The sequence below is a fragment of the Bos javanicus genome, chromosome 19, assembly GCF_032452875.1.
Source record: "Bos javanicus breed banteng chromosome 19, ARS-OSU_banteng_1.0, whole genome shotgun sequence".
NCBI classification, from domain to species: domain Eukaryota; kingdom Metazoa; phylum Chordata; class Mammalia; order Artiodactyla; family Bovidae; genus Bos; species Bos javanicus.
This window is the reverse complement of record NC_083886.1, coordinates 42,952,331-43,022,984: the sequence shown is the minus strand read 5'-3', so window position 1 is coordinate 43,022,984 and position 70,654 is coordinate 42,952,331. Positions and strand designations below refer to the sequence as shown.

The 70,654-nt window shown below is 43.4% G+C and overlaps 4 protein-coding genes across 4 annotated transcripts; all 4 read left to right on the top strand.

Annotated features, from left to right (window-relative positions):
- The first annotated feature begins 353 nt into the window (after nt 1-353).
- On the top strand, nt 354-4,167 carry LOC133232410 (keratin, type I microfibrillar 48 kDa, component 8C-1). The gene is made up of 7 exons (XM_061391769.1): nt 354-769; nt 967-1,049; nt 1,383-1,539; nt 2,314-2,475; nt 2,570-2,695; nt 2,867-3,087; nt 3,732-4,167. The coding sequence occupies exons 1-7, from the start codon at nt 422-424 to the stop codon at nt 3,883-3,885; spliced, it is 1,251 nt and encodes a 416-aa protein (XP_061247753.1). The 5' UTR covers nt 354-421; the 3' UTR covers nt 3,886-4,167.
- A 17,684-nt stretch (nt 4,168-21,851) lies between these two features.
- Nucleotides 21,852-26,309, top strand: LOC133232412 (keratin, type I microfibrillar 48 kDa, component 8C-1-like). The gene is made up of 7 exons (XM_061391771.1): nt 21,852-22,270; nt 22,374-22,456; nt 22,972-23,128; nt 24,624-24,785; nt 24,880-25,005; nt 25,177-25,397; nt 25,843-26,309. Exons 1-7 carry the CDS (start codon nt 21,923-21,925, stop codon nt 25,919-25,921), a joined length of 1,176 nt encoding a protein of 391 aa, XP_061247755.1. The 5' UTR covers nt 21,852-21,922; the 3' UTR covers nt 25,922-26,309.
- An 11,719-nt stretch (nt 26,310-38,028) lies between these two features.
- Nucleotides 38,029-44,249, top strand: LOC133232411 (keratin, type I microfibrillar 48 kDa, component 8C-1-like). The gene is made up of 7 exons (XM_061391770.1): nt 38,029-38,448; nt 40,188-40,270; nt 41,547-41,703; nt 42,564-42,725; nt 42,820-42,945; nt 43,117-43,337; nt 44,107-44,249. Exons 1-7 carry the CDS (start codon nt 38,101-38,103, stop codon nt 44,225-44,227), a joined length of 1,218 nt encoding a protein of 405 aa, XP_061247754.1. The 5' UTR covers nt 38,029-38,100; the 3' UTR covers nt 44,228-44,249.
- Nucleotides 44,250-61,292: 17,043 nt separating this feature from the next.
- Nucleotides 61,293-66,576, top strand: LOC133232409 (keratin, type I microfibrillar, 47.6 kDa). Its single transcript, XM_061391768.1, has 7 exons — nt 61,293-61,706; nt 62,697-62,779; nt 63,835-63,991; nt 65,137-65,298; nt 65,393-65,518; nt 65,690-65,910; nt 66,127-66,576. Exons 1-7 carry the CDS (start codon nt 61,359-61,361, stop codon nt 66,233-66,235), a joined length of 1,206 nt encoding a protein of 401 aa, XP_061247752.1. The 5' UTR covers nt 61,293-61,358; the 3' UTR covers nt 66,236-66,576.
- Nucleotides 66,577-70,654: the final 4,078 nt, after the last annotated feature.

Below are 70,654 nucleotides of genomic sequence, written 5' to 3'. Positions count from 1 at the left end.
GGGCCAGGAGGTGAATTTGATCATGGTTTTACCAGATCACGTAACACAAAAGAATGTCATTGGACGGACTAACTCCCAATTAACAAGGGCAGATCCTCGGGCTAGACCATGTGGCTTCTTTGAAGGTCTACCGCAGGACAATGATTTCATGGGTGCACAGCGTGAAGAGTAGTCCTGACTTAACAAGAAGCCAAGTAAAAAAATTTATGGCACAGGGGACTCTTCTGAGGAAGGCCTATAACAGATTGAAGGGAAGGGCATTTGAAGAGCAGTGAAAAAATAAAAAGAAAAAAGACATTACATACTGTGTCCACACCCTCTGGGGATGGGGTATAAATGCTCGACAGAGGCAGAAGGCCCACAAGCTCCTTGGAGAACTTGGACTCTGTGTTCAGTCGGGCACCTCACTCCCTCCAGCACCATGTCTTACAACTTCTGCCTGCCCAACCTGAGCTTCCGCTCCAGCTGCTCCTCCAGGCCCTGCGTGCCCCCCAGCTGCTGTGGCACCACCCTGCCCGGGGCCTGCAACATCCCCGCCAACGTGGGCAGCTGCAACTGGTTCTGCGAGGGCTCCTTCAATGGCAACGAGAAGGAGACCATGCAGTTCCTGAATGACCGGCTGGCCAGCTACCTGGAGAAGGTGCGGCAGCTGGAGCGGGAGAACGCGGAGCTGGAGAGCCGCATCCTGGAGCGGAGCCAGCAGCAGGAGCCCCTCTTGTGCCCCAACTACCAGTCCTACTTCCGGACCATCGAGGAGCTCCAGCAGAAGGTGAGGGGCCTTGCTGTCCTCTCTAAGCAGGGGGAGTGTCTCAGGATTCTCAGTCTGGGGGAGAGAACTGTGTTTCTTGCATCTAGGCCATCTTGATTCCTCCTTTTACCTTCAAAATGGCTTTTTAAGCATTTTTAAAGAAGTTAATGATTTCATAGTTATTTTCAGTCCTGACCCAGAAACCTCTCATTCCCCAGATCCTGTGTGCCAAGTCAGAGAATGCCAGGCTGGTGGTGCAGATCGATAATGCCAAGCTGGCCGCAGATGACTTCAGGACCAAGTAAGTGGTTCAGATTTCACATGGGTGCCCGCTCCTTTTGTTCAGTGAAAGAAGAGGGTTTTCCATGGCTGACTGAACAGCAGTCAACCATCAATCATGAAGGATTCTGCAGAGGATTGGGGGGACCAAACAAAGGAGTCACAAAAGTAGATGAGGACTCAAGTCAATTTTGGGATTAATATTGGGTCTTGACTGAGCCTCTAGCACCCTGCCTTTGTCTCCTGGGTCTACTCACTGCCAAAGGGGGAAGGCAAGGTGATTGGGGTTATCCAAGATCATTCCTGTGAGTCTTCAGGGTCTGCCAGTTACTGCTCTGACCCTCTCCTTGTGCAGGTATGAGACGGAGCTGGGCTTGCGGCAGCTGGTGGAGTCAGACATCAACGGCCTGCGTAGGATCCTGGATGAGCTGACCCTGTGCAAGTCCGACCTGGAGGCCCAGGTGGAGTCCCTGAAGGAGGAGCTGATCTGCCTCAAGAGCAACCATGAGGAGGTGAGACCAGAGATGAGAAATGAAGAAATCTGACTCAGCCTCAGGCCTAGGGTGGCTTTAGTGACTTGGGGTGGTAGAATCAGGGATAAGAATCTTTCAGATTTCTTCGAAAACACCAAAACTTCATGATGAAAGAAAACATTGTGAGATGAAACCTATCCATGTTCCCAGATAAGGTGTATCTTTCACTCAAAATTGGGGCATCACTTTTGTTTCCCAGGGCACCTCCCTGGGCTTGTGATTGGCTGCTGATTTGTAGAAGTCCCAGCACTGCTCTGATCATGCCGTTTGAAGCCATCTCTCTTCCCCAAAGCCAAAATATCAGTCTTGGTGAATCAACATCTCTATTCTTTCAAAGTCTTGATGAAAAATGATCCAGGGTTCCTTCTCTCTCCTGGGAGGGGTCATGACAATATCTTACTTGATGACAAGAATGGTTTGATATACAATCTGAAATTATACAGCCAATTCTTTTTATTTATGGGGTTGTCTGCAGCCAGTCTACAACCTGGGAAATTTGGGCATTTATACATCCTTGAATAGCCCCCAGGCAAACCCCTGGAAAATTTTTTTTTAATCCAAGGATCATGACACAGTCATGGTGGGAAGGAGTTGAACACATGGAACACAGACCACTTTACCTTCTGTCATAGCTGTTTCACTAGACGTTCCTTTTCCAAGGAAATAGATGAATAGGATGTCAACAAGCAGTGCCATTTCTTAGGTTCCACTCTTCATTGAGGATAGTCGCTCTTGCATTTTCTGCGTCCACAGGAAGTCAACACCCTGCGGAGCCAGCTGGGAGATCGCCTCAACGTGGAGGTGGACGCTGCCCCCACTGTGGACCTCAACCGTGTGCTCAATGAGACCAGGGCTCAGTACGAGGCCTTGGTGGAGACCAACCGCAGGGACGTGGAGGAATGGTACATCAGGCAGGTGAGTACATGAGCACGTGGTGTCTCAGGACCCTCAGCCCCTTGGGGCCCTTCAGGTGGGGTCTGATCCTGCCTTCCGCATTTTGGTGTTTCAGACTGAGGAGCTGAACAAGCAGGTGGTGTCCAGCTCAGAGCAGCTACAGTCCTGCCAGACAGAGATCATTGAGCTGAGACGCACAGTCAACGCCCTGGAGGTGGAGCTTCAGGCCCAGCACAACCTGGTGGGTATTGATGAGACTCCTGGTGAGGAGGTGAGGTTGGGGAGTCAGGGGCACTGGTTTGCCCTCCAGACCACCCTCTCCTGAATTCTTGGAGCTTGTGACTTGTTTGGAAGCGATGGAGAAGTCCCTGAAGGAGCAGCTCTGTGACCTTCCTCCCCTTCCCTCTGACAGAGAGACTCCCTGGAGAACACCCTGACGGAGACGGAGGCCCGCTACAGCTGCCAGCTGGCCCAGGTGCAGGGCCTGATCGGCAACGTGGAGTCACAGCTGGCGGAGATCAGGAGTGACCTGGAGCGGCAGAACCAGGAGTACCAGGTGCTGCTGGATGTGCGGGCCCGGCTGGAGTGTGAGATCAACACGTACCGGGGGCTGCTGGACAGCGAGGACTGCAAGTGAGTACCGAGCAGGTGTTTGGTGAAGCCTTGTGCACATAGGCATACTTCTTAGTTGGACTCCAGGCAAAGACTGCATACCTTGGAGAGGAAATTATACCTTCACACCAGACATGCTCAAACAGAGCACAGAAAGCAATGTGGTTAACATTAAAAAATAAAGTGGCACGAATTGCTTGAGGGACAAACTAAAATTGTACAGCCAACTCTGCAGTCTACTGTGATGATATTGATATGCGATCAATGACATTTCTTACATGTTGTAATACCATACTGTGTAGAGGGTACATTTCCACATACTACCTCATCTGCCACTAGAGTTACCATGAGGTCGACAGGATCAGTATTCTCATCATTCTGTGGGTGAAGGGATTGGGGCTTGAAGAAGTTTAGTGACTTATCCAAGGTCACCAGCTAGGAATGGACAGTGTTGGGAGCTGAGACCAGAGTTTCTGAGTCTCTGTCCAGCACTTTTGATAGCATATGACAGGGAGACCACTAGCATTGATAGTGAGCTTTGTATCAGGTGAGCCTGTGACCTTCTCTATTATAGGTCAGGTCAAGTCCCAGTGGGCAGTCCACTCTCAGGGTCTCTCTGGTTACATCACAAGCCTCCCTTAATTTATATCTTTCCCTTTCTCCAGGCTGCCCTGCAATCCCTGTGCCACAACGAATGCCTGCGGCAAGACCATCACACCCTGCATCTCCAGTCCCTGTACCCCCTGTGCTCCTGCTGCCCCCTGCACGCCCTGTGTCCCCCGCTCCCGCTGTGGGCCTTGCAACTCCTATGTGCGCTAGAGTCCAGTGGTTGCCCAAGGAGCAAGGAGACAGGGCCCAGGGTTCTGGAGCTGTGACTTGGCCCTGGTTCTTTCCAACAAACGGGTTAGAAAACACAATGTGCATGCCTGGAGCTGCCCCAGGGGGGGAATCCAGAAGCTCACCCAACCTCCTCAAGATGATCCCTGCCCACAGTTTCCTTCCCTGGGGACTGTTTCTTCTTGGCTTGTCCAGAGAGCCTGTCCACGTGTCAGCAACCCTCCCTTGTAACCTTCTAATAAACTCAATTTCCTTGGCAAAGTACATGCCTTTCTCATTGGTATTCATTTGTCTCACCACGCCTGTTGCTTGAGCATTCTATAAAAGGCCATTTGAAAGCAGAACCTTACATATAATGGCTTGAGTCTTGGATAGGAAAGCTGCTCCAGGCCTGGTAGGCAGATGGCTGGTCCCGTGGGTGAGTGGGGGTGGGCAGGAAAGAGGGCAGGACAACTGAAGTGTGGCTCCATCTCCCCTCAGCCATTCTTGGGTTTACTCCTTCACCCCTGTTGACCAGGATATCTCCTAGAGTTAATTGTATCTGAAACTAAAATGAAGAGGCATGAGCTGGGGGCTGGAAAGAGGCTATGCAAAGCTCATCTTTTCTAAGCTGGAAGTTTTATTTATTTATTCAGTTCAGTTCAGTTGTTCAGTCGTGTCCAACTCTTTGTGACCCCATGAATCGCAGCATGCCAGGCCTCTCTGTCCATCATCAACTCCTGGAGTTCACTCAAACTCACATCCATCGAGTTGGTGATACCATCAAGCCATCTCATCCTCTGTCGTCCCCTTTTCCTCCTGCCCCCAATCCCTCCCAGCATCAGAGTCTTTTCCAATGAGTCAACTCTTCACATGAGGTGGCCAAAGTACTGGAGTTTCAGCTTTAGCATCATTCCTTCCAAAGAAAGCCCAGGGCTGATCTCCTTTAGAATGGACTGGTTGGATTTCCTTGCAGTCCAAGGGACTCTCAAGAGTCTTCTCCAACACCACAGTTCAAAAGCATCAATTCTTTGGCGCTCAGCCTTCTTCACAGTCCAACTCTCACATCCATACATAACCACAGGAAAAACCATAGCCTTGACTAGACGGACTTTTGTTGGCAAAGTAATGTCTCTGCTTTTGAATATGCTATCTAGGTTGGTCATAACTTTCCTTCCAAGGAGTAAGCGTCTTTTAATTTCATGGCTGCAGTCACCATCTGCAGTGATTGGAGCCCCCCAAAATAAAGTCTGACACTGTTACCACTGTTTCCCCATCTATTTCCCATGAAGTGATGGGACCGGATGCCATGATCTTCGTTTTCTGAATGTTGAGCTTTAAGCCAACTTTTTCACTCTCCTCTTTCACTTTCATCAAGAGGCTTTTTAGTTCCTCTTCACTTTCTGCCATAAGGGTGGTGTCTTCTGCATACATGAGGTTATTGATATTTCTCCTGGCAATCTTGATTCCAGCTTGTGCTTCTACCAGCCCAGTGTTTCTCATGATGTACTCTGCATATAAGTTAAATAAGCAGGGTGACAATATACAGCATTGACGTACTCCTTTTCCTATTTGGAACCAGTCTGTTGTTCCATGTCCAGTTCTAACTGTTGCTTCTTGACCTGCATATAGGTTTCTCAAGAGGCAGGTCAGGTGGTCTCGTATTCCCATCTCTTTCAGAATTTTCCACAGTTTATTGTGATCCACACAGTCAAAGGCTTTGGCATAGTCAATAAAGCAGAAATAGATGTTTTTCTGGAACTCTCTTGCTTTTTCGATGATCCAGTGGATGTTGGCAATTTGATCTCTGGTTCCTCTGCCTTTTCTAAAACCAGCTTGAACATCTGGAAGTTCACAGTTCACATATTGCTGAAGCCTGGCTTGGAGAATTTTGAGCATTACTTTACTAGCGTGTGAGATGAGTGCAGTAGTTAATTTTTGCTGAATAACAAGGTGAATCAGCTGCATGTACACATACAGCCCTTCCCTCTTGAGCCTCCCTCCCACCACACCCCTTATCCCACCCCTCAAGGTCATCACAGAGCACCGAGCTGAGCTTCCTGTGCTATGCAGCAGCTTCCCACTAGCTGTATTTTTTTTTTTTTTAACACATGGTAGCGTATATATGATAATGTTACTCAGTTAATCCCACCTTCTCCCTCTGGCCATGTCCACAAGTGTGTTTTCTACATCTGCGTCTCTATTCCTGCCTGGCAAATAGGTTCATTGGCATCATTTTCTATATTCCATATATATGCATTAATGTACAATATTTGTTTTTTTCTTTCTGACTTCTTTACTCTGTACTCAGCAGGAAGTTTTAGATCTAGCACTGTATTATCTGTGTTACTGGTGGTCCAGGCAGCCTCAGGATCACACAATAAAGGGACGCCCTGGCTTGCCTACTGTGCCCTGGACTTCCTCCTTCCTCCTGATCTCCTTCCCGGGGATCATAATCAGCCTGGGCTCCAGCAGCTTGCTTCCCCTCCTCTTGGGCTCTGGGGCTCAGAGGCCCCACCAGGTTTTCTGTTTATACTCCTATCTTTCTCTATCCAATCCAACCAGTACCTGTTGGATACCTACTCTATGTAGACCCTGGATGGTGGGGAAGGGGAGACACATTATGAAAGATACAGTCCTGACTGCAGGTTGTTTTCAGTTCAGTTCAGTTCAGTCGCTCAGTTGTGATCAACTCTTTGCAGCCCCATGGACTGCAGCACACCAGGCCTCCCTCTCCATCACCAACTCTGGAGTCTACTCAAACTCATGTCCATTGAGTCAGTGATGCCATCCAACCACCTCATCCTCTGTCGTCCCCTTTTCCACCCACCCTCAATCTTTCCCAGCATCACGGTCTTTTCAAATGAGTCAGTTCTTTGCATCAGGTGGCCAAAGTATTGGAGTTTCAGCTTCAACATCAGTCCTTCCAATGAATATTCAGGACTGATTTCCTTTAGGATGGACTGGTTGGATCTCCTTGCAGTCCAAGGGATTCTCAAGAGTCTTCTCCAACACCACAGTTCAAAAGCATCAATTCTTCGGTGCTCAGCTTTCCTTACAGTCCAACTCTCACATCCATACATGACCACTGGAAAAACTGTAGCCTTGACTAGACGGACCTTTGTTGGCAAAGTAATGTCTCTGCTTTTTAATATGCTGTCTAGGTTGGTCATAACTTTTCTTCCAAGGAGCAAGTGTCTTTTAATTTCATGATTGCAGTCACCATCTGCAGTGATTTTGGAACCCCGCCCGCTTCCCACCTCCAAATAGTCTGCCACTGTTTCCCCATCTATTTGCAGGTTGTTTATAAAGTCTTAAAAGGGATCTTTTATCTAATTTTTAATTTAAATCTAATCCCCAATTACTGCTATTATAAATTAGTCCCTGGTACTGTGAATACTCAGGCTGGCACTGCAGGGAAATCTCAGAATGCTGACCGTGACATCAGTATTCAACAAGAATGGATATCTTGATTTAACTCTAATGGAGAGCCTCCAGAAAGGAACACAGTCCTGCCACCATCCCAACTTTTAACACATTTTTGGTAAAATACAGAGGACATAAAATTTACCATTTTAACCGGTTTAGTGTACAACTCAGTGGCATAACATATACTTACATTGTGGTGCAACCATCACCTCTATCCATCTCTAGAAATTTTTCATCATCCCAAATTGAAACTCTGGACTTACTAAACAATAACTCCCCATACTCCCCTGCCCCAAGCCCCTGGTAATGTCTATTCTATTTTCTGTCCATAAGAATTTGACTCTTTTGGGTACCTTGTATAAAAAAATGGAATTGTACATTATTTGTTCTTTCATATCTGGCTTTTTTCATTGTATACTGTTTCAGGTTCATTCATGTTGTAACATGTACTGAAATTTTTCTCTTTTGTGTTTTTAAAGTTAAAAATTCCTTCATTTTTTAATTCCTGGTACCACTACCACAGTTTACAGGGCAATATACCTGATATAATGAAAAGAAAAAGAAAAAGACAAAGCTACAACAAATAAAAGACCTCAGGAATGTACATCTAGTGGACACTACATCGCATTAATCAATAGCTGCACTTTTTGCAAACTGTTGCCATGGCAGTCCCGAACAAGAAGTGTTTCCTGTTTAAGCTGCAGTAACTTTTCTGACTATGGTTCCTTCTGTGGCAGATTTTTAAAGTTCCTCTAACACATTTGGGATGACTGTCTCAAACTAACCTGCAGTTTTCCTGACAACTCCTCGCTCTCTCTCCAGCTAAGAACTGTAGCCCTTTTCTTCTGAGTATTTAGAACCTTCTGCTACCATATCCACCACTTCCACCACCAGATCCATAACCACCACCATAGGGACTGGATGAGCTTCTTCCACCAAAACTTCCCCCTTTCATGGGTCCATACTTTCATTGCTGTTGTCCATGATAATTTTCAAAATCATTATAGTTTCCATCACCACATAATTACCTTCAAACTTTCCTCCTTCATTGTAATCAGCATATCCTCCACCACCGCCACCATATTCCCCACCTTGGTTACCATATTCTGGCCCAATACCACCACAGCCTTCTCCACTACTTTAACCAGGACCACTGCCATAGTTGCCACCATCACCTCCGAGTTCTTTTAAAAAGCGAATAAGGATTTCATTTTATATATCTAAAACTTTTTGTTTGTTTGTTCATCCACCAATGGTATTTTGTGTCGTTCTCACTTTTGGTTGTGACTAATGCTGCTATGAACATTGGTGAACATATGTCTTCTGTTCAAGTCCCTGCTTTCCATTTTGTGTGTGTGTGTGTGTGTATACCTAGATGTGGAATTACTGGGTCATACAGGACTTCTCTGGTGGCTCAGAAGGTAAAGCGTCTGTCTACAATGTGAGAGGCCTGGGTTCGATCCCTGCGTTGGGAAGATTCCTTGGAGAAGGAAATGGCAACCCACTCCAGTAGTCTTGCCTTGAAAATCCCATGGATGGAGGAGCTTGGTGCAGGCTACTTGTCCATGGGGTTGCAAAGAGTCAGGCATGACTGAGCGACTTCACTTCACTTCTCAGTAATTCTATATTTAATTGAGAAAACCCAAGACTCTTTTCCACGGTAGCTGCACCATTTAATATTCCCAGAAACAATGTGCAAAGATTCCAATTTCTCCCCAATACTCATTTTCTGTTTTTTTTTTTAAGTTGTAGAACTTCATTATAAATTCTTGACATTAATCGCTTATTAGATATATGATTGGTGAAAATATCATTCTCCCATTCTGTGGGTTTCCTTTTCATTCTTTTCCTTTTCTCTTTTTAAATATTTATTTACTTAATGGCTGCACTGTTTTTTTTCCTAATTTATTTTTCAATTGGGGGAAAATTACAATATTGTGTTGGTTTCTGCCATACAACAACGCGTATCAGCCATATTTATACATATATCACCTTTCTCTTGAATGTCCCTGTGTTGTGGTCCTTTAATGGACCGGATTTCTCAAGAGGCAGGGCAGGTGGTCTCGTATTCCCATCTCTTGAAGAATTTTCCACAGTTCATTGTGATCCACACAGTCAAAGGCTTTGGCATAGTCAATAAAGCAGAAATAGATGTTTTTCTGGAACTCTCTTGCTTTTTCGATGATCCAGCGGATGTTGGCAATTTGATCTCTGGTTCCTCTGCCTTTTCTAAAACCAGCTTGAACATCAGGAAGTTCACGGTTCACGTATTGCTGAAGCCTGGCTTGGAGAATTTTGAGCATTACTTTACTAGCATGTGAGATGAGTGCAATTGTGCGGTAGTTTGAGCATTCTTTGGCATTGCCTTTCTTTGGGATTGGAATGAAAACTGACCTTTTCCAGTCCTATGGCCACTGCTGAGTTTTCCAAATTTGCTGGCATATTGAGTGCAGCACTTTCACAACATCATCTTTCAGGATTTGGAATAGCTCAACTGGAATTCCATCACCTCCACTAGCTTTGTTTGTAGTGATGCTTTCTAAGGCCCACTTGAATACCAGACCACCTGACCTGCCTCTTGAGAAATCTGTATGCAGATCAGGAAGCAACAGTTAGAACTGGACATGGAACAACAGACTGGTTCCAAATAGGAAAAGGAGTACATCAAGGCTGTGTATTGTCACCCTGCTTATTTAACTTATATGCAGAGTACATCATGAGAAACGCTGGACTGGAAGAAACACAAGCTGGAATCAAGATTGCCGGGAGAAATATCAATAACCTCAGATATGCAGATGACACCACCCTTATGGCAGAAAGTGAAGAGGAACTAAAAAGCCTCTTGATGAAAGTGAAAGAGGAGAGTGAAGAAGTTGGCTTCAAGCTCAACATTCAGAAAATGAAGATCATGGCATCTGGTCCCATCACTTCATGGGAAATAGATGGGGAAACAGTGGAAACAGTGTCAGACTTTATTTTTTTGGGCTCCAAAATCACTGCAGATGGTGATTGCATCCATGAAATTAAAAGACGCTTACTCCTTGGAAGGAAAGTTATGACCAACCTAAATAGCATATTCAAAAGCAGAGACATTACTTTGCCAACAAAAGTCCGTCTAGTCAAGGCTATGGTTTTTCCTGTGGTCATGTATGGATGTGAGAGTTGGACTGTGAAGAAGTCTGAGCGCCAAAGAATTGATGCTTTTGAACTGTGGTGTTGGAGAAGACTCTTGAGAGTCCCTTGGACTGCAAGGAGATCCAACCAGTCCATTCTGAAGGAGATCAGCCCTGGGCTTTCTTTGGAAGGAATGATGCTAAAGCTGAAACTCCAGTACTTTGGCCACCTCATGGGAAGAGTTGTCTCATTGGAAAAGACTCTGATGCTGGGAGGGATTGGGGGCAGGAGGAGAAGGGGGCGACAGAGGATGAGATGGCTGGATGGCGTCACAGACTCAATGGATGTGAGTCTGAGTGAACTCCGGGAGTTGGTAATGGACAGGGAGGCCTGGCGTGCTGTGATTCACGGGGTCACAAAGAGTCGGACACGACTGAGCGACTGAACTGAACTGAACTGAACCGAATGGACCGGAATCTGGTGGTTCGGAGTCAGTGATAGGAAAGTAATAGAGAGAGCCAGAGGGAGGGAGGGAGGGAGAGAGAGACAGAAAGAAAGAAAGACATGGGGACCCAAGCTCTTATGGAGCAAAGGTGCTTTAATGATCTTTCTGTGAGTATATATAGGCTGGTATACAAGAAATTTCTTTTGACAATGATAAAGATCAGAAAACCAAACATACAGCAACCGTTACCAAGGGAACAAGGGATTAATAATGGTCACAAGGTCAGGAGACAATCCATATCTCAAGAAAGAGGATCGAGACTAAGCCGTTTTGTCGTAAGGAGAATGTTTACTGGAGGAGATTCAAGCCTCTTTCATTCTATGACCTCAGTCCTGGGAGCGGCATGCCGTTCCACCGGTTTCTGGTAACAGAAACTGATAAGGAACAGAGGATTTATGAGAAACAGCATGTAGGAATCCTCCTGTTAAACATTCCCTGACATCCCTCCCCTCCTCCAACCCTACCCCTCTAGGTCATCACAGAGTGCCAAGCTGGGCTTCCTGTGTTATATAGCAACTTCTCACCAGCTATCTATTTAATACAAAGTAATGTATATATGTCAATGCTACTTTCTTCCTTCTTCCCACTCTTTCTTTCTCCTACTGTGTCCACAAGTCTATTTTCTATATCTGTGCTTCCATTCTTTTCTGCAACTGCTGCTGCTAAGTCACTTCAGTCGTGTCCGACTCTGTGCGACCCCATAGACGGCAGCCCACCAGGCTCCCCCGTCCCTGGGATTCTCCAGGCAAAAGTACTAGAGTGGGGTGCCATTGCCTTCTCCTCTTTTCTGCAAAGGTTCATTAATACCATTTTTTCTAGATTTCATAAATATGTGTTAATATATGATAATTATTTTTCTCTTTTTGACTTACTTTGCTCTATAAAACAGGTTCTAGGTTCATCCACTTCACTAGAACTGACTCAGATTCGTTCTATTTTATGGCTGATTGCTCTGGGTCTTTGTTGCTGCACATGAGCTTTCTCTACTTTTGGCGAGTGGGGGCTGCTCTCTAGGTTTGGAGCAAGGGCTTCTCATTGCAGTGGCTTCAGTACTTGCTGAGCACAGGCTCTAGAGCATGGGCTCAGTAGTTGTGGTGCATGGACTTAGTTACTCTGAGGCATGAGGAATCTTCCGTTGTAGTTCAGTCACTAAGTCATGTCCAACTCTTTGCAATCTCATGAACTGCAGCACACTAGGCTTCCCTACCCTTCACTATTTCCTGGAGTTTGCTCAAACTCATGTCCATCGAGTCAGTGATGTATCAGGATCAAACCCATATTTCCTGCATTGGCAGGCAGATTCTTAACCACTGGGTCAGCAAGGAAATCTCTATTTTTAATTTTTGTAAAGTTCATTTTACCTACTTTTTCTTTTGCTATTTGTGTGTTTGGTGTCATCGCCGAGAAATCATTGCCAAATCCAATGTCATGAAGGTTTTCTCTTTATGTTTTCTTCTAAGAGTTTTATTGATTTAGTTCTTATGTTTAGGTCTATGATCCATTTTGCAAAAGACATCACTGGAATTTTGATACAGAGTGCATTGAATCTGTGGGTTACTTTGGGCAATAATATCTTTGTAACAAGATTAAATCTTCCAATCCGTAAATATGGAATGTCTTTCCTGTTACATTGTTGTTGCTGTTCAGTTGCTAAGCCATATCTGACTCTTTGTGACCCCATGGACTGAGCACCCCAGGCCTCCCTGTCCTTCATTATCTCCTGGAGTTTGCTCAGACTCACGTCCATTGAGTTGGTGATGCCATCCAACCATCTTATCCTCTGTTGTCCCCTTCTCCTCCCACCCTCAATCTTTCCCAGAATTAGGGTCTTTTCCAAAGAATCGGCTCTTCTCATCAGGTGGCAAAATAATGGAGCTTCAGTTTCAGCATCAGTCCTTACAACTAATATTCAGGATTGATTCCCTTTAGGATTGACTGGTTTGATCTCCGTGCTGTCCAGGGTACTCTCAAGAGTCTTCTTCAGCACCACAATTTGAAAGCGTCAACTGTTCATCATTCAGTCTTCTTTACCATTTAACTCTCACATCCAAATGACTATAAATGATTTTATAGTCATTTTTCATGACTACTGGAAAAACCATAACTTTGACTATAGGGACCTTTGTCAGCAAAGTGATGTCTCTGCTTTTTTTTTTTCTTCATTAAAAAAATAAATTAATTTATTTTAATTGGAGGCTAATTACTTTACAATATTGTGGTGGTTTTTGCAATACATTGACATGAATCAGTCATGGGTGTACATGTGTCTCACCATCCTGAACCCCCCTCTCACCTCCCTCCCCAACCCACCCCTCTGGGTTGTCCCAGAGCACTAGCTTTGGGTGCCCTGCTTCATGCATCAAATTTGCACTGGTCATCTATTTTACTTATGTTTACATATGTAAACATGTAAAATTTACATATATTACATTACATAATATACATGTTTCAATGCTATTCTCTCATATCGTCCCATCCTCACCTTCTCCCACATACTCTAAAAGTCTGTTCTTTACATCTGTGTCTCTTTTGCTGTCTTGCATATAGGGTCATCGTTACTGTCTTTCTAAATTCCATATATATGTGTTAATATACTGTATTGGTATTTCTTTTTCTGGCTTACTTCACTCTGTATAATAGGCTCCAGTTTCATCCACCTCATTAGAACTGACTCAAATGTATTCTTTTTTTTTTTTTTTATAGCTGAGTAATATTCCATTGTGTATATGTACCACAACTTCCTTACCTATTTGACTGCTGATGGACATCTAGGTTGCTTCCATGTCCTAGTTATTGTAAACAGTGCTGCAATGAACATTGGGGTACACTTGTCTCTTTCAATTCTGGTTTCCTTGGTGTGTGTGCCCAGCAGTGGGATTGCTGGGTCATATGGCAGTTCTATCGCCAGTTTTTAAAGGAATCTCCACACTGTTCTCCATAGTGGCTGTACTAGTTTGCATTCCCACCAACAGTGTAAGAGGGTTCCCTTTACTTCACACCCTCTTCAGCATTTATTACTTGTAGACTTTTTGATGGCAGCCATTCTGACTGGCGTGAGATGGTACCTCATTGTGGTTTTGATTTGCATTTCTCTGACAATGAGTGATGTTGAGCATCTTTTCATGCGTTTGTTAGCCATCTGTATGTCTTCTTTAGAAATGTCTGTTTAGTTATTTGGCCCATTTTTTGATTGGGTCATTTATTTTTCTGGCATTGAGCTGCGTGAGTTGCTTGTATATTTTGGAGGTTAATTCTTTGTCAGTTGCTTCATTTCCTATTATTTTCTCTCATTCTGAAGGCTGACTTTTCATCTTGCTTATAGTTTCCTTCATTGTGCAAAAGGATGTCTCTGCTTATTAATACACTGTCTAGGTTTGTCATAGCTTTTCTTCCAAGGACCTAGCATCTTTTAACTTCATGGCTGCAGTCACCATCCATAATGATTTTGGAGCCCAAGAAAATAAGATCTGCCACTGGTTCCATTTTTCCCCCAGAAGTGATGGGACTTGATGCCATGATCTTAATTTTTTGAATGTTGAGTTTTAAGCCAGCTTTTTCACTTTCCTCTTTCATCCTCATCAAGAGGCTCTTTAGTTCCTCTTTGCTTTCTGCTATTAGAGTGGTGTCATCTGTATATCTGAAGTTAGACATTTTTGCCAGTAATCTTGATTCCAGTTTTTGATTAATCCAGTCTGGCATTTTCCATGATATACTATGCATATAAATTAAATAAGCAGGGTGACAATATGTGGCTTTGACGTACTCCTTTCCCAATTTTAAACCAGTTCATTGTCCCACGTCTGGTTCTAACTGTTGCTTCTTGGAAAGTCTTCTTTCATTTCTTTTGGCAATGTTTTGCAGTTTTCAGTGTATAAGTCTTTTGCCTCCTTGGTTATGCTTATTCCTAAGTATTTTATTCCTTTTGATGCTATTGGAAATATAATTTTCTCCCTAATTTCTTTTTCAAATTGCTTATTGCTAGCGTTTAGAAATGAAACTCCATACCTTGATTTTAGACCCATGTCAGAATTCTGATTTATAGAACTTTACAATAACACATTGTATTGTTTTAAGTCACTAGATTTGAGGTCATTTGTGACAGCAGGTATACGAAAAAAATATAGCTTGCATCTATTGAATATCAACTACAAGTTAGGTAAAATACTAGGAACTTAATTAATCTTTATAAGTGCTGCAAATTAAATTCATTGTACAGATGAGGAAACTGAGCCTTAGAAATACGCTCCAAATCACAGTTAGTCATTAGCAATTATGGGATTTGAACCAAGTTCTGTCTATAGATATCCATAAGATACTATGGATACTATAAGGATACTTATAGTATATACTTATATCCATAAGATACTATGGAGAATAATTTAAAAATTGGAGCAGATTGACACATCCAGGTCAGTGTGTGCTCAGTCATGTGTGACTCTTTGTGACCCCATGAACTGTAGCCTGTCAGTCTCCTCTGTCCATGGAATTTTCCAGGCAAGAATACTGGAGTGGGTTGCCACTTCCTACTCCAGGGGATCTTCCTGACCCAAGGATCGAACCAGCATCTCTTGCATCCCCTGTATTGGCAGGAGGGTTCTTTACCACTGCACCATCCAAGTCACTGACATGTTTCAAAGTTGTCTTCTACACACAAATTCCAACTTTAGAATTCTCAACTTGATTGTGCTTTGGAATAACCCAGAACACTTAAAAATATGCCGAGGCTTGAGTCTGCCCTCAGAGAATCTGATTTAATTGGTCTGGGATGTAGCCTGGTCACTGGGAATTTTTGAAGCTATGTATATAGTTCTAATGAGTCAGTTTGCCAGGTTACCAGAATCCGGGTTTTAGTTCTAATTTTTGGCAAATCTATTTAGGAAATGGCATTCCAGTCAATTATGAGCCTCAGTCATATAGAAAAAATTTTTTATTATCTAATTTCATTGTCTATCTGATTCACAAGATTTCTTTTCGAATGAATTTCAAAAAATCAAACCCATTAATAAATTACAAAGGTTTGCATAAAAAAAAAACTGGGTATTAGAAGGATATGTGAAAGTGAAAATGTTAGTTGCTCAGTTGTCTCTTTATGACCACATGGGGTGTAGCTCGCCAAGCTCCTCTGTCCATGGAGTTCTCCAGGCAGGAATACTGGAGTGGGTAGCCATTCCCTTCTCCAGGGGATCTTCCTGACCCAGAAATCAAACCTGTGTCTCCTGCATTGCAGGCAGATTGTCTGAGGCACCAGGGAAGCCCCTTAGAAGGACATAGACATTGTCAAAACAGAAAGGTCTAAACATGCTCTGAGCAGAGAGTATCAACAGAATAAAGGATAAATTCTGGCCAGAGACAAAGCTTTTTGGATCTGTAAACTCTGCCTTTTTTTTTTTTTTAAATCTCTGTCTTTGTAGCTACTCCTTAATTTTATAAATAAATGTCCTACAGTCGCTTAAATACTCCCACGTGGCTTTTAAATTGCTTATAGGTGCTCATCACCAAACACACACACCAGGATGTGGTTCTCAACTTGATTGTGCTTTGGAATAACCTAGAACACTTAAAAATAAGCTGAGGCTTGAGTCTGCCCTCAGAGAATCTGATTTAATTGCTGGGATGTAGCCTGGCCACTGGGAATTTTTGAAGCTATGTATATAGTTCTAATGAGTCAGTTTGCCAGGTTACCAGAATCCGGGTTTTAGTTCTAATTTATCTTGTCATCAGCTCTGTGTCCTTGGACAAATATGTAGTCTCTCTGAGCCTCAGTTTTTCCAAAGGTAGAGTGGAGGTAACACTCTCCTCTCTATCGGCTTTGTATATCTACCAAGATGATCATGGAAGACCATGTTTATGGAAAGACTTTGCAAACCAGATATTTTTATTATGATTATTAATCATTTTGATTATTGCTGACTTAACACATAGGTAAGATTCTTAAGAATAAAAAACAATGGTCTTCTTTTTTCTTTCATGCCCAACGTTAGAACTTTTATATCATCCTGTTCTTTTATGCCACTGTTTCTTTCTTCAAATCCCCCACCCAGCTCTGCAGCAGGAGTATACGCTTTACTAAGCATTAACCTGATACTCTGACTCCATATCCACCTTCTGCTGGGGCCCAGTTCCTTCTCAGTTGTACATCAGTGCTCTTGATGACCTGTTTTACTGGCTCCTGGTTGTCCTGGTCTGAACTCCTAGCCAAATGGACATACCATTCTCACACTTTGATTTTTCCCCAGGCTTACATTCTGGATATTTTTGCCGATTCTTTTTATTTCTGTTTCCCTCTTATTTTATATTTGCTTTGGGATAGAGGTAAGGCACTTTCCCCCATCTTCATATCTGATGTTAAAGCCATGGTTTCAGTTCTCTTTGGGGTCGGAGGCTGCTGTCAGGAAGATCAGGGCTGTCTAGGAGTGCTCAGCAGTTTCCTGTATACAAGCCCATCACATCACTTCCAGGATTCGTGCCTCATCGCAAGCTTGTAGGACTGTCACTTTTTGACCCCTAGTTTACTGAGGAGCAAAGCAGCGTGTAGTAAGTCTAGGTATGTCTTCCTGTCTGTACTCAGAACTGGCCTCAGAACTCATGATCTTGTTTCTGTGTTTTCTCCTAGTTCTTGTGCTTTGACACATCTTGATCTCTAAACAGTGTCTCATCTCTAATTTACAATGAGGTACATTGGGCTGGGCAAACTTGAGTCTACACACTTGTGTCATTTGCACAAGTTAAATCTATCCCTAATATCTTAGAATCTTCATCTCTGTTAATCAATGACAGTAACAGAATCCAAACACCCAGTGTTTTGGGTGAGAACGGAATACTACGTGTGAAGTGTCCTAGAAGACCATCGGACTAGAAAGATATCCATTGCTATTCATTTCCAGCCTACATCACTATCTGGTCCTCAGTTTTCTCCTTCATAAGTTCAGGTCTTTCTGGCTTCAGATTCTTTGATTCTAGAAAACAGAACTTACTTCTGAGGTGAACATTTACAGGGTAAGGCAGGTAGACTTTCTCCCAGATTCTAAATTGCCTAGGTCATGCCATTGTGCATTTTCATTTGCTTAGATGTTAAGAAAAGGCAATCTGATTTTCAATCTGGACAGATCAATCAATTGTGCAAAAGGATAGAAATTTCTCTTGGGAAAAAGTAAATGAGTGAAACTTGGTTATTTACCAAGTTCAGGAAGGTACTATGGTGCGTAGCGGGGTATAAGGACTGCTTGAGCAGAGAGGCCTTTGGAGGACTGACGAGGTAAGGGGAGTGGGGAAGAAGGCCCCAGCGGGGACCAGAAACAAAAACTATAAAGAGAGGGATGATAAGCGGAAATGAATCTAAGGTTTCTTTCCTCTCACAAAACCAGAGAAGCTTCTGTGCCAAATGTTCACACTGTGTTTAGGTATCCAGGCTCAGGAGTTAGACATCTGAATAGTTCAAATCCCTGCTCTGCTACTATAGGCTTTGTCTTGGGAAAATTCTGAGCCTTTCTCGTTCTGTTCCCTTATCTGTAAAATAGGAATAATTTTATAGGTCAATCTTACTGGGTTGTTGGGATGATGAAATGAGAAATGTGCCATAGCACTTAGCACCAGTTTGGCACATAATAAGTAAATTCATGTGTGTGTGTGTGTGTGCGTGTGTGTGCTCAGTTGTGTCCGACTCTTTGCAACTCCATGGACTGTAGCCCGCCAGGCTCCTCTGTCTATGGAATTTTCCAGGCACGAATGCTGGAGTGGGTTGCCATTTCCTACTCCAGGGGATCTTCTGACCTGGGGATTGAACCTGCAACTCCTGCATTGGCAAGTGGATTCTTTACTACTGCATCACCTGGGAAGCTCTAAGTATTCATGAAATGGTGGCATCATCGTCGCCATCGTCATCATCAGGGGCAGCAGTAACACTATCATTATTTTATGAATGTTCACAGACAGCTGTAAGGCTGGAGGATTCCCAGAGGATGAGAAGAGCCTGTTTCAATGCAAGCACCAGAAAGGAGGCTTGTTGGCAATATCACCCCATGCGGAGAACTCTTCCTCCTCAAGAATCACCCCAAGTGAGGTAAACAAACCTAGAAGATGAGGAAGTTAGCAGAGAAAGTAGGGACAATAGACCATCTGTCAACTTCCTAATCTAGCCACTAAATTAATGTTCATATTTGCATTTTTGTTGATTAACTCATGAATATAGTCCGGTGCCTCTACTATTCATGAGATGAGTAAGGTTTGATCACCACTGGGTTGGCTTGGACAACCTGCCCAGGTGTCTGCTCAACAAAATTGAATGTTCACAAAATTCTTCACCTGAGCCATTTGAGCCAACAGTAGGAAGGAGGAAGGTTACAGAAGTAACTATCATCACCCCCACTCATATTCACACACAACGTCTTAGTTACCTTTCACAATGAACCCATGAGGTGGGCAGCATTATCATTACTTCAAATTAAGAGATCAAGAAAACAAGAGTCAAAAAAGGGATCCACTTCTCTGAGCTCATACTGTCAGGAAGGATGTGCACCCAGGTCATTTAGATTCAAATGTGGTCCTTTCTGTTCTTCAACACTGCTTTTAAAATCTGGACACATTCTTGTAAAGTGTCTTATATTGTGTTCCCTGGTGGCTCAGAGGTTAAAGCATCTGCCTCCAATGCGGGAGACTTGGGTTCAATCCCTGGGTCGGGAAGATCCCCTGGAGAAGGAAATGGTAACCCACTCCAGTATTCTTGCCTGGAGAATCCCATGGACGGAGAAGCCTGGTGGGCTACAGTCCGCGGGGTCACAAAGAGATGGACATGACTGAGCGAATTCACTTTCACTTTTCATATTGTGTTCCACGAATAATCTTTTGGGACTTCTTTCTGAACCATGATTTTGTTCCTTTATGGAACAAAGGACAGCTGGAGAGGGACAGGGAATAGAAGGTGATCTGGGGAAGGCTAATTTATTAATATTTGTTACTTGGCAATAAGGGAGACTCCCTAGGGCTGGGAAGGGGTCAAAGGGTATCTGAACCCAGAGCTGATGGAGAGCTGTGTACTTATCAGGGTGGTGCCCTCTTCTTAGGGATGAGAATCAACTGCATTCTCATGGGCTCTGACTGTCTGAGAATATCTCAGGCTGGAAAAGTCATATCTCTAGGGGTATTCAGTGCTCTCAAAGGAGTAAGTCTAATAGCAAGGAAGAGAAATTTCTAGAGGCTTTGAGATAAGGTTGCTATGGATACAAAGATCCCTCTGAGTGCCTGATTCTGGTTTTACTTTCTTGTTGAGTCTGAAGTAGTCTGCTTTGTATTTAGGCTTCGACACTGACCCTTGAACTCTCACTCTGTGGAATATTTCCGTCATAATTTTTCTTCTAGGTATTTCTTCCAATTCTCACTTTTAGGGAGATTATGGCTTCAGTGCAGGTTGGTTGACGTTTTTTTGTAAAGAACCAGATAGTAAATATTTTAGGTTTTGCAGTCTAAATGGTATTTGTTGCAACTACTCAACTTTCATGTAGCACAAAGGCAGCCATAGACAACACCTAAATGAAAAGGCCTGGCTGTGTCCCAACAAAACTTGATTTACAAAAAAGAGGCTGCCGGCTGACCTGTGGGCTGTAGTCTGCAGCTTCAGTGCCATTCCCATCTGTCCAGAGGTTTCATTTTCTAACCATGAACACTCAGTTATTTTCTTTATTTAAAATAATTTTATTTATTTATTTTTGGCTGTGCTGGGTGTTTGTTGCTGCGCGTGAGCTTTCTCTACTTGTGGCGGAGCACAGGCTGCAGGCGCACGGGCTTTGGTAGTTGTTGCGGTACACAGACTCAGTAGTTGTGGTACATGGGTTTAGTTGCTCCAGGACATGTGGGATCTTCCCTGACCAGGAATGAAATCCATGCCTCCTGCATTGGCAGGAAGATTCTTAACAACTGGACCACCAGGGAAGTCCCCTATTTTTTTATTTTTAAAAAATTTTATTGAAGTACAGTTGATGTACAATATTGTGTTAGTTTCAGGTGTATAGCCGAGTGATTCAGTTACGCATATACATATATGTATTCTTTTTCAGTAGCTCAAACGGTAAAGAATCCCGGTAATGCAGGAGACCTGGGTTTGATCCCTGGGTCAGGAAGATCCCCTGGTGAGGGGAATGGCATCCTACTCCAGTGTTCTTCCCTGGAGAACTCCATGGACAGAGGAGCCTGGGGGGCTGCAGTCCATGGGGTCACAAAGAGTTGGATGTGATTGAGCGACTTAGCACAATACACAGCACATTCTGTTTCCGTTTCTTTTCCTGTATAGGTTATTATGGAGTACTGAGTAGAGTCCTCTGTGCTTTACAGGAGGTCCTTCTTGGTTATCTATGTTACGTATAATGCTCAATTATTTTCAGTCTCTTCGGGTATTGACAAATTCCCCAAGCCCCAATAAATACTCTCCCTGAGTAAGGCTCAGAATCCTCATAGTTAATACAGAAAAAGCTTCTGCTCTAAGGATAGGTTGAACTGAACAGTGAAGCATGGGAAGACTTGAGAGAAGCTGGCTGGCCATTGAAAAGACTATTCACTCCACACTCTCTTTCTAAGGAGTCCAATGGCAGAAATTCATGGGCAAGGAGTTCCTGATTCTTAAGCAACTCCACCCCATGTCCCTGGCTGTCCTCCCCTCTGAGTAATGGGGAGAGCCACTTGGGGCCATGATGATTCTACCTCCTTTGAAGCCATCTGATGAAACTCTGATATCACCAGCCATGAGCACCCTGGAGGAGCCTGTTATGACATAAGCTGAATGGAATAATTTTATGAGTTGAGGGGGGACTCTTGGGAGGCACCTAAGTAGCGTATTTTGGAGAGAAAAATTAGCCAAAGCATTAGGAAAGGAAACTATGTGGAGTGCCAAGACCCCACCCACCATTATGGGTATAAAAGGACCATGGAGAAAGGAGAGACTCAAACCTCATCCACTTCCACCTCCATCAGTTCACCTGCCCTTCCATCACCTCTCCCAGCACCATGCCTTACAGCTGCTGCCTGCCCACCTTGAGCTACCGTTCCAGCTGCTCCTCCCGGCCCTGTGTGCCCCACAGCTGCCGTGGTACCACCCTGCCCGGGGCCTGCAACATCCCTGCCAATGTGGGCAGCTGTAACTGGTTCTGCGAGGGCTCCTTCAATGGCAACGAGAAGGAGACCATGCAGTTTCTGAACGACCGTCTGGCCAGCTACCTGGAGAAGGTGCGGCAGCTGGAGCGGGACAATGCAGAGCTGGAGAGCCGCATCCTGGAGCGGAGCCAGCAGCAGGAGCCCCTCTTGTGCCCCAACTACCAGTCTTACTTCCGGACCATCGAGGAGCTCCAGCAGAAGGTGAGGGGCTGGGCTGCGAGGGTGCACAGCAGCAGCTTCCTGTCTTTGAGCAATAAAATGTTCTCAAGTTCAAATGGTCCTCACCATGGAATCTTGTTTTCAGATCCTATGTGCCAAGTCTGAGAACTCCAGGCTGGTGATACAGATCGACAATGCCAAGCTAGCTGCTGATGACTTCAGGACCAAGTACGTTGAGATTTTGGGGCCAGGTGACCTCCAAGGCCCCTGTGTGGGCCTAACATTGCCTGGAAGAGAAGAGAAAGCCATTTCTCCCTTTTTATTTCTCCTGGCATTTTTTTTTTTTTTAAAGGCTGGCTAGGTAAAACCATTGGCAAATAGAGATCTGGACTCATGCGCTATTTGAGCTTCAGTTTATATCACTCTTTCTGAAAGGCCTTCAACCCCACAAATTCAGAGACTGTAGTGAATTGTTCTTGGTGGAGTTGATTGATTGGGTGATATATCAACCAAATTGACAGGAGAGAGAGTCCACCTCATGAGTCCCCTGAGTGCTTTCTGGTGTTAGGGTAAGTCCAAGGCTTCTCCATCCTGTTTATGTAGATCTTGAAGAAAGCATGGATGCAAAGAGGCAGAAAACTGTCAGTGCAAAGAGAGCTAGGCCAATCCCATGAACACAAGACATGGGGCAGGGAGCAGGGCTTCTGCCTGGCTCATTCTCCCACTCTGGTCTGTGCGTGCAGGTACGAGACGGAGCGTTCCTTGCGGCAGCTGGTGGAATCAGACATAAACAGCCTGCGTAGGATCCTGGACGAGCTGACCCTGTGCAAGGCCGACCTGGAGGCTCAGGTGGAGTCCCTGAAGGAGGAGCTGCTTTGCCTCAAGAAGAACCATGAGGAGGTGAGAGGAAAAGAAACCATAGGCTTCAGGGATAAGCCTTTAGCATTGGGAGTCAGGAGGCAACTGCTGTCAGACCTCCTGGGCTGGGACTCTTCCCTAAGGAACTCAAGGTCAGCTCCGGGAACGGCGATGCTATCTCCATAGAGAGCAGGGGTGAGGGGAGCTCTGAGTAGTGGATGGTGTTGGAGATGCTGGGAAAGGACTTATATTCATTGAGGTCTCCTCTCTGCTGGTCCTGAATTTGGTGGTAGAGATAGAGGGGGAGAGAAAAAGGAATAACACGCTCTCTAGTCTTAAGGCTGTGGAAGTGATCATGTCAAAACACAGTGCATCATACAGGTAGAAGGAAATAAGTATTATATGAAGTATAAATATACAATAGCTGCTATCATGACATCATTATTTCCTTGCTATTACTCGCCCTACTAGAAAACAAAATCACTTAATTCCACAATTGTGTGTTCCTAGCTAGGTACTCCAAATGGAGAAAATAACACATTTCCTTTTCCTGGTGTGCCTCTGTGTTTGCAGTAGAAAGCTCTGTCACATTTCATCCTTAGTGGATGTCACCGTTGTTCCTTGTGGGTTCAATGTCTTACAAAGCGCTCGTCACATGACTTTGACATTTTGCTGTTGCACTGATATTCTCTCCTATCACTGCTCCATGGGAACACATGTTGTTCAGGTGAAATTCTGGGAAGGAATTGGAAATACCCATTTGGGGGGAGTGTGTCCCACCTGCAATGAGGTTGACTGTGATCCTGGGTGGGCATCTTGGACGGTCAGGGAGATAGTTGGACCTCAAGGAAGTTTTAAATTCTGATTCTGATCTTATTCTACCATTTTAAGCGGAAGCCCTTAGTGATGACTCACTGCTTTTAAACAGTAAAAACACATTTTTGCTACATGTCTTCCATGGCATGTAGGCATGTAGAATGGGAAGTTTAGATTTATCTTTTGCTTGTCAAACTTGCCCAATGGGTATTTTATTACAGAAGCTTTTGTTATATAGAGACAATCTTTATATGTACATGTTGTATGAGCCTCAGGCTCTGGGAACAATTTGATCTGCCTGAAGGGAGATTGGGAAGTCTTCTCAGAGGCAAATCAGAGGAAAGAGGAGGATTTCAGCACTTTGGTCTAAGGGAAGAGACTGAGCAAAGACACAGATGTGGCAGAGCGTGGCATACCTGGGGAGTATGGCTGGGAAAGCAGTATCTACGGGGGTGTAATGGGAAAGAGGTAGGAAGGACCTGCATGTGTGAACGAGTTTGGACTTAGGCTTATGGGAAAGGTGAGCTTGTTTCAGTGTTGGGGGAAGGGAATGGATGTGATGCCTGTTTGGGTTTATTCCTACACCTTATCTGTGTCAGTTTGGGGGAATGATCAGAATATTCCTTTCAGTGCATTTTGGGCAGCGTTGTGCTCACTTCCCTGCAGCAGGAAGATTGCAGATCCATTTCTGTGGGTTCACTTCTTCTCCTCCCTCCCTCAGGAAGCCAATTCACTGCGGAGCCAGCTGGGAGATCGCCTCAACGTGGAGGTGGACGCCGCCCCCACTGTGGACCTCAACCGTGTGCTCAACGAGACCAGGGCTCAGTATGAGGCCTTGGTGGAGACCAACCGCAGGGACGTGGAGGAATGGTACATCAGGCAGGTGAGCATCTCGGCACGTGGTCTCTCAGGACCCTCAGCCCCTTGGGGCCCTTCAGGTGGGGTCTGATTCTCTCTTCTGCCCTTTGGTGTTTCAGACTGAGGAGCTGAACAAGCAGGTGGTGTCCAGCTCAGAGCAGCTGCAGTCCTACCAGGCAGAGATCATCGAGCTGAGACGCACAGTCAACGCCCTGGAGGTGGAGCTTCAGGCCCAGCACAACCTGGTGGGTATTGATGAGACTCCTGGTGAGGAGGTGAGGTTGGGGAGTCAGGGGCACTGGGATGCCCTCCGGACCACCCTCTCCTGAACTCTTGGAGCTGGTGACTTGTTTGGAAGCGATGGAGAAGCCCCTGAAGCAGCAGCTCTGTGACTTTCCTCCCCTTCCCTCTGACAGAGAGACTCCCTGGAGAACACCCTGACGGAGACGGAGGCCCGCTACAGCTCCCAGCTGGCCCAGGTGCAGGGCCTGATCGGCAACGTGGAGTCACAGCTGGCGGAGATCAGGAGTGACCTGGAGCGCCAGAACCAGGAGTACCAGGTGCTGCTGGACGTGCGGGCCCGGCTGGAGTGTGAGATCAACACGTACCGTGGGCTGCTGGACAGCGAGGACTCCAAGTGAGTAGGGAGAGAAGGGATCCTGGGAAAATGTGTGGTGGGTCTACAAGACACTGGGCATGCCCATGTTGGCCATGTTTTCAGTTCATCAAAGAGCACACATTCATGGAGTGTCTCCTTTGTGATGGTTAGGCAAATGTGAAAGCTCAAAGGTGAAAGGCAGTCATTCCCTGCCTCGGGGAGCTAACAGTGGAGGGGTGGTGGTAGAAACTGTTACAGTAGCAGCTGTTGGGTAAGGGAGACTGTTGAGTTCTGTGAGATCTCAAGAGCATTAGACAACAATTGTCCCCCTCTGCACATGGCAGAGAGGGAGAGAGGTTTGGTAACAATCGAAGTTGATTGCAACGAACTTCAACCACTGAGAAATCAGATGTATCTCGTAAAGTACCTCAGCACTCTTGCCAGTCTTCTCCCCAACCCATTCTAAATCTCTGTGTTCTTCCAGGCTCCCCTGCAACCCATGTGCCACCACCAATGCTAGTAGCATCTCCTGTAGGTCCTCCGCTCAAAATCGTTGCTGTTAATTCAAAAACCTGCCTTCTCTTTGAAGACGACAATGAAGCCTAGAACAAGCACAGGAAAGATCCCCAGGTCCTGCCTTGGCTGGAGCTCAGTTACCATTTAGATACCTTGTCAAGCCAGCTCTGAAATTTCTACCCATGGAAATGCTCTCCACGAGCCAAGACACACCTCATCTGCTTCCGATGTTTGGAAAACTCCCTCCTGCTGAAGGTCAAGTCTCTGTCTCTGAAGACAGTCCAGCAATCTGAGCTCCAGGTTTTACTTTAGGGTGTTTCCTCTAGGTATTGTGTTTCCTGCTTCCTGCTTTCCTAGCTTCTTTGATATTCTCTGGAATGCAAGGAGGCTACTTCATTTACTTCCCAATAAACTTTATTTCTCTGGCATAGTAAATGTGTTTCTCATACATATGCATGCATTGTAAAGTACTTGTTATGGCTGTTTCATAAGAATAACCCTTCATTAGGAGGAGGAAATGAGTTCAGTGACTGTCCTAGTCATATGCTCCACTGGTAAATACAGAGGGAGAGAGAAGGCTGTCCTCCTGGGAGGCTCCCACCCAGGAAGACTATGCAGAAAAACTGGCTTTTAAAACTCATGCTTTTTTTTTTTTTCCTTTTCTGGACATGGCTGCAATTGTGAGCATCCTCCCCAAACCTTACACCTCTCTCCCACTCTCATCCCCATCACTCTGGAATTCTCTGTTTACATTTCTCTCTAACTGTGAAGACTAGCTCCTGTGGAGACTGTTCAAGAGGAGCTCTCCTCTCGTCTCAGCCTCTTGGCTGCACACGTGTCACCAGTGGAGATGCCTACTCTTTCTAGAATGTACCTACAATGATTTCCATCACCCCGCACATTCTGGGTCCTCTTGTTAGATCTCTGTTTGTTCTGTCTTCTGATTAGCCTGCCTTCCTCTTTCTGTCTCAAGTGGAGGAAATGCCTGGATTTGTGAGTCTGTGTTTCTCCTTCTACATCTCTGCTCATGGAGAACTCACACCTCTATGCTGACAACTCCAAAATCTTGCACCTCAGCTTGAGTTCCAAGTCTTCACACATAGGACAGTTTCACTTGGTATCAAGTCATCACATCGCATTTAATTGGACGACAACTTGTCTTTGCCAAACTGGTGCATCTTGTTACCCACTTGTTATACTCAACACTTTGTAATCTAAGGACCCTTTAATGCAGACGGGTGTATCTCTTTACCTCCCTCTCTTCAAAGTTATTCTTTCCACTAGCTCTTTGCTCATATCTGGAATGTTCTTCCATAACCTTGTTATCATTTCATTGCCTATCATTTCAAGAAAGGCCAGTGTTCATTAAGTCTCCCTACAGCAAACATGAATCCTACCCCACCCTCACTTGCCTCCTCTCTGAATATTCAACACTTTCAATTCTATTGGCCACTGTCTCAATGATTCATTCATTTTGATGCTGACTGACACAGCCCCCAACAGCCATCTGTTGTGTAGTACTATGTGTGGTACTGCAGACACACAAATAAGTGAACCCCAATCCTAGACCCCAGTGTGTTAATAGTCTAGAGTGGGGAAGACAAAGAGACAAACATCATACAGACAAATATAAGTGTGGCTCCATAGTTCAAAAAGATACCTGCACTCCAATGGATACTGCAACACTATTTTTCAATAGCAAACTAAATGTCCATCAACAGAGGAATGGATAAAAAGATGTGTTACATATGTACAATGGAATATTACTCAGTCACAAAAATGATAGAAACTGTGTCATTTGCAGAGACATGGATGGACCAAGAGAATGTCATTCAGAGTGAAATAAGTCAGGAAGTGAAAAACAAATATCATATATTAACACTTATATGTGGAATATAGAAAAATGGTATAGATTAACTTGTTTGCAAAGTAGAAATAAAGACAGAGACATAGAGAACAAATGTATGGATACCAAAGGGGGAAGGGGGTGGGTGAGATGAATTGGGATCAACATATATACACTGCTGCTGCTGCTGCTAAGTCACTTCAGTTGTGTCCGACTCTGTGTGACCCCATAGATGGCAGCCCACCAGGCTCCCCCATCCCTGGGATTCTCCAGGCAAGAACATTAGAGTGGGTTGCCATTGCCTTCTCCAATGCATGAAAGTGAAAAGTGAAAGTGAAGTTGCTCAGTTGTGTCTGACTCTTAGCGACCCCATGGACTGCAGCCTACCAGGCTCCTCCATCCATGGGATTTTCCAGGCAAGAGTACTGGAGTGGGGTGCCATCACCTTCTCCGCATATATACACTACTATATATAAAACAGATAACTAGTGAGAACCTACTATATAGCACAGGGAACTCTACTCAGTGCTCAGTGGTGACCCAAATAAGAAGGGAATCCAAGGAAGAGGGGCTATACGCATACATGTGGCTGATTCATTTTGCCTTACAGCAGAAGCTGACACAATAAAATTTCTCATAAAATGTTGCTCAAGAAAGGTGTAAATAAAAACGATGAATTTCCAAGATGTGAGAGTGTCAAGAGACTCTAAGAAGAAAGTAGCACTCAATCAAAGCTTTGAAAACCCAAACATTGTTCCTATAAATTTCACCTGCCTGCATCATTGATTATAGGTCCTTCAAGAGAGAGTATCTTCACCTAACTGAAGCCTAGTGTAAACCATGGAGCATTGTAAGTGGAATAAATAAGGAACAGTAACACTAATGAGGGTTCATGAGAAGGTTATTAAAACTTTATATAATGCCCACAGTTGCAACTTCAATCAACTATTACTGTATGATATTAGCATAATTCTGAAATAGAGTTTGATGGGATTTGGTTAGACAGATGAATGTGTGCAAGTCTAAGAAGAGGGAAAGTTTTTTAAGCATTAACTTTGCCTGATAGGGAGATGAGAGAGCCTGAGGTGTGTTTAGAGCCTGACATACCAATTTCTATCTTGGAGCAGAGGATTAATGTGGTTTGGCAGAAGATGATACTGCAAATTAGTTAGGGAGGGCCATATCTAACAGTTCTTTGAATGGTTACCTGTAAGATTTGCTATTAAGGTAGGTTGACATAGGATCTATAGGGCAGCTATGTATATGATGGATTGTAATGGGTCCTAGAAGTTTGTGAAATAGAAGGAAGATCAATTGGGAGGCTGGTGAGAGAAAATGAGAACTGAGATGGTTGGTGGTGGTGGGAAGTAATGGGGCAAGTGGTGGGGTGGATTTCAGAGGCACATGGAAGCCAACTGCAGGTAGAGAAACAATGGAGAGAAAAGGAAAGAAACAGTACTGATTGACTATCTGGCAGTACTGATTGACTATCTGGTATGGTCAACATGAATAAAGTTTTTGAGGCTTAGAAAGTGAAGTAACAGTGGTTCTCCAGGAGAGAGAGCTGGAAAAGGATGACTAGACTTGGGAGAGATGTCAGAAAGTTACCTAAATAAAGATGATAATAGAGCTGTGGGAGTTGTTTAGACTGTCAAGGAGAAGATCTTGGAGTAGGAAAGAACCTTGGGGATCATTGTAGAGGATGACAGAACAGGCCTGGAGTTCTCCAAAGTCCTTGACCTGAGGTTTGCCTTGGTTTAGCTTGCTAACATCTGCTGGATCATGGAAAAAGCAAGAGAGTTCCAGAAAAACATCTATTTCTGCTTTATTGACTATGCCAAAGCCTTTGACTGTGTGGATCACAATAAACTGTGGAAAATTCTTCAAGAGATGGGAATACCAGACCACCTGATCTGCCTTTTGAGAAATTTGTATGCAGGTCAAGAAGCAACAGTTAGAACTGGACATGGGACAACAGACTGGTTCCAAATAGGAAAAGGAGTTTGTCAAGGCTATATATTGTCACCCTGTTTATTTAACTTATATGCAGAGTACATCATGAGAGACGCTGGACTGGAAGAAACACAAGCTGGAATCAAGATTGCTGGGAGAAATATCAATAACCTCAGATATGCAGATGATACTACCTTTATGGCAGAAAGTGAAGAGGAACTAAAAAGCCTCTTGATGAAAGTGAAAGTGGAGAGTGAGAAAGTTGGCTTAAAGCTCAACATTCAGAAAACAAAGATCATGGCATCCAGTCCCACCACTTCATGAGAAATTGATGGGGAAACTGTCAGACTTTATTTTTCTGGGCTCCAAAATCACTGCAGATGGTGACTGCAGCCATGAAATTAAAAGACACTTACTCCTTGGAAGGAAAGTTATGACCAACCTAGATAGCATATTCAAAAGCAGAGACATTACTTTGCCAACAAAGGTCCGTCTAGTCAAGGCTATGGTTTTTCCTGTGGTCATGTATGGATGTGAGAGTTGGACTGTGAAGAAGTCTGAGCGCCAAAGAATTGATGCTTTTGAACTGTGGTGTTGGAGAAGACTCTTGAGAGTCCCTTAGACTGCAAGGAGATCCAACCAGTCCATTCTGAAGGAGATCAGCCCTGGGATTTCTTTGGAAGGAATGATGCTAAAGCTGAAACTCCAGTACTTTGGCCACCTCATGTGAAGAGTTGACTCATTGGGAAAGACTCTGACACTGGGAGGGATCGGGGGCAAGAGGAGAAGGGGACGACAGAGGATGAGATGGCTGGATGGCATCACTGACTCGACGGACGTGAGTCTGAGTGAACTCTGGGAGTTGGTGATGGACAGGGAGGCTTGGCGTGCTGCGATTCATGGGGTCACAAAGAGTTGGACACGACTGAGCGACTGATCTGATCTGAGCTGAGTCTCTGAGGAGAGGGAGGCTACAGGTCATGGGGTCGCAAGAGTCAGACACGACTTAGTGACTAAGCCACCACTGAGGAAATAGATGAGGTCTCATTATAAGCAGTTGGAGAGGGAGGTGGGGATGCAACTGAAGAAGCACAGAAGTCTAAAGGAGTCAGTTTCGACAAGGGCATGATCAATAGCATCTGGGGCAAGGAATATGGGTATTCAGACAAATCCACTGGGTACAGTAACAGGGAGATCACTGGTGGCTATATGGAGAGATGGTTGGACTCTGGGTGAAGGAGTCATATTTCAAGGCGCTTTCACATCTGTCTTAGATCACCAACTCCATAGTGAACTTAATGCAAGAATTCAACTCAGTGCATTGATAGTAAACATGAATTTTACCTTGCTTTTTTCTCTGTGTTCTTTGATAAATGTTTTAGCATCTGCTCTTCCCTTTGAGGGCTTCCCTGGTGGCTCAGCCGGTAAAGAATCTGCCTGCAATGTGAAAGCCCTGGGTTCAATCCCTGGGTTGTAAAGATCCCCTGAAGAAGGGAATGGCTATTCACTTCAGTATTCTGACCTGGAGAATTCCATGGGGTCACATGGAATAGTCCATGGGGTCACAAACAGTCAGACACGACTGAGCAACTTTGATTTCTTTTTGAGGGGCAGAGCAGTCACATAATCAGGCTTTCATTTCTTTTCTGAGTGGGCCCTGAATCCAGCTCACCCAGAAGATTAAAACCATTGAGATTACATTGTCCTGGATTGTTTCACATTTTTTTTTAACTTTTTTATTTTAGACTGGTAGAGTTAAAAACATAGGGAATAATTTTGCATTTTTCTAACTTGGCTTGTCTCTTAGAACCTCCCTGGACTCCATTACTATTGAGAATCCAGGACTAAGTGTAAGAGAAAAAATGTGTGCTCTGGAGAGGCTTTGTGGAGTGGTCCCTGAATCCTCTCTGAAGTGTCTATATCTCTCTTTGCTCAGCTCATTTTGCTCCTGAGGTGATTCATTCTCCAGGTCCTCTGCTACTTGTCCCTCAATAGAAATCCTGTGTGAGTATCTTCTCAGAGCCAAATCTGCTGGCTTAGTTCCTATATCACCATCACAATTTCTCTCCTCAATGCAGTGAGGCTGGATAATTAGTAAATTGGTAACATGGCACCCCACTCCAGTACTCTTGCCTGGAAAATCCCATGGACGGGGGAGCCTAGTAGGCTGCAGTCCATGGGGTCTCTAACAGTCGGACACGACTGAACGACTTCACTTTCACTTTTCACTTTCATGCATTGGAGAAGAAATGGCAACCCACTCTGCTGTTCTTGCCTGGAGAAACCCAGGGACGGGGAGCCTGGCGGGCTGCTGTCTATGGGGTCACACAGAGTCGGACACGTAGCAGCAGTAGCAGCAGCCTTTATGGAACAGTCTGTGGAAGCCTTATATCCTGTTCTTATAAGCACCTCTAATTTGGGCTGATTTGGGTGGCCTGGTGTTGTTATTGGACACTGTTTCTGATTTTCTTGTCACTCAGTGAGCGATACTTCATCACTCTTTGGCATTAGTCGATCCCCCTGATCTGTGTGCACCTAGTGACTCCACTCCTGGCCTCTCCTTGCTGTGTGTAAACATTAAAACTAGGTAATTTATTTTAACTGGAGAATAATTACCTTAAAATGTTTGTGGGTTAGTCACTCAGTCGAGTCCAACTCTTTGTGGCCGCATGGTCTGTAGTGCACCAGGCTCCTCTGTCCATGGGATTCTCCAGGACAGAATACTGGAGTGGGCTGCCATTTCTGTCTCCAGGGGATCTTTCTGGCCCAGGAATTTAAGCCAGGTCTCCCTCATTGCAGGCAGATTCTTTACTGGCTGAGTCACTAGGGAAGCCCTTTACTTTAAAATGTTGTGATGGTTTTTGCCATACTTCAGCATGAATTGGCTGTAGGAATACATGCGTCCCCTCCCTCCTGAACCCCCCTCCTACCTCCCTTCCCACCCTATCCCGCTTGGTCAGATGTTACTTCACATCTCCCACAGAATACATTTTACATTTCTGGTGGTGAGAACTTCAGGTGCAGTGCCTGGCCATCAGGGGAGAAGGTTTTGGGAAGGAGGAGAGAGGCTTCTGATGCCTTTAAATTCCTGCCAAAGGGAGGATGCCTCAGCACATCTGCCCTGACTCTACTCCATGGTTAAGAGTTTGCGTGTGATCTCTCCCACAGAAATAGCCTTGGCTTCCATAATAAATAGTATCCTTCAACCTCAACTGCAATTTGCTCATATCTGGAGACCAGAAGCCTTACCATGGCGTCTGCCACAATTACATGAGCAGGTGTAAAACCTTTCTGTTTGTTAGCGGTTGATTTGCTCATCATTTTTATTGAAGGATCATTGACTAGGGACAAGGTCATTACTAACACAAAGGTAAGAATTCACAGAACACAGTAAGTAGAAAAAATAAAAGGCAATTGCCTTCCAGAATTTCTGGGAAGTGAATTAAAACTTGGCTGTTTTCTTAATAGATACAGGTCCTCTCAACCATCATCTAATGACCACTATGCAGTGATCATAGTTACTTCTATGCAAGATGTGAGATGCTTGCCTTTTCTAAACATTGCCCTCCACTTTTGAAGATACAGGATACTTACTTCTGGATTATTCCTAACTGAGGTGAAAGCTACAGTAATGGTTATAGGGATCCCCATGGACATATTTACCAGTCTACAATACACTATTCCTTTCCTATTCCTTAAAAAGTGCTGTTGTCTAGATTTTTATCTTTTGAAGCTTGGGGTATTGAAGAAGGGGAGAAAGAGAAAAGCTAATGAATTCAGCTATTCCCTGATGGCTCAGAGATAAAGAATTTGCCTGCAATGCAGAAGACTTGGGCTTGATTCCTGAGTCAGGAAGATCCCCTGGAGAAGGAAATGGCAGCCCACTCCAGTATCCTTGCCTGGGAAATCCCATGGACGGAGGAGCCTGGAGGGCTATAGTTCATAGGATTTCAAAAGAACTGGACAAGACTGAGTGACTAAATAACAACAAAACAACAAATTGGCTTTACGTTATCAGATCTTGTCCAGGAATGCTTCAGTCAATTTGGTAGTGATTTTGAACTAACACACCTGTTCCACATCTCCCTAAAGGTAGAGATTCAGGCAGGAGGAGCAGATTGTGGATTGTGAATGTGGGCGAGGATATAATTACCTTCAAAATGAAACCACTAGGTGGCATTTCAGGGGGCTCCTAAGAGCTCTGGTCCTTGATGTCTTAGCCCAGAAAGAATTCACCAAGAAGCAAACTGATAGATAAGAAGTGATTTATTAGAATAGGATACTTGTGAGGCTTATGAGTGGGTGGACAAGAGGGTGCTGCCCCAAGAACTTAGAGGGCTACCATTTTACAATCAGAGGAAAAAGTGAAGAGGGGGAAAAGACTACTTTCTTCCTCATTCTTGAGTAGACGTTGTGCTTCCAACATCAGCTCCTCCTCCAAGTTGGGTTGGGGGGTTTTCTTGTCTCTACATGGTCAAGCCAGAACTGTCATGGCACAATGGAAAATTATTTCAGGTTTCAGTATAATGAGGATCTTTACTTTGAAATGTCACTTTTCCATAATTTTTCATCTATGTAGAGAGCATATCCGAGGAGTCATTAATTTACTGAGCTCACTGGGCAGAATGTGGGTCTCATGACACCATTGTTTTGTTGTTTTGGGTCATGTCTCATGCTTCTGCTGCATGATTTTTTTTTCGCTAAGCATGCCTGCTGTTTTATGGTTAAGCAAACATGCTTTCTTGAGTAATCATCAACTAACAGGGTTTACTACACTTTTTCTTTACTTAAAATTCTGTAGTGGGATGAACTATATAATTACCTACTTTGTGCCTATCAAAAACATACTTTCTGGAAGAATACAAGTTTATTCCAATGCTGCTGTCTTTTATGAATACATAGTTGAAGTTCCACACTGGAAATGACTTTCAGAATCACCCAAGAAAACATACATTATAATTTTATAGTCACAATGTGTATCTGACCCACTGAAGATGCTATTCAGTTTGGTTTTTATCCAACTCACTAGACTGGGTCCCAAAATAACCACACTCTCTTGGAGATAAAGACTTGTTTTCAGTGAGGATAACCAAAAGAAAGAGCCTAGTGAGAGCAAGTTAGAAGAAGGGGTGATCTGAGTAAGGCTATATGGGAAGAATTAGCACGTAGCTACTAAAAGGAACTTTAGCTACTAAAGGTAGCTACTTTAAGGCATATTTTTCATATCTTGAGCACTGATAGATTGAACATAAAATCCTCATGTTTCATATCTCCATCTGGAATAGCAAAAGGGTAGAATATGTTTGCCAAAATGTACAGATGGTCTTGAAATACCAATAAAGCATGTAATTTAAATCTAAGTGGGGCACATTGTTTACTTAAGAAAAACCAGTCCTATGTAGGGGCTTCCCAGGTGGCACCAGTGGTAAAGAACCTACCTGCAATGCAAGAGTGCTGGTTCAGTCCCTGGGTTGGGAAGATCCCCTGGAGAAGGAAATGGCAACGCACTCCAGCATTCTTGCCTGGGAAATCCCATGGACAGAGAAGCATGGCAGACAGCAGTCTATGGGTGACAAAGAGTCAAACATGACTCAACACGCATGTATTAGTCCTATTTAAGTCATTCTCTAGTGCCTCCTTTGAGCAGGCCTTTATCTTAAAAGACTCTTGTGTGTTAATTGATCAGGTACTTTGGTTCAGAGGATGAAGAATGTCACATACCTTATATTGCAGTCAACAAGACATCAGACACTGCAGCCACCCCCTGAGGGGATTCAGGATAGAGAAAAACAAGATACCGTCCCCAAATGTTGTTCAGTTACTCTCAGTTGTGTCTGACTCTTTGCGACCCCATGGACTGTAGCATGCCAGGCTTGCCTGTCCTTCACTATCTCCCAGAGTTTGATCAAACTCATGTCCATTGAGTTGATGATGCCATCCAACCATCTCATTCTCTGTCGCCCCCCTTCTCCTCCTTCCCTTAGTCTTTCCTAGCATCAGAGTCTTTTCCAGTGAATTGGCTCTTTGGATCAGGTGGCCAAAGTATTGGAACTTCAGCTTCAGCATCAGTCCTTCTAATGAGTATTCAGGGTTGATTTCCTTTAGGATTGACTGGTTTGATCTCTTTGCTGTCCAAGGAGCTCTCAAGAGTCGTCTCCAGCAGCACAGTTCAAAAGCATCAATTCTTCAGATAGCTGAGGTGCATATCAAAGGAATGATTTCACTGTGCCCAGACTCTTACATCTTCCCATATGTTGAAAAGTGCTAAATTCATTCACTTGAGATATTTGGTTTTCTTTAATTAACAATTATCCTTTGATAGTCTGACTACCTGGTTTTTATTGCAAATCTCCCATGCATCCTGGATCCTCCCTTACCTCTTTGAAGCAGTCTCTCAGAGCTCTCTGAGAGGCTGTCTTCTGGGCTTAAGCCCTCAGGAAGTCCACTGGATAAAACATAATTATCAACTGAAAAAAAAAGAAAGCATGTAACTTAATGTGATGACTTTTTAAGAGTCACGTCCTTTGGAAAGGGCTTCCCAAGTGGCGCTAGTGGTAAAGAACCCACCTACCAATGCAGATATAAGAGATTTGAGTTTGACCCCAGGTTGGGAAGATCCCCTGGAGGAGGGCATGACAACACACTCCAGTATTCTTGCTTGAAGAATCCTATGGACAGAGGAGCCTGGTGGGCTATAGTCCATAGGGTCGAAAAGAGTAGGACACAACTGAAGTGACTTGGCACACGTAGCTCGCATATCATTTGGAAAACTGGGATCAGGCATTTTGACATCAAACCCAGTAAATCTCCCTTTCCCCCCAAGCCTTAGTGGGTATTACATTTTCTTTTAGTAGACTTCCTTCCACTAGAGTAGAAGTGACCTTTGGTTCTTTGATAGAGAACAGACTTTTAATTCTTGGTCAATTATAATTTAGGAGGTGATATTGCCTAGTAGTGCATTCAATTGCACTCAATCCTTTTGTGCATCACTGCATCTCGCAGTGAGAAGATTGGAAGAGGGAGATAGTGTGAAGGAGAGAGCAAGGCCATTGGAATCAGAGAAGTGGGGGTTGTAATGCTGGCTCCACACGTAAGAGCTCTGTGACCTTGAACAACCTCTCAAAGGTTTGGCATCCTCATTTGCAAACCCTGCAGTGTTATGTGTGGACTTAAAGAGACAGTATAAATAAGGTGCTCAGCACAGTGGGTTCTCAGTAAGCAGAAGCCATTCTAACAACAGGAGAAATGGATATTTCCTGCCATATCAGTAAACAAAGGGTGTCATAATCTTCAATGATTGCAGCCACCACCGTTGGTGAGCTGTTGAACCCTGAAGGAAGTCAGGAAAGAAAGAATACCTGCCATCTAGCCATCAGACTGCAGCCATTCCCCTCGATGAGCCCTGAGGAAACTCAGGATGTGAAATCACAGGATACTGGCCCCAGAGAGCTGGGATGCATATCAAAGGAATGATTTCTGTGAGTCCAGACTCTTGCATCTTCTCATACACAGGAAACTACTAAATTCCTTAACTTGGGATATCTGGTTTTCCTTTAACAATTATCTTTTGATGTTCAGACTACCTGTCCGTTGTTGCAAAATTTATGTATAACCTGGCTTCCTGCCTTGCCTCCTCAAAGCAGTTCTCTCAGAGTTACTTGAGATGGTGTATCCCAGGCCTGAAGTCCTAAAAATTCCTGCTGAATAAAACATAACCCTCAACTTTTAGGTTCTGAGTATTTTTTAAGTCAACAAATGTCATACTATGTACAAGTACAGAGTAAAATCTTCCTGAAGAGTAGGTGCTCCCAAGATGTTAGTTTTCTTAATGTTCTGTGAACATTGAGTAATAACAGAAATGGAGCCTGGGGGCTTCCTGAAGCCCCTTAGGAAGAGGGTAGAATTGCCTCCACCTGGCAAAGGGGCCTTGGACAAGATGGGCTCATAATCCTTTCCGATCTCAGCTTCCAGGATTCCCTACTGAATAGTCTGCTTTTTCTCACAGAGTCTCTACTGAGCATGACGTAGATGAGCCACTGACCTTTCCTTGTGTAGGAGAAGAAGTGCCCCCAACTCTGGAGGACAGGACATAGCTATCACTAACTCTATAGCCCATGAGTGAGTGCTGCTGTTGGAAAGATATGGGTGGGTCACTTTGAAGCTTTTCCTTAACCAACCAGCATGATTGTTGATGAGTCCTGACTTAGCAAGAAGCCCAAGTAAAACATTTTATGAGGTAAAGGACTCGCGTGAGGTGGCTAAATAACATGGAAAAATTGGTAGAGAGGGTAAAAGAGGGTAACGCTAAGCGTGGCTACCACACCCACCGCTGGCAGAATATAAAGAGCTGGAGAAGACCAGGGCTTACACCACAGAAAGGAACCAGGCTTAGAAACAGACCTTCAGAGCTCTGCTCCCTCCAGCACCATGTCTTACAGCTGCTGCCTGCCCAACCTGAGCTTCCGCTCCAGCTGCTCCTCCAGGCCCTGCGTGCCCCCCAGCTGCTGTGGCACCACCCTGCCCGGGGCCTGCAACATCCCCGCCAATGTGGGCAGCTGCAACTGGTTCTGCGAGGGCTCCTTCAATGGCAGCGAGAAGGAGACCATGCAGTTCCTGAACGACCGTCTGGCCAGCTACTTGGAGAAGGTGCGGCAGCTGGAGCGGGACAATGCAGAGCTGGAGAGCCGCATCCTGGAGCGGAGCCAGCAGCAGGAGCCCCTCGTGTGCCCCAACTACCAGTCCTACTTCCGGACCATTGAGGAGCTCCAGCAGAAGGTGAGGGGGTGGGCACTGCCAACTGATGAGCTGCCAGTTGAAGAACTACTTATCTAAATTTGACAGACCTACTTCCTAGTGGATTTAAGTTTGGTCAAACCTAATGTTGAAAATGATAAGGACAGAGACATAGAAGTCACTGGCTTACATAAGACACATCATGTCATCCTAGAGAATCGATGTGGGATGTCCCAGGAAGGAGAGGTACAGACAGGGTAGAGGGTAAGGCATTAGACCAAAGTCATAGCAACCTAACACTACTTCTTGTTTAAAACCAGACTGACTGATGCTTTAGTCCTATTATGGTATTCTGGTCTTGTTTTCCGAGCCTATAGCATTAAAAGGGGCTTCCCAGGTAACTCTAGTGGTAGAGAACCGGCCGGCCAATGCAGGAGATGTAAGAGACGTGGGCTGGATCCCTGGGTTGGGACGATCCCTTGGAGAAGGAAATGGCAACCCATTCCAGTATTCTTGCCTGGAAAATTCCATGGACAGAGGAGCCTGGCAGGCTATAGTCCATAGGGTTGCAAAGAGTTGGACACAACTGAAATGACTTTAGCATACAAGCATGCAGCATGCATAGCATTAAAACATAATAATATGCACCTGAATTATTTCTTGGAGCTAGGAATTTCCTGCGTGAATCCTTAGATATTTCAAGATATAACAAGACAGTGTGTCTATAACAAAGTAAAAGAGCCACCAGCTCCAAAATCCTCCCTAGTATACACAGAGCGGGCTTGCATACACATGAGAATTCAGGGCCAAAAATATGGGAGTAGAAGTGGGATAAGTACAGAGTGAGCGTAGAAGTGGGGCTTAATGCATCGTGTAGGTCAGGGAGGGCTTCTCAGAAGAGGCACTATCTGAGCATGGTTTGAAGGATGAAGAGGAGTTTATATTCAATTGCACAAGCCCTTGATTCTCTGACAGAATTAACTGTCCACCATTCAGTAGTTCTGGCAAAGTGAGTGTCAGAAAGGCGGTGTGGGATTTGAAGATCGTGCACTGATTTCTGCACATTTAGTGAGAATGAGGCACAGTGCTGGAACAAGGGATAAAGTACTGAGTGAGACAGTCTCTTTCCTTCAGGAGCTCACAGTGTAATAGGGGAGATAGGAAACAGATAACCACAGTGAAGGTGATTAGATGTGTAACTGGCTAGGTGCAGTTACTGTGGGAGCACCAGGAAGAAGTGACTCCTGCAGGAACTGGGGAAGGAAGGGGAATGTGGCTTACGTAGAGGGTCTTGCTAGGTGGGTGAAGGCATCCAGGCATTCCAGGTAGAGGCAGAAGCTTTGTGCAAAAGCTTTGTCAAGGGCAATGTGAGGGGAGAGTGGAGAGTGGTCAGCAGGGCTGGAATGGTGGTGTGTGAGCATAGGATAACCAATTTGTCTTTGTTTGCTTGGGTTTTTTTGGGGTCTAGCACCCCACCTCCCACTAAGCAAACAGGAACACTATGAGAGATTTGGTTCCCAGTATGTTCAGTTACTGCAGGAAACAAGAGGCAGACCAAGAAGAGAAGAATTTATGACAAAAGGCACATTTTCTCTTGACTGTTTTAGTTTTGAAATGATCAGTTCTATTAATGAATCCTCCCCTTATCCTCAAACTGAGAATGTGAGAAGACTTGAAGCTTTTTGGAAGGAATATCTGTTTGAAAGAAAATAGTTTTAAATTTTAAGTTATGAGACATTCATTCTTACTACAACTGATTTCACAATTAATCCTGTGCCCAGATCCTGGCCAACAAGGCAGAGAATGCTAGGCTGGTGGTGCAGATCGACAACGCCAAGCTGGCTGCAGATGACTTCAGGACCAAGTAAGATTTCTCTAATGATCAGACCAATTTAGTAATGGACAGGCTGAGTTGCAAAGTGATGAACTCTGTCCTGGAAGCATGCAAGCAGAAGCTGTCTGCGATCATAGTGGGAGGTTTCTTGCATTCAGTGAGTTAGGTTAACTGTCAGTCTCCTCACTGGAAGCAAGCATTCTGTGTTTTAAAATTAGTTTGAAGGAGCTCAAGCAGTCATCTATTCACTCTCTTTTTCAACTTAACATCTGGATCAACTTTAAAAGTATATTCCACACAAGTCTCTTAATACAGTTGAGTTATGATCAGCCCATTGGAAAAAGTTAAATGACACAATGAGAGCCAAAATTCATTTCAGAGAATCCATCAGTTTTTCTAGGTATGACCATTATAATCGTCAAGAATCCATTGCATTTTTATGAGACTTTATAGTTTGCAATGTGATTCTACCTATATCATTTTTTCATCTTTGGGCCAACCTGACGCATGTTTTTTTTTTGGGGGGGGGTGGAGCAAGATGAAGTAGGAAAAAATAGCCTTATTGCTTTGCCTAGGGGGCCACAGAGGGCTAATGTCCTTAAAACTGTGTGTCCCTGACATGTCAGTTTGGTTCCCATTTTACAGATGAGGAAATTGAGGTTGAGAGAGATTAAAGAGCTTACCACTGTCCTCACGGCAGGGCTGAATCTCACTGCCTTCTAATCCAGTGCTGCTCTCCTGATACCAGGTTGCTTCTCAGGGTGGTTAGTAAGGATGGTGAGGAGGTCTATAGCGGGCTAGTGAAGTCACCAACTCACTTGAGAATGGAGGATGACAGGGCTTAGTTGTTAGCAGCCTGTGATGGGGAATCAGAACAAATGAAGTTAAAGGTAGATTTAAACTATACAGTGGCTTCCCTGGTGGGTCAATGGTAAAGAATCTGCCTGCAAAGCAGGAGATGTGGGTTTGATAATCCCTGGGTCAGGGAGATCCCCTGGAGAAGGAAATGGCACCCGCACTCCAGAATTCTGGCCTAGGAGCCAGGCCTGGGTTGCAAAAGAGTCAGACATGACTTAGTGACTAAACAACAACAAAAACTATACAGGGGTGCCCCACCAATACCTTCTCTGTGGGTCTCAGGGAGGAAATAGCCTTTTCACTCTGTGCAGTGGTCTTTTTCCCTTTCAAAAGACTGCAAAAATTCCAAATATTTCACAATGTAATGAATTAGACCAGGTGAGCCAAGTAAAGCCTAGGAAAAAGTCTTCCTCTTTGACCTCCTTTGACTGCTGTTTGTGTGTGCAAGGTACCAGACAGAGCTGGGCTTGCGGCAGCTGGTGGAGTCAGACATCAATGGCCTGCGTAGGATCCTGGATGAACTGACCCTGTGCAAGTCCGACCTGGAGGCCCAGGTGGAGTCCCTGAAGGAGGAGCTGATCTGCCTCAAGCAGAACCATGAGCAGGTAAGAGTCCCAGCCCCTGACATTCCTATACTGAGAGTCCTGTAACTGCCCTGAGCAGGGTAATATAGGTCTTTAGGTCTTTGCTAGACATCCTAGAGCTGAGAACATTTTGCTGGATGCTCAAAAACCCTTGGTGGGTTGTTGGGGAAGCTTACTTCTTTTACCTAAAAGGGTGTGGTCATCTAATCTATTTCCATTTGGGGCTAGAGCTTTAAAATACTTTCTACTGCTTGATGAGATTGGTTGTCTTCTGAATAGATTGTCTTCCCATTAATGACTTAGACTGAAAGGAGATAGCAAACTTCTTTATGTGTCACCTAGACAGTAGAACCCAAGCTAGAATAAATGGATGGAAGGATGGATGGATAGATAGGAAAATAGAAGAAATGAAGGCACTGAAATAGTGGTTGATTCAGACCTCATGGTTGAATGTAACACTAGGATATCAGAAACATGTCTCAAACATTAGATGTTTAGATGAAGAGGAAAAAACCCCTCATGGACAGGGTGTGATGATAAGACATGAAGTAAATGGGACCAGTTAAGCCTGGTTTCTCTCTATTTAAGTAGCATTTAAGTGGCAAGAATTATAAACCAGTTATCATGCCAGGTTTATCACTGAGCAAAGGAAAAGTAAAAAAGAAATGGTAGAATCTTGGAGTGGCAAGAAACATAAGCAATCAAGCAGCCTCATGATACAGATGTGGAGACTCTCAGACAGGAGGTCTGACTCACAGGAAGTAACTTCATTGAGTTTTATATCAATATGTGTCCTAAATTCTAATGCAACCTTTCCACCACAAGAGAATTCATATATAGATTTCTTTCTATGAGTTCATTCTTTCCCCTTCCTCCACCAGGAAGTCAACACCCTGAGGAGCCAGCTGGGAGACCGCCTCAACGTGGAGGTGGACGCCGCCCCCACTGTGGACCTCAACCGTGTGCTCAACGAGACCAGGGCTCAGTATGAGGCCTTGGTGGAGACCAACCGCAGGGACGTGGAGGAATGGTACATCAGGCAGGTGAGCATCTCGGCACGTGGTCTCTCAGGACCCTCAGCCCCTTGGGGCCCTTCAGGTGGGGTCTGATTGTCTCTTCTGCCCTTTGGTGTTTCAGACTGAGGAGCTGAACAAGCAGGTGGTGTCCAGCTCAGAGCAGCTGCAGTCCTACCAGGCAGAGATCATCGAGCTGAGACGCACGGTCAACGCCCTGGAGGTGGAGCTTCAGGCCCAGCACAACCTGGTGGGTATTGATGAGACTCCTGGTGAGGAGGTGAGGTTGGGGAGTCAGGGGCACTGGGATGCCCTCCGGACCACCCTCTCCTGAACTCTTGGAGCTGGTGACTTGTTTGGAAGCGATGGAGAAGCCCCTGAAGGAGCAGCTCTGTGACCTTCCTCCCCTTCCCTCTGACAGAGAGACTCCCTGGAGAACACCCTGACGGAGACGGAGGCTCGCTACAGCTGCCAGCTGGCCCAGGTGCAGGGCCTGATCGGCAACGTGGAGTCACAGCTGGCGGAGATCAGGAGTGACCTGGAGCGGCAGAACCAGGAGTACCAGGTGCTGCTGGATGTGCGGGCCCGGCTGGAGTGTGAGATCAACACTTACCGTGGGCTGCTGGACAGCGAGGACTGCAAGTGAGTACTGAGCAGGTGGTACCCCTGGCATGGTACATGCACAGTCCTACCAAAAGTCAAAACAGGGGCTTCCTGGGTCAAGTTTCTGATGCCAATATATCTGCAAAGACTAGAGTTTAATACTGCAGCAGTGGGAAGTGAAGGGTGTTTGCTGCTGTCACGACCAGGCCTAAAGGTATTGTCTGCTCCAAAAGATACTCCTGAGCCTGACTGTTTCCTCTACTGGTGAGCTTTTGGAGGCTGATGGGTAAATAAAGCTTTGTACCTTCAGCAAAAGGGAAAACAAACCTGTAACCACCATCACATGTACTTGAATAATGCTTTTGGATTTAATCCCCAGTTTCACACCTATTGTTTCATGGACCCTGGCTGGGATTCCCCTGAGACAGGCAGAGTGGGGCTCTGAGGATCTGGGGATCAGGGCAACCACCTTATGGATGAGCATTTGAGTATCAAAAAGGGGAGGTTACTCAAACACTTCTAGGGTCCAGCACTTTTCGCCTGAGTATTTTCATGAACATGATCTGTGCGGTAGATATTATCAATCTATCTCACAGGTGAGGAGGGATGAAGGGCTTTCCCCACAACTTCAGGCTTATCGATCTGGTTCCATCTCAAGGCTTATTTAGGAGTGATGCAAATAAGACTTGGCTTCCTAAGAAGTCAGAGAATGGCTTCTATTTGTCCCCTGTTTCCTTGGGTTGAACTCCCTCCTTTATTTTTGTTATTATCCATCTTATGCTGATGAGCTAATGGTTCTGTGTCCCAGGCTGCCCTGCAACCCCTGCGCCACGACCAACGCATCATCAGTCGGGTCCTGTGTCACCAATCCCTGCACCCCCTGCGGCCCACGCTCCCGCTTTGGGCCCTGCAACACCTTTGGGTGCTAGACAGCCAGGGCCAGCAGGAGGACTGTGAAGACAGAGGACCCTTGATGGACCAGCCCTGCTCTCTGACAGCCATCAGCCATTGGATAGTACCCCAGTCACCACCATAATTCACAGTTTGGAAAGAGAATGTCCAGGCCCACCTGATCCTCTTAATTCAAGGCCAGTTTCTTGTGACCTGATGGTCTGACAGGTTTGGGCTGGGGAGTTGTCACATGAGGAGTTTTGTGGTTCTCTCTGCTGCTTTGATCTGTCTTGCAGTTCCCCAAATCCCCTTGTTAACCTCCTAATAAACTTTCCTCTTGCAGAGCAGTGATGATTCTCATTTGTATTCATTCCTTTTAAAGTGTTCACTCTATGTGTTCATGCTTCATATAAAAGCCACTTGAAAGTGAAGGAGGACTTGTCGTTTAATCCTCTCCTTAAAGGTCTTTATTACCATTTGTTAACATTCACTAAACACAATGTGTCCCAGTAGAGACTCAGGCCAGCAGGGAACCAGTGGGACCACTAAGGCAAGAAGTCTCATCTGAATATGATAAACATGTTAGTTATGGGATCTTACTCAGTAAAGTCCAATGGCTAACATTTCTCAAACATTCCACCTTTCCTTTTCCAAAGGCCTACAAAAGGACAGGCACTAACATTTATTAAATGCCAACCAAGCACTAGAAACTGCATGACTAATTTTTTTCTCTTATGGTTATAGTAAGTAGCAATGTTAGGATCGAACCCAGAGCTTATTCTCTGAATGTCAGTTACATGTGAGGTGTGACTATGAGAGGGTAAAACTGATTTTGAATAAACATCCTTCATGATTTTTACCTGGGAAGGGAGGTTGCTATTAGTACCCCAAACACATCTGCAGAAGCTCTCCTTCAGCAAATACTGAAGAACTCATAACAGTAAAAAAGGGTGATCTCTGTTTCTCTTCTCTCTTGAAATTTTTTATCCACTGGATGGATGAATGGATAAAGATAAATATACATAATGGAAGGAAAACAAAGAAGAAAATCCTGACATTGAGACAACATGGATGAACTTGGAGGGCATTATGTCAGGTGAAATAAGCCAGACATAGAAAGACAAATACTGCATGATCCTGCATATATGTGAAATCTGAGTCACATTCATAAAAGCGGAGTAGAATGGTGATTTCCAGGGGCTGAAGGATGGGAGAAATGGGAAGATATTGGCTAAAGGGTACAAAATTTCAGTTATGTAGGAGGAATAAGTTCTGGTGATCTAATGTACAACATTATGATGATAGTTAATAATACTGTGTTGTGTAGCTGAAATTGACTTCTGTTTGTTTCCAAGACAAGCCATTCAAATTCACAGTAATCCAAGTCTATGCCCCAACCATTAATGTCAAAGAAGCTGAAGTTGAACGGTTCTATGATGACCTATAAGACCTTTTAGAACTAACACCAAAAAAAAAAAAAAAAAAAGATGTCCTTTCATCATAGGGGGCTGGAATGCAAAAGTACGAATTCAAGAGATACCTGGAGTAACAGGCAAGTTTGGCTTTGGAGTACAAAATGAAGCAGGGCAAAGGCTAACAAAGTTTCACCAAGAGAATGCACTGGTCAGAGCAAACACACTCTTCCAACAACACAAGAGAAGATTCCACATGTGGACATCACCAGATGGTCAATAACAAAGTCAGATTGACTACATTCTTTGCAGCCAAAGATAGAGCAGCTCTGTACAGTCAGCAAAAAAATGACCAGGAGCTGACTGTGGTTCAAATTATGAACTCCTTATTGCTAAATTCACACTTAAATTGAGGAAAGTAGGGAAAACCACTAGACCATTCAGGTATGACCTAAATCAAATCCCTTATGATTATACAATTGAAGTGACAAATAGATTCAAGGGATAGATCTGATAGACAGAGTGCTTGAAGAACTATGCACAGAGGTTCATGACATTGTACAGGAAGCAGAGATCAAGACTATCCCCAAGAAAAAGAAATGCAAAAGGCAAAATGGTTGTCTGGGGAGGCCTTACAAATAGCTGAGAAAAGAAGAGAAACTAAAGGCAAAAGAGAAAAGGAAAAATATATCTATCTCTACCTAAATGCAGAGTTCCAAAGGATAGCAAGGAGAGATAAGAAAGCCTTCCTCAGTGATCAATGCAAAGAAATAGAGGAAAACAGTAGAGTGGGAAAGACTAGAGATCTCTTCAAGAAAATTAGAGATATCAAGGGAACATTTCATGCAAAGATGGGCACAATAAAGGACAGAAATGGTATGGACCTAACAGAAGCAGAAGATATTAAAAAGCGGTGACAAGAATACACAGAAGAACTATACACAAAAGATAGTAATGACCTAGATGTGTGTGATCACTCACCTAGAGTCAGACATTCTGGAATGCCAAGCCAAGTGGGCCTTATGAAGCATCACTATGAACAAAGCTAGTGGAGGTGATGGAATTCCAGTTGAGCTATTTCAAATCCTAAAAGATGATTCTGTAAGGTGCTGCACTCAGTATGCCAGCAAATTTGGAAAACTCAGCAGTGGCCACAGAACTGGACAAGGTCAGTTTTCATACCAATCCCAAAGAAAGGCCATGCCAAAAGAATGCTCAAATTACCACACAATTGCACTCATCTCACATGCTAGCAAAGTAATGCTCAAAATACTCCAAGCCAGGCTTCAATAGTACATAATCCAAGAACTTCTAGACATTCAAGCTGGCTTTAGAAAAGGCAGAGGAACCAGAGATCAAATTGCCAACATCTGTTGGATCATAGAAAAAGCAAGAGAATTCCAGAAAAACATCTACTTCTGCTATATTGACTATGCTAAAGCCTTTGACTGCGTGGATCACAACAAACTGGAAAATTCTTTAAGAGATGAGAATATGAGACCGCCTGACCTGCCTCTTGAGAAACCTTTATTCAGGTCAAGAAGCAACATTTAGGACTGGACATGGAACAACAGACTGGTTCCAAATTGGGAAAGGAGTACGTCAAGGTTGGATATTGTCAACATGCTTATTTAACTTATATGCAGAGTATATCATGTGAAATGCTGGGCTGGATGAAGCACAAGCTGGAATCAAGATTGCTGGGAGAAATATCAATAGCTTCAGATAGGCAGATGACACCACCCTTATGGCAGACAGAGAGAAGGAACTAAAGCGCCTCCTGATGAAAGTGAAAGAGGAGAGTAAAAAAGCTGTCTTAAAACTCAGCATTCAAAAAACAAAGATCATGGCATCTAGTCCCATCACTTCATGTCAAATAGATGGCGAAACAATGGAAACAGCGACAGACTTTGTTTTTGGGGGCTCCAAAATCACTGCAGATGGTGACTGCAGCCATGAAATTGAAAGACATTTGCTCCTTGGAAGAAAAGCTGTAAGAAACCTAGACAGTGTATTAAAAAGCAGAAACATTGCTTTGTGACAAAAGTCTGTCTAGTCAAAGTTATGGTTTTTCCAGTAGTCATGTATGCATGTGAGAGTTGGACCATAAAGAAGGCTGAGCACTGAAGAATTGATGTTTTTGAACTGTGGTGTTGGAGAAGACTCTTGAGAGTCCCTTGGACAGCAAGAAGATGAAACCACTCAGTCCTAAAGGAAATCAGTTCTGAATACTCATTGGAAGGACTGACACTGAAGCTGAAGCTCCAATACTTTGGCCACCTGATGCAAGGAGCCAACTCACTGGAAAAGACCCTGATGCTGGGAAAGATTGAAGGCAGGAGGAGAAGAGGACAACAGAGGATGAGATGGTTGGATGGCATCACCGACTCAATAAAGATGAGTTTGAACAAACTCCTGGAGTTAGTGAAGGACGGGGAAGGCTGGCATGCTGCAGTCCATGGGGTCGCAGAGTCAGATCCAACTGAGCAACTGAACTGAACTTATACTTGAAGTTCTCTAAGAGGATATATCTTAAATATTCTTAAAACAGACACAGTCACATATAAAAGGGAACCATGTAAAGGTTGATAGATAAGTTATTTAGCCTGATCATAATATTCTTTTCACAATATATGCACAAAAGTAACAGCATTTAGTTATATATCCAGCAATACCTTAACAGCCCTCTGGGTGATTCTATTACATTCAAATTTCAAGAATGTTAACAGATTTAGCAAATATTGGCAATACATACGAGTATCATGGTATCCTGTTATTTTAAAATCCTGTTTTCTTATTCATAGAGAAAATAAGCATTTGAAATATTTTTTATTAGTCATTTGAGTTTCTTATCTGTAGGTTCAATTTAATTCCACTTGAAGTAATAGCACTTAAAATGTACCTACAACAGTGCCTGGAACTGTCTGAGGTGTCAGGACAAAAGTGAATGAAACTAAGACCAGATCTCAAGGTGGGGAGAGTTCCTTTCAACTGAGGGGAGATGGGCAGTAAAGAATCAAATAAACCTCATCAAGAAAAAAAGGGGTAAGAATCAAATCAACAAAATTAGAAATGAAAATGGAGAAATCACAACAGACAACACAGAAATACAAAAGATCATAAGAGACTACTATCAGCAACTATATGCCAATAAAATGGGCAACTTGGAAGAAATGGACAAATTCTTAGAAAAATATAACTTTCCAAAACTGAACCAGGAAATATAAAATCTGAACAGACCCATAACAAGCACGGAAATAGAAAATGTAATAGGAAATCTTCCAGCAAACAAAAGCCCAGGACCAGACAGCTTCACAGCTGAATTCTACCAAAAATTTAGAGAAGAACTAACACATATCCTACTCAAACTCATCCAGAAAACTGCATAGGAAGGTAAACTTCCAAACTCATTCTATGAGGTCACCATCACTCTAATATCAGAACCAGACAAAGATGCCACAAAAAAAGAAAACTACAGGCCAATATCACTGATGAACATAGATGCAAAAATCCTTAACAAAATTCTAGCAAACAGAATACAACAACATATTAAAAAGATCATACATCATGACCAAGTGGGCTTTATCCCAGGGATGCAAGGATTCTTTAATATCTGCAAATCAATCAATGTGATACACCACATTAACAAATTGAAAGATAAAAACCATATGATTATCTCAATAGATGCAGAGAAAGCCTTTGACAAAATTCAACATCCATTTATGATAAAAACCCTCCAGAAAGCAGGCATAGAAGGAACATATACCAACATAATAAAAGCCATATATGATAAACCCACAGCAAACATTATCCTCAGTGGTGAAAAATTGAAAGCATTTCCCCTAAAGTCAGGAACAAGACAAGGGTGCCCATTCTCACCACTACTATTCAACATAGTTTTGGAAGTTTTAGCCACAGCAACCAGAGAAGAAAAAGAAATAAAAGTAATCCAGATTGGAAAAGAAGAAGTATTTTTTCAAACAGTCATCTCACCGTTTGCAGATGACATGATCCTCTACATAGAAAACCCTAAAGACTCCACCAGAAAATTACTAGAGCTAATCAATGAATATAGTAAAGTTGCAGCATATAAAATTAACACACAGAAATCCCCTGCATTCCTATACACTAACAATGTGAAAACAGAAAGTAGGGAAACAATTCCATTCACCATTGCAATGAAAGGAATAAAATACTTAGGAATAAATCTACCTAAAGAAACAAAAGACCTATATATAGAAAACTATAAAACCCTGATGAAAGAAATCAAAGATGACACAAATAGATGGAGAAATATACCATGTTCATAGATCAGAAGAATCAATATAGTGAAAATGAGTATACTACCCAAAGCAATCTATAGATTCAATGCAATCCCTATCAAGCTACCAACAGTATTTTTCAGAGACCTAGAACAAATAATTTCACAATTTGTGTGGAAATACAAAAAACCTCAAATAGCCAAAGCAATCTTGAGAAAGAAGAATGGAACTGGAGGAATCAACCTGCCTGACTTCAGACTATACTACAAAGCTACAGTCATCAAGACAGTATTGTACTGGCACAAAGACAGAAATATAGATCAATGGAACAAAATAGAAAGCCCAGAGATAAATCCACGCACCTACGGACACCTTATCTTTGACAAAGGAGGCAAGAATATACAATAGAGAAAAGACAATCTCTTTAACAAGTGGTGCCAGGAAAACTGGTCAACCACTTGTAAAAGAATAAAAGTAGAACACTTTCTAACACCATACACAAAAATAAACTCAAAATGGATTAAAGATCTAAATGTAAGACCAGAAACTACAAAACTCCCAGAGGAAAACATAGGCAAAACACTCTCTGACATAAATCACAGCAGGATCCTCTGTAAATAAAAGCAAAAATAAACAAATGGGACCTAATTAAACTTAAAAGCTTTTGCACAATGAAGGAAACTATAAGCAAGGTGAAAAGACAGCCTTCAGAATGGGAGAAAATAATAGCAAATGAAGCAACTGACAAAGAATTGACCTCAAAAATATACAAGCAACTCCTGCAGCTCAATTCCAGAAAAATAAATGAAAAAAAATTTAAAAATGGGCCAAAGAACTAAACAGACATTTTTCCAAAGAAGAAACACTGATGGCTAAAAAACACATGAAAAGATGCTCAACGTCACTCATTATCAGAGAAATGCAAATCAAAACCACAATGAGGTACCATCTCATGCCGGTCAGAATGGCTGCTATCAAAAAGTCTACAAACAATAAATGCTGGAGAGGGTGTGAAAAAAAGGGAACCGTCTTACACTGTTGGTGGGAATGCAAACTAGTACAGCCACTATGGAGAACGGTGTGGAGATTCCTTAAAAAACTGGTAATAGAACTGCCATACGACCCAGCAATCCCACTGCTGGGCATACACACTGAGGAAACCAGAATTGAAAGAGACACGTGTACCCCAACATTCATTGCATCACTGTTTACAATAGCCAGGACATCGAAGCAACCTAGGTGTCCATCAGCAGATGAATGGATAAGGAAGTTATGGTATATATACACAATGGAATATTACTCAGCCATTAAAAAGAATACATTTGAATCAGTTCTAATGAGGTGGATGAAACTGGAGTCTATTATACAGAGTGAAGTAAGTCAGAAAGAAAAACACCAATACAGTATACTAACACATATATATGGAATTTAGAAAGATGGTAACGATGACCTTATATGCGAGACAGCAAAAGAAACACAAATGTAAATAACAGTTTTTTGGACTTTGTGGGAGAAGGTGAGGGTGGGATGATTTGAGAGAATAGCATTGAAACATGTATATTATCATATGTGAAACAGATCGCCAGTCCAGGTTCAACGCATGATACAGGGTGCTCAGGGCTGGTGCACTGGGATGACCCTGAGGGATGGGATGGGGAGGGAGGTGGGAGAGGGGTTCTGGATGGGGAACACATGTACACCCATGGCTGATTTATGTCAGTGTATGGCAAAAACCACTACAATATTGTAAAGTAATTAGCCTCCAATTAAAATAAATTAATTAAAAAAGAGAATCAAATAAGCATAACTGTTTCAAGTGGTAAGTGCTATGAAGAACAATAAAACTAGTGCTATGGACCAAATGTTTTTGTGCCCCAAACTCATATGTTGAGATCCTAATCTCCAATGTGATAGTATCAGGAGGTGGAGCCTTAGGCAGCTGATCAGATACAGGGGTGACGCCTCATGAAAGTTAACCAGGAAGGCTTAATGTTGAATTCACATTTGATCTGCTCTGTGACTTTAACCCTTATCTTGTCACTTTTGTTATTATGTGCTCAGTCTCTTCAGTTGTGTCAGACCATTTGTGACCCCATGGACTATAGCCCTCCAGGCTCCTCTGTCCATGGGATTTCCCAGGCAAGAATACTGGAGTGGGTTGCCATTTCCTCCTTCAGGGGATCTTCTCAACCCAGGGATCAAACCTGTGTCTCCTGTACTGTAGGTGGATTCTTTACCACTGAGCCACCAGGGAGGCCCACTGCAGCATTTACTGTTGAATAAAATTCACATGTAAGTGGATCCATGAAGTTCAAAGCCCTGTTTTTCAAGGGTCCACTGTATATACATAATTATTATACTATAAAGTTCACCTATATGAAGTATCTAATTCAATAATTTTTATATTTTATAATATTTTATCACCCATTAGTAGCTCTTCCCCATTTTCCCTACCCCCAGGCCTAGGCAATCATCATTGTTTCTATGGATTTGCCTATTCTAGATATTTGTTGTGAGTGGAATCACACAGTACGTGGTGTTTTGTGACTGACTGCCTTTATGTAGCATCATGTTTAAATTTAGAGCCCAGGAAGAGATAGCCCAGTTTTCTTTCTTTCTTTTTTTAAAAAAATCTTCCTGTGGTAATGAGCATCTTTTAAAGATTTCTAGGTCACCTTTTCACTAAGGGTGCAGTCTTTTGAGAGATGTTTCTTCATTGGTTTGAGTTCTGACTCTCTCATAAAGACCAAAGGACTTGACCCTGGTCTCTCATTTCTCGAATTTGATTTACTCTTTTTCAATCTAGGCTCTTTCACAGATTCTCTGTGTAAGCTTGAGCAAGTCATTTCCCTCTTTGGGTCAATGTTTTCCCATTTGTAAAACAATGAGTTGAATGAGATGACCACTTGGGCTGTTGGTAGCTCCAACATTCTAAGATTCCAGGCTTCCTCTGACTTAGACATTGTTTCCATAAAAGAATTTCCATCACCATCTATATGTGTGGGGGAAATCTGTTCTAAGAAAGTGGTTCATTTTCTTAGAATGGGCTTGCAGTACTTGGCAGTACATTTCCCTAAGGGTGATGCCTCTTTGCATTCTCTTGACATGAAGCTCAGATCTTGACATGACTTCCCTTGATGAAGCTCACATCAGTCAGTTCATGAGCTACAGGTTGTATGATCCCATAGCAAGCTTGTTTTCCCTTCATCACTTTTTAATAACTCACCTTTGGAATTGGCAAAGTCAGCAGTAATCACAAAGGTGTGAATGCCAATCATGACAGAGACTTTATTTCCAGAATAACAAGCTTGAGTGCGATTTACTGATCGTTTTGGACTAGGATCTTTACTTGTGTCCTTTAAGAACTTTTTATTTCTTTAGAGGACTTGTAAGAATTTCCTTTTGGGGTTTTTTTTTTTCCTTTTGGGGTTTTTAATGTAAATTTTATTTCTTTTTCTTGTGAGGAAGTAATTAATATATACATTTTCAGAAAAATTTGGAGAGGACAAAAGTATAGAGAAGGAAAAGAAAAGCATTCATAATCTTACCATTTAAAAGCATCCAGTGTCATCACTGTAGTGTGGTTCTATTTATCTCTCAATTATCATTGTTAAAGTCATATTTTAAAGTTTGTTATGATGATATTTATTTGTGGTAAGTGTAAAGCTCTTGAGTAGGGTCACCATCATTTGAACAGTTGTGATTCTGAGTTCTTCCAAGTGACAGGATATACTTGTAGCTGAATTGCTCCAAACTGTTAGGATATAATAGTGTCATTGATGTAGAAATAATAGTTGGAATCAGGGAGACAACAAGGAACTTCAGTATTGCTGAATTCTACTTACTTCCACACTCATCCTTCATTCTTCTTCAACAGAGTCTATCTATGGATAACAAGATTTTGTTCGTTTTTATTTTTTCTCACTGACTTTGATTTCTGCCCTGAGGTAATGGCAGATCAGATTGTTGTGAAATTATTCAACATTTCTGCAGCATGGTTATTGGGGCTGGAAATACAGTGAGGATCAGCAGATTTGAGTTCTAACTATATTACCCTAAACAAGCCATTTCTTCATTCTGAACCTCAGTTTCTCCGTTTGTAAAATGAGAGGATTGGGTGAAATGAGCATTAAAGTCCCTGACATTACTTGCTCCAAGTTTCCCCCTCTTTTCACTATTTTGGCATTTGGGATCTACCTTAGGAAGTGGAAGGGAAGAAGGGAAGAGCCAAGTGCAAAGCAGTCTTTGATCAGCAGCTGTAGCAGAGATGCTTGGACTCTGCTGCAAGCATCCTTCTCCAAGTTCTGTTCTGTCCCTGGCTTGGATGACAATAAGGAGCCTCTTCTCTTCCTGGGCAATGTATATAGGCACACAACTGAATTCTTTCCTCATTGCCTCCCTTTAGGATATCAAATAAGTCTCATCTTATGCTTAGTGGCAAAATAGAAGTAGATGAAATAGAAGTAAAGTTATACACATGGGCAGTTCCAAGTGCTTATGCTTCCTGGGTAATTAGTCCCAAATCACTATTATGAATCATCAAATCCAAACAAGCTTGACATCTTTAAACTGCTTAACACACATTCTAATTATTGTAAAAACTCTATATTGGTAAGACTAAAGCTTTATAATCAGGCATACAAAGTGATTGTGGCAGCACTTTTCTAAATAATGAACATCTCAACTCTGGGTATTTAAGTGTCAGTTTACCAAGGCTCATTTTGGGTGTTAAACAACTTGGGTGCCATATTAGAGATGTCCTGGGGACATAATCAAGTCTCTGTCCATGGTTTCATCTTAGGAGGTCTCTTTACTGCCCTTGACAATTTTGACCTTCACCTTCATGTTGAAGCTCTCTCCTCCCTGACCTTCTGTGAGCAGGTCTGCTCTCCCAGCCTGATCTCTGGTTGGGAAATTCCCCCAAATTTGGTCCTCAGCCCCTTGTTGCTTTTTTCTTCATATACTCTCCTTTGGCTCTCTCTCCAACTCTCACATCTGTACTAGGTTCGTATCTGCCCTTTTCATCCCCAACTCATCTCATGAATTCTAGTCTAGCAACCCCAAGGACTTGTTGAAGATTTCCTGTATGAAAATATACAATGCTAATCAAAATTGCATACAATGCTTATCAGAAATAAACTACATCATTCCTCTCCTTAGAACCTTCAATGGCTCCCCATTTCCTTCCTTTGTCCTTTCCCCTTCATTTCTTCCTCCTTCCCTTCTTCCTTCCCTCCCTCCCCTTCCTTCTTTCTGTCATTGAAGTTAGTTTACCCACAATATTGTGTTAGTTTCAGGTGTACAATATAGTGATCTGACAATCAAATACATTTCAAAATGATCTCCACAGGTCCAGTGACCATGATACAAAATCACTGCAGTATTCTTGACTCTATTCCATCATCACATCCTGTAACTTATTCAGTTTATAACTGGAAATATGTATCTCTTAATTACCTTCACCCATTTTGCCCAACCTCCAAACCCCTCCCCTCTAGCAACCACCAGCTTGCTCTTTGTATCTGTGACTCTTTCTGTTGTTGGTTCATTATTTTGTTTGTTTGCTTGTTTTTTTAGATTCCGATTATAAGTGGGATGGTAAAGTATTTGTCGTATTCTTTCTGACTTATTTCACTGAGCATGATAGCCTCTAGGTCTACCCAGTTGTTGCAAATGGCACATTTTCCTTTTTTTTTTTAATGGCTGAATAGTATCTTTCACACCTTCTTATCCACTCATCTATTGATGGGACATTTAAGTTTCTTCTGTATCTTGGATATTGTAATCAATGCTGCAGTGAACATAGGGGTGCATATATCTTTTTGAATTAGAGTTTTTGTTTTCTTTGGGTAAATACCTAGAAGTGGAATTTCTGGATATTTTGGTAGTTCTATTTTAAATTTTGAGTGATTGCTATTCTGTTTTCAACAGTGGCTGCACCAATTTACATTCCCAACAACAGCATATGAGTATTCCCTTTTATCCACATTCTCACTGATACTTATTTGTTGCCTTTCTGATGGTAGTCATCCCGAGAGTGGTGAGGTGATATCTCATGGTAGTTTCTAAAAAAATTAATTTATTTGTTTATTTTAGTTTTGGCACTGCTGGGTCTTTATTGCTGCACAGGCTTTTCTCTAGTTGCAGCGAGAGAGGGCTACTCTCTAGATGTGGTGTTTGGGCTTCTCATTGAGGTGGGTTTTCTTGTTTCAGAATACAGGTTCTAGGGCTTTACACTGTGGTGCACCGGCTTAGTTGCTCCAAGGCATGTGGGATCTTCCCAGATCAGGGATCAAACCCGTGTCTCCTGCATTGGCAGGCAGATTTTTTACCACTGAGGCACCAGGGAAGCCCTCTTGTTATAGTTTTGATTTACATTTCTCTAATAATTATCAATGGAAAGCATTTTTTTAATATGCCTGTTGGCCATCTGTATGTCTTTGGAGAAACTTGTATTTAGGTCTTATGCCCATTTTTTGATTGGGTTGTTTGTTTTCTCATATTGGGTTGTATGAGCAGTTTATATATTTTGGAAATTAAGCCCTCATCAGTTGCATCATTTGAAAATACTTTCTTCCTGTCCATAGGTTGTCTTTTCATTTTGTTTATGGTTTCTTTTTCTGTGTAGATATTACATTTAATTATTGATTACATTTTGAGTTTATTTTTGGATATGGTGTAATAAAATGTTCCAGTTTCATTCTTTTGCATGTAGCTCCCCAGTTTTTCCAGCACCATGTATTAAAGAGGCTCTCTTTTCCTCACTGAAAATTTTTGCCTCATTTGTCAAAGATTGATGATATAAGTGTGAGCTTATTTCTGGGATTTCTCTTCTGTCCCATTGATCTATATTTCTGTTTGTGTGTGAGTACCATACTGTTTTAATTTCTGTAACTATGTAGTAAATTTTGAAGTCAAAAGGCACGATACTTTAGACTTTTTCTTTCTCAAGATGTCTTTGATTCTCAGGGTCTTTTGTAGCTCTATACAAATGTTAAGGTTATTTGTTCTAGTTCTGTGAAAAATTCTGTTGGTATTTTGATAGGGATTGCATTGAATCTGCATATCTTTGGGTAATATGAACATCTTTATAATATTAATTCTCCTGGTCCATGAACACAGTATATCTTTCTCTTTATTTGTATATCTTCAATTTCTTTCATCAAAGTCTTATAGTTTTTAGCATACAGGTCTTTCACCTCTTTGATAGATTTATTCCTAGATACTTTATTATTTTTGATACAATTATAAATGGAGTTGTTTTCTTAATATCTCTTTCTGATAGATCATTTTTCATGTATAGAAACACTACAGATTTATATGTGTTAATTTGTATTTTGCAACTTCACTGTATTTGTTTATTCTATTTTTTGGTGGGTTTTCTGTGTGCTGTGTGCTAAGTCGCTTCAGTTGTGTACAACTCTTTGTGACCCCATGGACTGTAGCCCACCAGGCTCCTCTGTCCATGGGATTCTACAGGCAAGAATATTGGAGTGGGTTGCCATTTCTTCCTCCAGGGGAATCCTCCCAACCCAGGGATTGAACTCCCTTTCTTATGTCTCCTGTATTGGCAGGCAGGTTCATTACCACAACACCACCCGGGAAGCCCGTACAGTTTTCTATATATAGTATAAAGTCATATACAAATTATGAAAGCTTTCTTTGTTCCTTTCCCATTTAGATTTCTTTTCTTTTTGTCTCATCTAATTGCTATGACTAAGACTTCCAATAATATGCTGAATAAAAGTGGCACAAAAGGCATCCTTGTCTTATTTCTGATCTTAGAAGAAATGTTCTTAGCTTTTCACCACTGAGTATGAGGCTAACAGTGGGTTTATCATATATGGGCTTTATTAAGTAGAAGTATGTTCCCCTCTATGCCCACTTTGTTGAGATTTTGTATCATGAATAGATGTTGAATTTTGTCAAAAGCCATTTCTGCATCTATTGAGATGATACATGCTTTTTATTTTTCCTTTAGTTAATGTGGTATAACATATTGATTGATCTGGAGATATTGAACCATCTCTGAATCCCTGGGATAAACCCCACTTAATAATGGTGTGGATCCTTTTAATATATTGTTAAATTTAGTCTGCTAATATTTTGTTAAGAATTTTTACATCTGTGGTCATCAACGATATTTACCTGTAACTTAATTTTTTGTAGTGCCTTTGTCTGATTTTGGTATCAGGGTAATTCTGGCCTAGTAGAAAGAATTGAGAAGCATTCCTTCCTCTTCAATATTTCATAATATTTTGAGAAGCAAGTACCAAATTTCTTTAAATGTTTGGTAGGATTGACCTGTGAAGCCAACTGGCCCTGGACTTTTGTTTGTTGGGAGGGTTTTTTTTTTTTTTTTGCTTTTTTCTGATTCAACTTCGTTACTTGTAATTGGTCTGTTCAGATTTTCTATTTCTTCAATCTGAGAAGTTTTATGTTTCTAGAAATTTATCCATTTCTTCTTGGCCATTTAATTTGTTGGTGTTTAATTTTAGTAAACTCATGATAATTTGTATTTCTGTGGTGTTAGTTGTAACTTCTCTTTCATTTCTGGGTTTTTGGGGCCTTCTCCTTTTCCTTGATGTGTTTAGTTAAAGTTTTATAGATTTTTAAAAAATATTAAAAAAAACCTGCTTTTAATTTCATTAATCTTTTCTATTGTTTTTTTTTTTTTTTTTTTTTTTAGTTTCTATACCACTTATTTTCATTCTGATCTTTATTATTTTCTTCCTTCTAGTAACTCTGGACTTTATTCTTTTTCTAGTCCCTTTATGTAGAAGGTTATGTTGTTTATTTGAGATTTTTCCTATTTCCTGAGGTAGGTCTATATTGCAATGCACGTCCCTCTTGGAACTGTTTGCTGTGTCCCATAAATTTTGGATTGTTGTGTTTCCATTTTCACTTGTCATAGAGTACTTTTTGATTTCCTCTTTTACTTCTTCAGTAATACTTTGATTGTTGAGTAGCATGTTGTTTAGACTCCACATATCTATTTTTTTCAGTGTTCTTATAACTGATTTGTAGTCTCATATCATTATGGTCAGAAAAGATGCTTGACGTGATTTCCATTTTTTTTATTGAGACTGGTTTTGTGGCCTAACATACAATCTATTTTGGAAAATGCTCCATGTTTATGTGAAAAGAATATGAATCTGATGTTTTGGGGTGGCCTGTATACATCTATCAAGTCTATATAATCTAATATATCATTCAATGCCAATATTTCCTTATTAATATTTTGTTTAGGTGATCTATCTATTATATAAGTGGGGTACTGAAGTGTCCTACTATTATTGTATTGTCATCTATTTCTCTCTTTATGTCTGTTAGTATTTGCTTTATGTATTTAGGTGTTGCTAAGTTGGGAGCAGGTATTATATCTTCCTGCTGGATTCATCTCATTATTGTTATATAATGTCCTTTGTCTCTTGTTACAGTCTTCATTTTAAAGTCTACTTTGTCTGATGTAAGTATTACTACCCCAGCTTTCTTTTTATTTCCATTTGTGCAGAATACCTTTTCCCATCCCCTCTGTGTGTGTCTTTATATCAGAAGTGGATCTCTTGTAGACAGCAAGATTGTTTTTTTTAAAAAAACCCATTCAGCTACATGTAAAATAATTGCTTGATTATTGGTTGTCCTGGATCTTTGTTGCTGCAGGCAGGCTTTCTTTAGATGCAGTGAACTGGTACTACTCTCTAGTCGTGGTGCTCAGGTGCTCAGGCTTCTCATTGCAGTGGATTCTCTTGCGGAGCATAGGCTCTAGAGTACAGGCTCGTTAGTTGTTGTGCATGGGCTTAATTGCTGTGTGGCATGTAGGGTCTTTCCAGATCAGGGATTGAACACTTGTCCCTTGCATTGGCAGGCAGATTTTTAACCACTGGACCATTAGAGAAGTCCCCCATTGAGCCAAGGAGTGATCAGTTCCTTTAGCATTGATCAGCTAGTCAACCCTAAAGGAAATCAGTCCTGAATTTTCATTGGAAGGACTGATGCTGCAGTTGAAGCTCAAATACTTTGGCCACCTGATGTGAAGAGCTAACTCATTGGAAAAGACTCTGATGCCAGGGAAGATTGAAGTCAACAGGAGAAGGGGATGGCAGAGGATGAGATGGTTGAATAGCATCACCAATTCAATGGACATTAATTTGAGCAAAATTTGGGAGATAGTAGAGGATAGAAGAGCCTGGCATGCTGCAGTCCATGAGATTGCAGAGTTGGCTACAACTTCACAACTGAATGACAACTGCTTTTGTGGACTGAAATACATGGAGAGATAAGCATATAAGTCATGCAGTGTTATGCTCAAAGTGAAATGAAAGCTAAGAGAAGAGGCAGAGATAACTTAGGAAAAGAGGTAGTTCATTTATTTAAGCAGCATGATATGATGGAAAGAATAGAGATCTGTGTTGGAATCCTGGCTTCACAATATATTAATCCCTGTCCTGTATGACTCCATTTGCCCATCTGTACAATGGGGATATAATCAGGTACCTTGAAGGGTCATGGTGAGATGTGAATAACAGCATGATTGTGAAGAGTGTCTAGTACCACTTTGGGCTAGTACAGGTATTCAACAAGTATGAGCTCCTTCTGACCACAGCCCTGGTCCTGTCTTCTGTTTCTCATAGTGCCCTGTATGAACTTTGACCCTGGTGACCATCTGCTATTTTATTGATTGACATGATTATGGATATGGTTCCTGATACGCCTATCATATCAGGAAACAAAACCACTAGGAACTATTTTAATGGTCTGAGAGGATCTTCCTTGGTGGCTCAGATGGTAAAGAATCCAACTGCAATGCAGGAGACCTGGATTCGATCCCTAGGTTGGGAAGATCCCCTGGAGGAGGGCATGGCAACCCACTCCAGTATTCTTGCTTGGAGAATCCCCATGGCCAGGGGAGCCTGGTGGGCTACAGTCCATGGGGTCACAAAGTCGGACACAACTGAGTGACTAAGCAAAGCACAGCACAGCACAGAAAGAATCTATTCCTCTTTCTAAAACCATGAATTTGGAATTTGACTTAGCGAATGATAAATGGGTAAGGGTTGTTTGTCCATCTCAGCAAGAAGAGCCAGAGACTTGCCACAGAGTCAGGGCTGTCAAGCCAGAAAGAGCAGAAGCAATAGTGTCCCTGGACAGACCACACCCCAGTAATGAAGGTCAGGGCTTTCATGAGTCCAGCCCTTTGAAGCCACACCATGAAGCTCTTATTTCACTGATGCCCAGCATGGAAGAGGAGTTCTGACTTAGCAAGAAGCCCAAGTAAAGTCTTTTATGAGTTGAGGGACTCTTCTGAGGAAACATAGCAAACCAAGGGGAGGGGCTTTTGACAACCAAATGAGTAAGAAAAGAAGGGTTGTCTTCCACATCCACACCCTCTGCAGAGGGGGTATAAATGCTCCCAAGAGGAAGGAGACTCACAACTCTGGCTTGGTGAACTTGGACTCTTGTGTTCAGTCAGGCACCTTGCTCCCTCCAGCACCATGTCTTACAGCTGCTGCCTGCCCAACCTGAGCTTCCGCTCCAGCTGCTCCTCCAGGCCCTGCGTGCCCCCCAGCTGCTGTGGCACCACCCTGCCCGGGGCCTGCAACATCCCCGCCAATGTGGGCAGCTGCAACTGGTTCTGCGAGGGCTCCTTCAATGGCAGCGAGAAGGAGACCATGCAGTTCCTGAACGACCGTCTGGCCAGCTACCTGGAGAAGGTGCGGCAGCTGGAGCGGGACAACGCAGAGCTGGAGAGCCGCATCCTGGAGCGGAGCCAGCAGCAGGAGCCCCTCGTGTGCCCCAACTACCAGTCCTACTTCCGGACCATCGAGGAGCTCCAGCAGAAGGTGAGGGGCTGGGCACTCCATTGCCTCCAGCAGGAAGTTGTAGGGAGGGAATCCGAGATATGGTTAAGGAACAATATAAGCTATTCAATTGCCATTTTGCTTTTTCATTTTGTTTTTCTGAGGGTCCATTTTAGGACCAGGACTGTTAGATCTGAGTATTTGTATAGTGTTAGCCTTTGTGGAGGTAGCAGCACTTTGCATAAATAAGCTGTAATTAAAAGCTGCCTCTGAATGCTTCCATGTATTTGCCGACTCTGGAATTATTACCCTGAGGTGTGAGAAAAGACAGCCCAAGAAGGAAGCTGAGAAAGCGAGACTTTTTGTAAGAACTGGGCCAATTTCTTTCTCCCTTATCCGGGCTTTTGGCTGCTCTAACCACTTGTTGATGTCCTCTTCTGGGTACTTAATTATCCTGACTCCATCATCTTGATCTAGAAGCCTCTGGGCTTCTCCTGGTGCCCAGTGCCCAGTGAGGGCATAGAATAGTTGATTAGAACTTGAAAAAGTGTAAGCTCCCTAGGAGGACCCAGCTATCCAGGATGGCTGGGCGCACATGGCTCTGTCTCTGACTCAAGCCCCTCCAATTGCTAACCGACATATTTATCTTCTCCATTGAATTCAAAGTTTCTGAGGGCAGGATTTAGTGCTTACTCACTTTTGTATCTTTAGCTCCTGCAACCATGCCAGACATAGAGTAGGTTTTTAAAGAGAAACAATGTTAGTTATTATTATTATCAGCTTCTCAATATTTCTTATTAGGAAAGAAAAGGAAAAACTGTGTATGTACTGATACTTTCCTGGCATATATCTGCATTCTTCCTCCCTCAAGTTTGAGCTCTCTAATATTGAGCAAGTATTGCACATGGGCAGTAATCTTAATATAAGATCCACTGTGATTTCTCATTCTGTTTCTTCCATGTAAGTGAATTAGTAGGGATGCTGTTAACTAAAGATAACCAAGCTCATTCTAGAATGTTTTGGGCCTTCTAGATCCTGTGCAGCAAGTCTGAGAATGCCAGGTTGGTGGTACAGATTGACAATGCCAAGCTGGCCTCAGATGACTTCAGGACCAAGTGAGTGGGCAAGGGGGCTGTTGTCTTGCCTCTTTGCTCTCCTTCCTCTTAGCCTGTCTTCTATAACAACAAACATTGACAAAGTTTTGCTAACCAGAACTCGGAAACCCTTCTCCAGAGTCAGACTCCTTGCCTGCTTTTCTTTTCAGAGGACATCTTTGAATCCCATCCAGTGTAGAAGTCATGGTCCCCTGATGCTCTACTAAACACAGAATCCAATTAGGAGACTGGAGGAAGTATATTAATTTTGGAAATCTCATGGTTTATGGGTTTTTATCACATTAAATCCACTGTCTCTTCATTTATTATAAAATACTTGTTGGTGTTCAGTCACTCAGTCATGTCCAGCTTTTTGTGACCCCAGGGACTGTAGCATGCCAGGCCTCCCTGTCCATCACCATCTCCTGGAGTTTGCCCAAGTTCATGTCCATTGCATTGGTGATGCCATCCAGCCATCAGTCCTTCCAATGAATCAGGTGACCAGAATACTGGAGCTTCAGCTTCAGCATCAGTCCTTTCAATGAGTCAGTTCAGTTGCTCAGTTATGTCTGACTCTTTGTGATCTCATGGACTGCAGCACACCATGCTTCCCTTTCTATCACTAACTCCCAGAGCTTGTTCAAACTCATGTCTATTGAGGTGGTGATGCCATCCAGTCATCTCATCCTCTGACACCCTCTTCTCCTTCTGCCCTCAATCTTTCCTAGCATTAGGGACTTTTCCAATGAGTTGGCTGTTTGCATCAGGTGACCTAAATACTGGAGCTTCAGCTTCAGCATCAGTCCTTCCAATGAGTATTCAGGGTTGGTTTCCTTTGGGATTGACTGGTTTGATCTCCTTGCTGTCCAAGGGACTCTCAGGAGTCTTCTCCAGCACCACAGTTCAAAGGCATCGATTCTTACCAGTGCCTTTTCCTCCAGGCACTTTGGCTCCATGTTGAAAACTTGAGTCAACGAGATGGCTGTAAAAACCACAAGCCCCAACTCCCAGATGTCTGACAAATCAAACCAAACTAGAGTCAAGGCCAGGCCTGACCCTGATTCTCTGCATCACAGGTACGAGACAGAGGTGTCCTTGAGGCAGCTGGTGGAGGCAGACCTGAATGGCCTGCGTAGGATTCTGGATGAGCTGACCCTGTGCAAGTCTGACCTGGAGGCCCAGGTGGAGTCCCTGAAGGAGGAGCTGATCTGCCTCAAGCAGAACCATGAGCAGGTGAAGCTCCCTAACAGGACCAAACTTGCTGAGGCCTGTTTCCAACCACAGTGGGGTGCGGGAGAGGCTCAACTAGCTGAGGAATCTGTTTTCCAAACAAAAAGGGATTTGTAGAGAATGAGTCATCTGATAGGAAGCAAGGGTTTTTCTGCTGGTGGCGAGAATGAGGGTGAAGGAAGTTGGCAAGCTCAGTAATAAGGAAAGGTCAACAGCCAGGCAGCACCCACAGCCTCTTCCATTCCCACGGTGGAGCACATGGGGCCACAGAAATCTTTTACCCCAATTCTTCATTTAGTCACTGGGGACACCAGCAAGACCACCCTGTAGAGAGGGCTGAGCTGGAAACACAACCCCACTCTACTCATTCAGAGCTCCTTCTGTTATTCGCGGAAAAGCACTCACATCATTGCTTCATTAGTTGCATGATAAAGAAGACAGATATTTTGTGCAAATTTTAAAATCCAGAACAATGTAAATGGTGATAGTTAATATTAATTGAGTGCTTGTTGTGTGCCAAACACTGTGCTAAGTGCTTTAGAACTCCAGAGATAGTTCTCATCTTACACATGAAGCACTTGAGGTTTCTAAAAGCTTCTAGTCTAGAAAGTGGTAGGCATGAGATCCAATTCATTAGCCTTGAAATGAGCAGATAACTATTTCCTTTATCAAAAGCTAAACTGGTGAAATCAAGAAATGACCAGTTAGGTCTATTCTCTGCCAGGATGGCAGATTATGAAGTACGCATTCTTTGCTTCCTCTTTAGCTGGGTTGTATCCTTTATTTTTTTTTAACTCACAGCTAAGATTCAAACCATAGGCTATATGGTATACTGGCAAGAACACTAGACTGGGTGTTTGGGCTTTTAAAATTATGGTCTAGTGCATCTCAACTCAGTCCAAACCACTGCACCTCCAAGTAAGAAGTGGTATACTGAGTACAAGGGTGGAAAGAGGCCATGGACTTGAAAGCACTCTGTAAAGTAGAAGACACAGGTTACTCACTGAATATAGAACCCAGTTAATGAGAGGATCAGAGGGAATGGGGCTTCTGAAAGCTTAAGAATAATCACCAATGGAATTGCACTCTCCCAGAAGAGAGCATCAGGATCTTCTGAGATACTTTGAATTGTCCCCTTCCTCCACCAGGAAGTCAACACCCTGAGGAGCCAGCTGGGAGACCGCCTCAACGTGGAGGTGGACGCCGCCCCCACTGTGGACCTCAACCGTGTGCTCAACGAGACCAGGGCTCAGTACGAGGCCTTGGTGGAGACCAACCGCAGGGACGTGGAGGAATGGTACATCAGGCAGGTGAGCATCTCGGCACGTGGTCTCTCAGGACCCTCAGCCCCTTGGGGCCCTTCAGGTGGGGTCTGATTGTCTCTTCTGCCCTTTGGTGTTTCAGACTGAGGAGCTGAACAAGCAGGTGGTGTCCAGCTCAGAGCAGCTGCAGTCCTACCAGGCAGAGATCATCGAGCTGAGACGCACGGTCAACGCCCTGGAGGTGGAGCTTCAGGCCCAGCACAACCTGGTGGGTATTGATGAGACTCCTGGTGAGGAGGTGAGGTTGGGGAGTCAGGGGCACTGGGATGCCCTCCGGACCACCCTCTCCTGAACTCTTGGAGCTGGTGACTTGTTTGGAAGCGATGGAGAAGCCCCTGAAGGAGCAGCTCTGTGACCTTCCTCCCCTTCCCTCTGACAGAGAGACTCCCTGGAGAACACCCTGACGGAGACGGAGGCCCGCTACAGCTGCCAGCTGGCCCAGGTGCAGGGCCTGATCGGCAACGTGGAGTCACAGCTGGCGGAGATCAGGAGTGACCTGGAGCGGCAGAACCAGGAGTACCAGGTGCTGCTGGACGTGCGGGCCCGGCTGGAGTGTGAGATCAACACGTACCGGGGGCTGCTGGACAGTGAGGACTGCAAGTGAGTAGGAGGCTTGTAATGTTCTCCTTGGGGGCTCGTGAGGTGGCTATGAGGATGAAAGATCTTCTTGATGGAAATTAACTTATAGTTTCAAGCTTTTGACTGGAGGCACTCAGGACGTAGCAATACAATACTCTTATACAAAGTATGTTTCGTATATTTCTAACTCTTCATTTCACTTTCCTGTAACATGCTGTAATGGTGTTCTGCCTCCAGGCTCCCCTGCAACCCATGTGCCACAACCAACGCTTGTGAAAGGCCCTGCATCTCCAATCCTTGTGTCTCACGTGCTCGGTGTGGACCTTGCAACACCTTTGTGCACTAGAGGCCTCAGTGCCAGCAGGAGGTCAAGGGCTCCAAAGTCACATCTCAGTTCCACTTCTGGGAGCAGCCTTCAACCAGCATCAGCTTCCACTGAATTCCCAGCTAGATCCTTTAACACAAGAGGCTGCAAAGTCTACCAATGGCTCAGTCTGTCTTCTGAGTCCCACGAAGAAATCTACAGCCGGATCAAGTAATGTCTATGCTTACAATGATATATTTGCTTAATGTGTTATGCTGTAGCAAATACTTATCTGTGATTTTAAATAATTACATTAAGTATGATTGAGCTGGTAGGCAAGCTGTGAAACTGAACATAATTGGAAGAAATCTTCCTTGTCACTCTTTTGGTCTTCGGAGAAGTGATAAATATCCCTTGTTAATCTCTTAATAAATTCTTATTCTGGCACAAAAATAGTAATTGTCCTTTTCATTCATTCATTTCAAAATTGGGTGTCTTCTGTAGATAAAACAGAATCAGTGTTCTTCCCATCAGATGAAGGAGTTATCACCCCAATAGATGGTCTGTTGTTCAGTCACTAAGTTGTGTCTGACTCTTTGTGACCCCATGGACTGCAGAATGCCAGGCTTCCCTGTCCTTCACTATCTCTTGGAGTTTGTTCAAACTCATGCCCATTGAGTCCGTGATGCCATCCAACCATCCCATCCTTTGTCATCCCCTTCTCCTGCCTTCAATTTTTCCCAGCATCAAGGTCTTTTCCAATGAGTCAGCTCTTCACATCAGGTGACCAAAGTACTGGGGCTTCAGCTTCAGCATAAGTCCTTCCAATGAATATTCAGGGTTAGTTTCCTTTAGGATTGACTGGTTTCATCTCCTTACTGTCCAAACTACCCTCAAAGATATCTCCCTCTGCCATGGATTTTGTGTTTTGGAGGAAGATGATAGGAAAGGGATGACAAATCCACCAGAGAGTATCTGCAAGCATTTTCTGTCAAGTTCTTCAAAGGGAATCTGAGAGAACCACAGGAAGGGAATATCAGCATCATGTACCACTCTGCCCTCAGGGAGCAGAGTCATGTAGGACGGAGAACAGATGTTTCTAATCTACTCCAAGATTTGAGAATCAGCCCTTTTCAGCAGAGAGGATCACTGTCTGAAATATCGGCAGAGGACCACATGCACAAAACAATTCTTTAGAGTTTGGTAGAGAAGAATCAGTAGAAAATATTTAAAAAATCAACTTCCAAAATGATTAACATGGATACAAGATAGGTCTCAAATCCACATAGAAAGTCACATCATCATTATTAATAAATGTTGCTTGTTTAGAATAAGAGAAACAAATGGGTCTGGAACTCTCTAGTTCTAGTTAAAAAACTCTCTAGTTTTTTAAATTGTCTTTCAGCAGCAACAAAGAGGCAGGAAGAGAAAAAGAGAGCTCTCTCACAGGTAAGGTCCTTCCATTCAACTCTGGGCACTCCAGGCTTAAGATCAATTTCTTTCTTCCATGGGGGCCTCAGCCCACCATCACCAAGGTCGTCAGTTCCTAGACACAGTGCTGTCATAGCCCAGAAGCAAGAGTACCAGAACCTGGGAACTGCCTCCCAACCCCTCTCTTCCCTCCGCGTGAAACATGCAACACAAGGCTGGGACGAGTCTTACTCACCAGATGACAGCGTCAGATGTTGTTTACTTCCTTAAATTTCAGCCTGTTCCTTTGAGAGAGCACCTGGGGCTGGTGTCTCATGCTATGATGATCCCTGTACTTGGAGGCGTGGCATACATACACATAATAAAAAAAAAAGTCACCAGAGAAGCCCCGTACATGTAACAAGCCTTAGTATTATTGCCATTGACCCTTTTAACCTTGAATACTAATTCTTGGGCTCTGAGTCTAATTTTAAGATTGTATATTCCCAGCTTCCTCTTAGGTCCTCTTTCCCTCCCTTTAACTGGTGTAACCTGGACTCCTGTTTTTCAATGTGGAGCTGGGGGTCATACAAGACTAACCTCCCCTTCTGTAGAGATGACAAATCTCTCCCGTTATTCCTGGTGTCCCTCTTCCCTGCTTGCTCATGGAATTCTAGGACCCAGAGTAGCATGAGTTTGACATGAGAGGAGGAATCATAGAGACTGGAATGTGATGGGGAGCCTTGTGGTAAGCAATGAAAAGAATATTGTCTGTGGGGAAATGTGGGAAGATGTGGGGTGAGGAATGTGGGATGGTCTGCCACATCTCTCCTGGATGCCTGTTTTAACCTCTTGTCCCTTACAGGCACCTGCATTAGTTCCCTTTTGAGGGTAGCTATATATGGGTGGCTCTGAGAAGGAGTCACTCACAGGATGGATTATTAAGAGGCTCAAGGGAGGACCTTGAGCAGAAGCAACCTGGAAACACCTAGGACCTCCATTTGGCCAAGAAGATGTGGAATATCCACCTGTGGGGATTGCCGTTTGCTCTGGAAAATCCTATAGCTGCTAAGGTCCAGAATTCTTGTTCCATTGTTCTGTTGAAGAAATTAACAGAATTGTTCTCAGTCAGTTCAGTCACTCAGTCATGTTCAACTTTTTGTGACCCCATGGACAGCAGCACACCAGGCTTCCCTGTCCATCACCAACTCCTGGAACCTGCTCAAACTCATGTCCATTGAGTCAGTGATGCCATCCAACCATCCCATCCTCTGTCATCCCCTTCTCTTGCCTTCAATCTTTCCCAATATCAGGGTCTTTCCCAACGAGTTAGGTCTTCGCACCAGGTGGCAAAAGTATTGGAGCTTCAGCTTCAGCATCAGTCCTTCCAAGGAATATTCAGGACTGATTTCCTTTAGGATGGACTGGTTGAATCTCCTTGCAGTCCAAGGGACTCTCCAGAGTCTTCTTCAACACCACAGTTCAAAAGCATCAATTCTTCGGTGCTCAGCTTTCTTTATGATCCAACTCTCACATCCGTACATGACTACTGGAAAATCCATAGCTTTAACTAGACAGACTTTTGTTGTCAAAGTAATGTCTCTGCTTTTTAATATGCTGTCTAGGTTTGTCATAGCTTTTCTTCCAAGGAGCAAGTGTCTTTTAATTTCATGGCTACAGTTACCATCTGCAGTGATTTTGAAGCCCAGAAAATAAAGTCTGTCAGGAGCCTTCATTTCCTCTCAGGAGCCTTCATTTTTCATCCAAGTCCTTGACTTTTTCTAGAATAGTCAAGTCATTTTCAAGAAGCCAATTTTGCATGGTTTTGGGTGCACCTTGGTGATGGACAGGGAGGCCTGGCGTGCTGCGATTCATGGGGTCGCAAAGAGTCGGACACGACTGAGCGATTGATCTGATCTGAAGGTGGGATCTACTCCATGAAGTCCTAGAATACAAAATACTGTTGATGTTGAAAAAGACTCAATCCCAACCCCTGCCTCAGGCCACTGTTTGTTACTCATCTGCCCATTTTGAGGATTTACCCCATGTCCATGCCTGGTGGGTGGGACAACCTTGATTATCCAACTTGCAGAAGAGGAACTTGCTCACGGGTGGGGTGGTCTGGTTCCAGAACACCTGCTCCCAGCTGCACTCCCAGCCTGTGGGTCTTATGCTGGTGAGGGCCCAGAATAGCAGAACTGCTGTGGGTATTGGTACTCCCTTCTCAAATGTCCTCTTATCCACAGCCACATCTGGGCTTGTTCTATGTGCCAGACAGGGATACATAGGCATCACTATCTCCATTAAAATAAAGCTTCATTGATGGATAACTGACATACAATAAACTACGCATATGTAAAGCATGCAGTTCGGTAAGTTTTGACAACTGTACACACCAGAGAAGCATCACCACACATATCCACCATCCCCCAAAGTTTCCTTATGCTGCTTTACAATCCTCCCACTCCCACTCCTTCACCGGCCCCTTCTCCATTTTACAAATAGGCAAATTGAGTTTTCCGAACATCTGGAGCAAGAACAGAGACCGCCTGGCTCTTCCCTTCTCCCTGCATATGTGGCTCATAAGGTCAGCAAGGTGTCCTGTAGTAGCAGTGTAGGGCTTCCAATGCTTGATAAGAGAGGAGCTTATATCTATTTACTGTCTACTTTTTTCTTTAAACCAGGGAGAACAGGGAATTATGGTCACTCCATAGATGGAAAGCTGAGAGTAGATTAAGAAAACTTGGCCAAAACCTGCAGGTCAGCGGTGGAACCAGGTTCTCATCTTCCTACCCATGAAATCTGGCTTTTCTCTCCATTCCAGCTTGGATCTGGTATGGTTGCCTTCACCTCCATGCCTTCAATGGAGCTGTTTTTAAAAAATTGTTTATTTATTTGACTGTGTTGGGTCTTAGTGGCAGCACACAGGATCTTCATTGCATCATGAGGATATTTTGTTGCAGTCCATGGACTCTCTAGTTGCGGTGCATGAGCTCAGCAGTTGTAGAGAGTGGGCTTAGTTGCTCCACAGCATGTGGGATCTTAGTTCCC

Coding starts and splice junctions, on each gene's coding strand:
- LOC133232410 (XM_061391769.1), top strand. CDS start 422: ATGTCTTACAACTTCTGCCTGCCCAACCTGAGCTTCCGCTCCAGCTGC. Junction 770..966: donor TCGAGGAGCTCCAGCAGAAG/GTGAGGGGCCTT, acceptor CTCATTCCCCAG/ATCCTGTGTGCCAAGTCAGA. Junction 1,050..1,382: donor GCAGATGACTTCAGGACCAA/GTAAGTGGTTCA, acceptor CTCCTTGTGCAG/GTATGAGACGGAGCTGGGCT.
- LOC133232412 (XM_061391771.1), top strand. CDS start 21,923: ATGCCTTACAGCTGCTGCCTGCCCACCTTGAGCTACCGTTCCAGCTGC. Junction 23,129..24,623: donor TCAAGAAGAACCATGAGGAG/GTGAGAGGAAAA, acceptor TCCCTCCCTCAG/GAAGCCAATTCACTGCGGAG. Junction 25,398..25,842: donor CTGGACAGCGAGGACTCCAA/GTGAGTAGGGAG, acceptor GTGTTCTTCCAG/GCTCCCCTGCAACCCATGTG.
- LOC133232411 (XM_061391770.1), top strand. CDS start 38,101: ATGTCTTACAGCTGCTGCCTGCCCAACCTGAGCTTCCGCTCCAGCTGC. Junction 40,271..41,546: donor GCAGATGACTTCAGGACCAA/GTAAGATTTCTC, acceptor TGTGTGTGCAAG/GTACCAGACAGAGCTGGGCT. Junction 41,704..42,563: donor TCAAGCAGAACCATGAGCAG/GTAAGAGTCCCA, acceptor TTCCTCCACCAG/GAAGTCAACACCCTGAGGAG.
- LOC133232409 (XM_061391768.1), top strand. CDS start 61,359: ATGTCTTACAGCTGCTGCCTGCCCAACCTGAGCTTCCGCTCCAGCTGC. Junction 61,707..62,696: donor TCGAGGAGCTCCAGCAGAAG/GTGAGGGGCTGG, acceptor TGGGCCTTCTAG/ATCCTGTGCAGCAAGTCTGA. Junction 65,299..65,392: donor AGGAATGGTACATCAGGCAG/GTGAGCATCTCG, acceptor TTGGTGTTTCAG/ACTGAGGAGCTGAACAAGCA.